This window comes from Lynx canadensis, chromosome F1, assembly GCF_007474595.2.
Source record: "Lynx canadensis isolate LIC74 chromosome F1, mLynCan4.pri.v2, whole genome shotgun sequence".
Taxonomy (NCBI): domain Eukaryota; kingdom Metazoa; phylum Chordata; class Mammalia; order Carnivora; family Felidae; genus Lynx; species Lynx canadensis.
In genome coordinates, this window is record NC_044319.2 from 45,091,705 (window position 1) to 45,163,793 (window position 72,089).

The window sequence follows — 72,089 nt, forward strand, 5'->3', positions numbered from 1 at the left end:
ACATATTTGGCAGGACAGTTTTGGCTATGCTGCAGTAATAGTTAAACACCATAATCTCAGGGTTTAATATAATAAAAAAATTATTTTAATCTAGAAGAATGCCCAATGAAGAAAATGACCTTAAGTTTTAGGTTAAAGATTTTATAAATATATATTCATTGGAATAATATAAATTTCCAAATCATTACAGTAACATAAATATAATAGAAGTATTTATTACCTTAATCAAGTATTCAAACTTGAACAGAAAAAGTTGAGAAAACAGTAATAACTTCTTGAAAAATACTTCAGTTTTAGATATTTTGCACCAACTAAGTTATTTTAAAAATAGAATTATCTTATGATCACTTTTTAATGAAAACTAATTGATTTTTAATGTTTTTGGCAAAAAGCATGCTGTGAGATGACTATGAAATGACTGAAGTTTCTACTGGAAAACATGTTGCTGAAAATAATTAAGTAGCTGTACGTGATTTATTATCTCTGACTAAAGGAGCAAAGTTCTTTATTTTGGACTGCTCGACATCCTTCGAGTTAGTGTGGGCAATACTCATTTCTCACTTTAGTGAAATTAAGATTTTTTCCTTGACTAGGAAACAAGTTGCAATCCAATTTGAAGCAAGAGGAAAAGTCATCACTTACCTTGGTGTGCTTATAAACTTAAAAGGCTAAATTAGAAAGAGAGAAGGAGGTTCTTTGGTTACTTTGGAATGTAAATATTCCAGGGCACATATTTTAAAACAAGAGATCTGTTCTTTTTTTTTTTTTTTTTGACCTATTTACTAATATGGTTGTGATGTTTATCAGATAGTACTAAAAGTTAAAATCACTTAATAAAATGATTTTATTTCATCAAGTCCTTTTGGGGTCATGCTATCATTTTTTTCTTGTTTGTTGAAATGTGGATAACCATGTAATGCAAGTAACAAACTATTTAAAAGTGTATTATTAAGAATTTGTAAGAGCAAAAGCTTAGTATTTCAAAATAGTTTCTGTAATATTTGTAGTTTTTTCTTAAATAGCCACTTTTAAGAGATATTGACAAGATCTGCCTGCCTTATAATTATTTGGTCTCAGAGCAATTTTTCAATATTAGAAGAATCAAATTTCCCCGACATTTTTCAACATTCCTTAACACTTTCCTTTTGTTTACCTATTTATATAAACTAGCCACCAAAATAATTACAAATTTCATATAACTTTGACATAATTTAGTGAAGTAATTTAACATCTCTTTGTATCATAGATAGAAGACAATTTTCAACTAAGTCTAAAATACAATTGTTTCTTTATAACTCTTCTGATAGCATCGCAGAATAAACTGCAGGATACAGATGATAATCAAGGGTAAGTCATTTGTTTTGTGTATACGGTATTGACTACTCTGTAGACTTATCTGTGTCGTAATTGCCACATCTCGCATTGTGTCCATTCCCACAGAGGTAGCTATCTGGCCCCAGGGCATACAGATGCTGAATGGTAGGACAGTTTGGCTCCTAAAAAGACAGTTGGTCAGCCAGCATCAACTCCCTGATCTTGTAACATGGCAGTTGAGTCTCTGTCCATTTCTTATCAATCCAATGAAAAGGGAGGATTGCTTAAAGTCACAGAGGGCTCTGCTGGAGAAAGTAAGTGTTGAGTTTGCTTCTGGAGACAGTACTCATTCCAGCTGGTTCTGTCAGAGGCTCTGAAGAGCAAGAAACCACGGACCTTGGTACCTGAGTGATGAAATTGGAAATGATTTTTGTGGAGAAAATGGCTATAGATTTAGACATCTTAAAATTATGATGTAGCAATTGTCTGTTGTTATGAACTAAAAAAATGATTGACATGAAGACTTTAGAAGCTCAGAAATAAATCTCTGTTGAAAATTATTGTAAATATATTTGGCTGACGTACCCGTTGTTTATGATACCACTCAGACTGTCATCTGTCCACAGGATATAAACACAAGACTGTTGTTTTATACTAGTTCAAAAAAGAGATTCTTAAATGCACAAGGGCAAACCTGAGGCCCATCTTTGATTTTCCTCTTTTCCTTCATTACTCCTTCCCATCAGTTAATGTCGGAGTTCTGTTATTTCTTCCTCTTAAACAGCTCTCATGTTCTATGTTCTCACCAGTTCTGTCCCACACCGGAGTACTGAAACGCTAGCCTGCACCTGGGCTACTCCAGTGAATGTGCCAAACCCAATCTTGCCCTCCTCTATCCTTTTCTCCAAATTATGATCAGAAAGATTTTTCAAAAATCTAGATTTATTATTAGTTAAAATCACTCAGAGGCTTCTCATTGGTGCTAGAATAGAGACCAGAATTAGCAGGCCTGATAGTTATGATCTGACCCAATGCTTTTACCTCTTCCGCCTCACCTCTTATTCACTACGTTTCACTCACAATGCACTGTATTCAGTTTTTCAAATAGGCTACATGCTTTTTCTCTAGTGAAGAACCAAGCATGTTATTTCTCTTGCCTCAGATTATATTCCTCCTACCTTTGGCTATCTAACTCCTCCTCATTCCATCTAGTCATTCAGTTATAACAAATATTTATGTAGACATATCTTTAAAATAAATTATAAGAAATACTTCTTCAAGGAAAGTCTCACAATATCGTTACTAATAGTTGAAATAAACTAGTGAAGATTCCCTTTATACATTTTCATGGTATCCTGTACTTTTTCACACCTCTTGCCCCCATTTGCCTTTATGATATTGTTAGTAGTATTATGATCCACTATTGATTCATAGGGAGAAAACCCAATTCTAAAATCTGGTTGCAAATCTCTGAGAGAATGTACCTTTTTCTGAGAAATACACTCTTGGGCATATCTGTCTAAAAGAGAAGCCTCTATGAGAATAGCATGAATAGCCTAGGTTTAGGCAATGTCAAGTGGCTGGTGACCTGGGCCTCTTCTTTATTCAAAAGACTATTAATTCTATATCTTCTCCAGTTTTGAAAGTGGAGTCAAGGTCAAAGTCTCTCATGGGTTACTTGACTCCGGTTCTACAAATCAAATAAAACTTTGGTGGGTTGCCTACCAGTTTCATTCCCAGAGACCCAGGTTTCATTTCACCACTGCTAATGAAATTATTTCAGAAATCAGATGATAACATCAGACCTGCTGCATTGGAAGGTAATTGTAGTAATATGACTTGAAAGGTTCAGAGTTGATACTTAGTCTTGCCACCCTGGGATTCTTCCCTTCCTGCCGAGGTCACTGCATTCGCCGTTCTTTTCAGTCACATTCTGGACATAGAACAGTAATAAAGGATGAATCAGATTTAGATATTATAAGCTCTCTTTGTGAGTTATAACTTTATGCCAGTGATTCTTCTCTTTGTTGCAAGTTAGAATTAACTGTGGAGCTTCTAAAAAATATCAATGCTCAGGCTCCTTTCCAAATGAATTAAATAAAAATCTCTGAGGGAAGAGTCTCAGGTTTGTATATTTTTAAGGATCTTTAAATCATTCTAATGGATAGCCAGCATTTTTTTGCTCCCTAAATAAGGATTTAAAGCACTATTGCCTCTGAAAATGAATTTTTGTTGTTGGGAAATAGATGTGCTTTCCTCCATGTGCCCATTCAGGAATTGACCACAACTAGTCTCATGTGTCCTTTATTGTTTATCTCTGTCACCACAGGAAGCCCCAGGCCAAATCTTCATTTCCACACTGTAATCTAAATCTGACTCTGCATATTAATACCTGTGTCCCATCACCCTCAACTTTTGAAGTCATTTGATTATGGTTTAAATAGAGCCACTTTAGACATAATGCAGACTGCTCAAAGTGGAATGTGAACTATCTTACAAAAAGAATGTTGTACTTAAAACTTTAGAAGCTTGTCTGGAATCTTTAATATTGCTAAAAACTTCTGGAAAATAAACTATGAAATCCTGGAATTCATAATTAGGCTTATACTTCTGTGCCTGGGTCTGCAGTTTCTTGATATGGAAATAGTCTTGGCTTAATTTGGGCTCTCTTGGCTACTGGACTGGAAAGAAACCATAAGTTGTGGTCATAATTATCCTCAGTATTTATCTCTGTTATGCGGCTCAAATATATGATCTCCAAAGTTTTAAGTGCAGCTGTACAGTGGCTGTTCCATATAATGATCCAATAAGAAGTGTCCTCAAAAGAAAGAAGAAAGAAAGAAAGAAAGAAAGAAAGAAAGAAAGAAAGAGGAAAAAGGAAGGGAAGTAAAAGGAAACAAAAAAGGAAAGGAAGGAAATGAAAGAGAAAGAAAAGAGAAAAGAAAAGAAAAGAGAAAAGAAAAAAAGAAAAAAGAAAATCTGACATGGCATTTAGAAATGGAAAAATTGTCATTCTAAGTCTACACTTGAGCACGACATACTAAATACCAGTGCAGACCTAGATTAGTCATATCCCCAGGTGATAATGGTTCATTCTCCCTGCTAGACTATAGAATAATCAAAGAGGAGATTGAGAATTGAAACCAGTCTATTTTTCCATTCCTGTTCTATGAAATTCTGGCTCCAAGATACTTTACCATTTCTGTGCTAAATAACTCTAGCACATAGCATGCTTTCATTTTTTGTGTGTCAAAAAACATTGCCTTTGGCAAAAATTATTAGATTCTTGCTCCAGGAAGTGTTTCTGGAAGATAAGATTATGAACCAATAAAACAATGATCATCATTAGCTGCCTACTCATCATTATTCACTTTAAGATTCTTTCTGTGCCCAGCAATGCAAGTTTTATGTCATGAACTTTACAGAATCGCAGTCAGTTCCCTGCCTTGCAAAATCACCTTATGTCATCCAGCCCAGGCCTTAAAACTTGATTTTTCCCTTCTGAGATTCTACTCAAGTTCTGGCAAAACAGTATTCTTCTTTATTATAGTAAGTCTGACACATAAGTTTGCTTGCTAAACCTCAACATCAGCTTTCTAGTGGATATTTTGGGAAGTCAAAAGCTGACAGATCACACAAATCTTTTCTCCTTCATCTCCTGGTATGTGTTAGTTATGATATTACTTGTAAGTATTCTCTTGGTTTTAAGTACAATTTTAAGTAATATATAAAAATTTCATTCCTTAATGTACCAAATTCAATGTATTTCAAATTTTCATTAGCAAAGACTGAAGATTCCTCATTAATGAAGACACCGAAATAATGCATATACATATTTTCCCATTTATTCGATTAAAAAAATGGTTTTTTAAAGACTATTTATTTATTTTTGAGAGAGACAGACACAGCACGAGTCGGGGAGGGTCACAGAGGGAGGAGACAGAGAATCCCAAGCAGGCTCCACGCTGGCAGTGTAGAGCCTGATGTGGGGCTTGAACTCACAAAACTGTGAGATCATGACTGGAGCCAAAACCAAGAGCTGGACGCTTTAACCAACTGAGCCACCCAGGCGCCCCTTAAAAATGTTTTTATTTTGAAATTGTCATCATTCGTAACATTTATCTTCCTGTAGCTGTTTAATCTCATTTTGGAAGTAAATCCTTATTGCCAGTGAGTAAAATCACTTTAACATGGTTTTTAACATGGTATTTCTGATCAGCACTTGGTTTTTCTAATGTGTGTGTGTGTGTGTGTGTGTCTGTGTGTGTGTGTGTATATATACATATATATATATGTGTGTATATATATATATATATATATATATATATATATATGAGATAATAGGACAGAGATATAGGCATGTGACCCAGATCCTGGCAATTCAATGATAAACAAACTGCATTCCTGGCCACAGGAATATATATATATATATTCCACTGAAATAAGACCCAGTGGGTCTTATTGGTATTCTTTTTTTTTTTATATATATATATATGAAATTTATTGACAAATTGGTTTCCATACAACACCCAGTGCTCATCCCAAAAGGTGCCCTCCTCAATACCCATCACCCACCCTCCCCTCCCTCCCACCCCCCATCAACCCTCAGTTTGTTCTCAGTTTTTAACAGTCTCTTATGCTTTGGCTCTCTCCCACTCTAACCTCTTTTTTTTTTTTTTCCTTCCCCTCCCCCATGGGTTCCTGTTAAGTTTCTCAGGATCCACATAAGAGTGAAACCATATGGTATCTGTCTTTCTCTGTATGGCTTATTTCACTTAGCATTACACTCTCCAGTTCCATCCACGTTGCTACAAAAGGCCATATTTCATTTTTTCTCATTGCCACATAGTATTCCATTGTGTATATATACCACAATTTCTTTATCCATTCATCAGTTGATGGACATTTAGGCTCTTTCCATAATTTGGCTATTGTTGAGAGTGCTGCTATGAACATTGGGGTACAAGTGCCCCTATGCATCAGTACTCCTGTATCCCTTGGATAAATTCCTAGCAGTGCTATTGCTGGGTCATAGGGTAGGTCTATTTTTAATTTTCTGAGGAACCTCCACACTGCTTTCCAGAGCGGCTGCACCAATTTGCATTCCCACCAACAGTGCAAGAGGGTTCCCGTTTCTCCACATCCTTGCCAGCATCTGTAGTCTCCTGATTTGTTCATTTTGGCCACTCTGACTGGCGTGAGGTGATACCTGAGTGTGGTTTTGATTTGTATTTCCCTGATAAGGAGCGACGCTGAACATCTTTTCATGTGCCTGTTGGCCATCTGGATGTCTTCTTTAGAGAAGTGTCTATTCATGTTTTCTGCCCATTTCTTCACTGGGTTATTTGTTTTTCGGGTGTGGAGTTTGGTGAGCTCTTTATAGATTTTAGATACTAGCCCTTTGTCCGATATGTCATTTGCAAATATCTTTTCCCATTCCGTTGGTTGCCTTTTAGTTTTGTTGGTTGTTTCCTTTGCTGTGCAGAAGCTTTTTATCTTCATAAGGTCCCAGTAATTCACTTTTGCTTTTAATTCCCTTGCCTTTGGGGATGTGTCGAGTAAGAGATTGCTACGGCTGAGGTCAGAGAGGTCTTTTCCTGCTTTCTCCTCTAAGGTTCTGATGGTTTCCTGTCTCACATTTAGGTCCTTTATCCATTTTGAGTTTATTTTGTAAATGGTGTGAGAAAGTGGTCTAGTTTCAACCTTCTGCATGTTGCTGTCCAGTTCTCCCAGCACCATTTGTTAAAGAGGCTGTCTTTTTTCCATTGGATGTTCTTTCCTGCTTTGTCAAAGATGAGTTGGCCATATGTTTGTGGGTCTAGTTCTGGGGTTTCTATTCTATTCCATTGGTCTGTGTGTCTGTTTTTGTGCCAATACCATGCTGTCTTGATGATGACAGCTTTGTAGTAGAGGCTAAAGTCTGGGATTGTGATGCCTCCTGCTTTGGTCTTCTTCTTCAAAATTCCTTTGGCTATTCGGGGCCTTTTGTGGTTCCATATGAATTTTAGGATTGCTTGTTCTAATTTCGAGAAGAATGCTGGTGCAATTTTGATTGGGATTGCATTGAATGTGTAGATAGCTTTGGGTAGTATTGACATTTTGACAATATTTATTTTTCCAATCCATGAGCAAGGAATGTCTTTCCATTTCTTTAAATCTTCTTCAATTACCTTCATAAGCTTTCTATAGTTTTCAGCATACAGATCCTTTACATCTTTGGTTAGATTTATTCCTAGGTATTTTATGCTTCTTGGTGCAATTGTGAATGGGATCAGTTTCTTTATTTGTCTTTCTGTTGCTTCATTGTTAGTGTATAAGAATGCAACTGATTTCTGTACATTGATTTTGTATCCTGCAACTTTGCTGAATTCATGTATCAGTTCTAGCAGACTTTTGGTGGAGTCTATCGGATTTTCCATGTATAATATCATGTCATCTGCAAAAAGCGAAAGCTTGACTTCATCTTTGCCAAGTTTGATGCCTTTGATTTCCTTTTGTTGTCTGATTGCTGATGCTAGAACTTCCAGCACTATGTTAAACAACAGCGGTGAGAGTGGGCATCCCTGTCGTGTTCCTGATCTCAGGGAAAAAGCTCTCAGTTTTTCCCCGTTGAGGATGATGTTAGCTGTGGGCTTTTCATAAATGGCTTTTATGATCTTTAAGTATGTTCCTTCTATCCCGACTTTCTCAAGGGTTTTTATTAAGAAAGGGTGCTGGATTTTGTCAAAGGCCTTTTCTGCATCGATTGACAGGATCATATGGTTCTTCTCTTTTTTTTTGTTAATGTGATGTATCACGTTGATTGATTTGCAAATGTTGAACCAGCCCTGCATCCCAGGAATGAATCCCACTTGATCATGGTGAATCATTCTTTTTATATGCTGTTGAATTCGATTTGCTAGTATCTTATTGAGAATTTTTGCATCCATATTCATCAGGGATATTGGCCTGTAGTTCTCTTTTTTGACTGGGTCTCTGTCTGGTTTAGGAATCAAAGTAATACTGGCTTCATAAAATGAGTCTGGAAGTTTTCCTTCCCTTTCTATTTCTTGGAATAGCTTGAGAAGGATAGGTATTATCTCTGCTTTAAACGTCTGGTAGAACTCCCCTGGGAAGCCATCTGGTCCTGGACTCTTATTTGTTGGGAGATTTTTGATAACCGATTCAATTTCTTCGCTGGTTATGGGTCTGTTCAAGCTTTCTATTTCCTCCTGATTGAGTTTTGGAAGAGTGTGGGTGTTCAGGAATTTGTCCATTTCTTCCAGGTTGTCCAATTTGTTGGCATATAATTTTTCATAGTATTCCCTGATAATTGTTTGTATCTCTGAGGGATTGGTTGTAATAATTCCATTTTCATTCATGATTTTATCTGAGTCATCTCCCTTTTCTTTTTGAGAAGCCTGGCTAGAGGTTTGTCAATCTTGTTTATTTTTTCAAAAAACCAACTCTTGGTTTCGTTGATCTGCTCTACAGTTTTTTTAGATTCTATATTGTTTATTTCTGCTCTGATCTCTATTATTTCTCTTCTTCTGCTGGGTTTAGGCTGCCTTTGCTGTTCTGCTTCTATTTCCTTTAGGTGTGCTGTTAGATTTTGTATTTGGGATTTTTCTTGTTTCTTGAGATAGGCCTGGATTGCAATGTATTTTCCTCTCAGGACTGCCTTTGCTGCGTCCCAAAGCGTTTGGATTGTTGTATTTTCATTTTCGTTTGTTTCCATATATTTTTAATTTCTTCTCTAATTGCCTGGTTGACCCACTCATTCGTTAGTAGGGTGTTCTTTAACCTCCATGCTTTTGGAGGTTTTCCAGACTTTTTCCTGTGGTTGATTTCAAGCTTCATAGCATTGTGGTCTGAAAGTATGCATGGTATGATTTCAATTCTTGTAAACTTATGAAGGGCTGTTTTGTGACCCAGTATATGATCTATCTTGGAGAATGTTCCATGTGCACTCGAGAAGAAAGTATATTCTGTTGCTTTGGGATGCAGAGTTCTAAATATATGTGTCAAGTCCATCTGATCCAATGTCTCATTCAGGGCCCTTGTTTCTTTATTGACCGTGTGTCTAGATGATCTATCCATTTCTGTAAGTGGGGTGTTAAAGTCCCCAGCAATTACCACATTCTTATCAATAAGGTTGCTTCTGTTTATGAGTAATTGTTTTATATATTTGGGGGCTCCGGTATTCGGCGCATAGACATTTATAATTGTTAGCTCTTCCTGATGGATAGACCCTGTAACTATTATATAATGTCCTTCTTCATCTCTTGTTACAGCCTTTAATTTAAAGTCTACTTTGTCTGATATAAGTATGGCTACTCCAGCTTTCTTTTGGCTTCCAGTAGCATGATAAATAGTTCTCCATCCCCTCACTCTGAATCTAAAGGTGTCCTCAGGTCTAAAATGAGTCTCTTGTAGACAGCAAATAGATGGGTCTTGTTTTTTTATCCATTCTGATACCCTATGTCTTTTGGTTGGCACATTTAATCCATTTACATTCAGTGTTATTATAGAAAGATACGGGTTTAGAGTCATTGTGATGTCTGTATGTTTTATGCTTGTAGTGATGTCTCTGGTACTTTGTCTCACAGGGTCCCCCTTAGGATCTCTTGTAGGGCTGGTTTAGTGGTGACAAATTCCTTCAGTTTTTGTTTGTTTGGGAAGACCTTTATCTCTCCTTCTATTCTAAATGACAGACTTGCTGGGGGCGCCTGGGTGGCGCAGTCGGTTAAGCGTCCGACTTCAGCCAGGTCACGATCTCACGGTCTGTGAGTTCGAGCCCCGCGTCAGGCTCTGGGCTGATGGCTCGGAGCCTGGAGCCTGTTTCCGATTCTGTGTCTCCCTCTCTCTCTGCCCCTCCCCCGTTCATGCTCTGTCTCTCTCTGTCCCAAAAATAAATAAAAACGTTGAAAAAAAATTAAAAAAAAAACCTTTAAATGACAGACTTGCTGGATAAAGGATTCTCGGCTGCATATTTTTTCTGTCTAGCACACTGAAAATCTCGTGCCAATTCTTTCTGGCCTGCCAAGTTTCAAAAGAGAGATCAGTCACGAGTCTTATAGGTCTCCCTTTATATGTGAGGGCACGTTTACCCCTTGCTGCTTTCAGAATTTTCTCTTTATCCTTGTATTTTGCCAGTTTCACTATGATATGTCGTGCAGAAGATCGATTCAGGTTACGTCTGAAGGGAGTTCTCTGTGCCTCTTGGATTTCAATGCCTTTTTCCTTCCCCAGTTCAGGGAAGTTCTCAGCTATTATTTCTTCAAGTACCCCTTCAGCACCTTTCCCTCTCTCTTCCTCCTCTGGAATACCAATTATGCGTATATTATTTCTTTTTAGTGTATCACTTAGTTCTCTAATTTTCCCCTCATACTCCTGGATTTTTTTATCTCTCTTTTTCTCAGCTTCCTCTTTTTCCATAACTTTATCTTCTAGTTCACCTATTCTCTCCTCTGCCTCTTCCATCCGAGCTGTGGTGGTTTCCATTTTGTTATGCATTTCGTTTAAAGCGTTTTTCAGCTCCTCGTGACTGTTCCTTAGTCCCTTGATCTCTGTAGCAAGAGATTCTCTGCTGTCCTGTATACTGTTTTCCAGCCCAGCGATTAATTTTATGACTATTATTCTAAATTCACTTTCTGTTATATTATTTAAATCCTTTTTGATCAGCTCATTAGCTGTTGTTATTTCCTGGAGATTCTTCTGAGGGGAATTCTTCCGCTTGGTCATTTTGGATAGTCCCTGGTGTGGTGAGGACCTGCAGGGCACTTCCCCTGTGCTGTGGTGTATAACTGGAGTTGGTGGGCGGGGCCGCAGTCAGTCCTGATGTCTGCCCCCAGCCCACCGCTGGGGCCACAGTCAGACTGGTGTGTGCCTTCTCTTCCCCTCTCCTAGGGGCGGGATTCACTGTGGGGTGGCGTGGCCCGTCTGGGCTACTTGCACACTGCCAGGCTTGTGATGCTGGGGATCTGGCGTATTAGCTGGGGTGGGAAGGCAAGGTGCACGGCGTCGGGGGGGCAGGCTTAGCTCGCTTCTCCTTAGGTGATCCACTTCAGGAGGGGCCCTGTGGCAGCCGGAGGGAGTCAGATCCGCTGCCGGAGGTTTGGCTCCGCAGAAGCACAGAGTTGGGTGTTTGCACAGAGTGAGCAATTTCCCTGGCCAGAACCGGTTCCCTTTGGGATTTTGGCTGGGGGATGGGCGGGGGAGATGGCGCTGGCGAGCGCCTTTGTTCCCCGCCAAACTCAGCTCTGTCGTCCGGGGGCTCCGCAGCTCACCCTTTGTCCTCCAGCCTTCCCGCTTTCCGAGCAGAGCTGTTAACTTATGACCTCCCAGACGCTAAGTCGCGCTTGCTGTCGGAACACAGTCCGTCAGGCCCCTCCGCTTTTGCAAGCCGGGCTCGGGGGCTCTGCTTGGCTGGCGAGCCGCCCTTCCGCCCCGGCTCCCTCCCGCCAGTCCCTGGAGCGCGCACCGCCTCGCCGCCTCGCCGCCCTTCCTACCCTCTTCCGTGGGCCTCTCGTCTGCACTTGGGTCCGGTGACTCCGTTCTGCTAATCCTCTGGCGGTTTTCTGGGTTATTTAGGCAGGTGTAGGTGGAATCTAAGTGATCAGCAGGATGCGCGGTGAGCCCAGCGTCCTCCTACGCCGCCATCTTCCTCTGGTATTCTTACATGTATGAGAAAGTCTGCTATTGTTTGAATGACAGCTTTGGTGGATTTTATAATAAACATTATTGCATTGCTCTTTATTTCCTCTGAACTGTGTGGAAATTGCTCTATTGCATTCTGGCATTAGATGTATCAATGGAAAATATCTGGAAGCTTGGGGCCAGCCTGATAGTATTTTTAATTTTTATTTGCAAGGGACATGATATTTCTGCAAAGATATCAAAAAAATCCTTTATCTTTGAAGCTCAGTAATTTCATTAGCATATGTCTGGTTATTTTTGTGTCATTTTCTTTCTTTCTTTCTTTCTTTCTTTCTTTTACAAAACACTGTATGCTCTTTTAATCTGAAGATTTTTCTTTTTTTAAAGAAAACTTTATTACCTAATGAATACTTCTTTCTGTTCTATATTTATAATTTTTATTTGTTCTGTTCTCTTTTTTAAGAAATGAAATATTCTTATGTAAACATCTTTTCTATCATGTATTCTACTTTTGTTCTCTCTTTTATAAGTTTAATTTCTTTACAGTTTCCTCTACATTCAAAGTGATTTTCTTCGACTTTCTTTTAGGTTACTAATTTATTCTTTAATTCTGTCTCTATTTTTATCTCTTTTTTACATAATTATTATTTGTAATGTCATTTGGTTCTCAATTAATTTCCTCCTACTGTGGTCTCACTTTTCATTTGAAGCTTTTAGGAAGCCCATTTTTTAAGGAAATCTCATCTCTCAGACCCATGTCCTCATTAAAGTTCTTTCTTATAATGAGTCCTTTCAGATAAATCTTTTTTCTTCTCTTTTGTTTCCTTTGAGATTAGATTATTTGACTGTCTTTGCAGACTATATTTAGTTCCTGTCTCCCACCTTTTTTTTTAATTGAGATATTGAGATGTAATTGGCATGTAACATTGTGTAAGATTAAAGTGTCCAATACGTTGATTTGATACATTTATGTATTGTAATGTGATTGCCATTGTAGCATCAGTTAACACCTCCAACACATCACATAATTATCATTTTTCTTTGTCATGGGAATAATTCCTCTCTGCAAGTTTGAGGTTTATAACATAGTATCGTTGTCTATAAATACCACCTTTGTTTCCTTACTCATGCTCATTAGTGCCCGAATACGAGACTTTCTAGTTTTTTCTGGACTTCTTCCTTTCACTTTTATCTCATCTTCTTTGTCCACATTCTATGTCTTCCTATTTCTTTTCCCTTCCATTTTTTGTTTGCACAGTGGCCATTCCATTTATTTTCTTGCTCATAGTTAATGTGGGCACGTTGTTGGAACTTTCTTTTTGTTTTGATAGAGTGGGTAAATTCTCCATGACTCTTTTCCCATCTAAACTATGATCAATTTATAATTATATATAACGTTTATGGGTTGTTATTCATGGATCCTGAGGAAATGGGAAGAACAGGAGGTGTACGGAGTCTCTATGCAGCCTTGGTTGCTGTGCCTAGGTTCTGTTCTCTCACTAAAAAAACACAAAATGCCTTTTATAAGGCATCTACTCAGGTTTACTCTACCATTTCAAGTCTATCCTTTCCCATGAGGCTGAGTTCTCTTGAGTAAAAAATCAAATTAGGAACTATGTGAACTACCACTGATAAGTTAAATATGATGAAAACCAAGAATTGATTATTGGGTTTAGCTATGTGGAAGTTACTGGTTACCTTGATAGAACAATTTTGGTGCATTCTCTGGAAACCCTTGTTTTCCTGGATTTAAGGACAAATAAGAATCTTCTAATTGCTTTACCTCTGTGACGATAGCTCTCTCCATGCAGCTCCTTACACTGTGGCAACTGCCTTCCAGTAGAGTGAATGATGCAACAGAGAGGCCAACGGAAAGACCACATGTCCTTTATCTTTTACTTTTAAATCACATCCTGTCACTCTGCATTGTTTTGTTAGAAATGAATCATTAAGTCTAGCCCACGTGCAAGGAAAAGGAAACCTTCTCTAGTGTCTTTTCTTATGAAGACTGTAATCCCATCATGATAGCCTACCCACATCGTTTCATTTAATTCTAATTTACTCTCTCAAGGTCCCCTCTGAAATAGCATCACATTGGGGATTAGGGATCTGACATATGAATTTTGAGAGACAGAAACATTCAGCACACAATAGCTGCCATCTCTGGTCTTTTTCAAAATGTACTGGATCTTTTTTCCATGTGTACATATGACACAGCATTTTTTTAATTTTATTTATTTATTTTTCATTATATGAAATTTATTGTCAAATTGGTTTCCATACAACACCCAGTGCTCATCCCAAAAGGTGCCCTCCTCAATACCCATCACCCACCTCCCCTCCCTCCCACCCCCCATCAACCCTCAGTTTGTTCTCAGTTTTTAACAGTCTCTTATGCTTTGGCTCTCTCCCACTCTAACCTCTTTTTTTTTTTTTTCCTTCCCCTCCCCCATGGGTTCCTGTTAAGTTTCTCAGGATCCACATAAGAGTGAAACCATATGGTATCTGTCTTTCTCTGTATGGCTTATTTCACTTAGCATAACACTCTCCACTTCCATCCACGTTGCCACAAAGGGCCATATTTCATTCTTTCTCATGGCCACGTAGTACTCCATTGTGTATATAAACCACAATTTCTTTATCCATTCATCAGTTGATGGACATTTAGGCTCTTTCCATAATTTGGCTATTGTTGAGAGTGCTGCTATAAACATTGGGGTACAAGTGCCCCTATGCATCAGTACTCCTGTATCCCTTGGGTAAATTCCTAGCAGTGCTATTGCTGGGTCATAGGGTAGGTCTATTTTTAATTTTCTGAGGAACCTCCACACTGCTTTCCAGAGCGGCTGCACCAATTTGCATTCCCACCAACAGTGCAAGAGGGTTCCCGTTTCTCCACATCCTCTCTAGCATCTATAGTCTCCTGATTTGTTCATTTTGGCCACTCTGACTGGCGTGAGGTGATATCTGAGTGTGGTTTTGATTTGTATTTCCCTGATGAGGAGCGACGCTGAACATCTTTTCATGTGCCTGTTGGCCATCCGGATGTCTTCTTTAGAGAAGTGTCTATTCATGTTTTCTGCCCATTTCTTCACTGGGTTATTTTTTTTTTGGGTGTGGAGTTTGGTGAGCTCTTTATAGATTTTGGATACTAGCCCTTTGTCTGATATGTCATTTGCAAATATCTTTTCCCATTCTGTTGGTTGCCTTTTAGTTTTGTTGGTTGTTTCCTTTGCTGTGCAGAAGCTTTTTATCTTCATAAGGTCCCAGTAGTTCATTTTTGCTTTTAATTCCCTTGCCTTTGGGGATGTGACACAGCATTTATAAATGGATAGATCATTTCTCCTCACCTTGTTGCATGTTTGTTACTTATTGGCTGAAGTTATGGATGTCATCACAAGCCATGGACTAGGGTTTAGTTATTTGCCCTGAATACAATTTCAGGAGAAAAAGTATCTTTTTAACAATGACAAAACACTATAAACTCACATGACAGTTGTTAAGGTCTAAGATGCAAAGAATACAGGGTTCAGATTTTTCAGTTGCTGAGAGAGTAGATCTTTAGAGTTCTCATCACAAGAAAAATAATTGTAACCATTTATGGTGATGGATGTCAACTAAACTTATTGTGGAGATCATGTCTCAATATACATATATATCGACTCATTATATTGTACTCTGAAACTAAAATCATGTTATAGGCTAATTATATGTCAATAAACTTCTTTTCAAGTTAAGATTTTTTTAATATGTAATTGGAACTTGAGTGATTAGATGTGAGACTTGAAGAGATTAGAATCAAGAGCTTATGCTTTTATAATATGATCACTTCCTCATTAACAAGCACTAAATTTCCCCTAAATTTAAAACATGATGGTTCTTTATATTATATATTAAAGAGCAAGACATACCTTTAGTTGTGCTGTGAATGCAATATAGGTATGAAATAGATCTTGATGACTGTACGTGTTTACAGTAATTAACAATGGAAGGCATTTTTTAAAAAATCCAACATTATAAAGTTATTATGTTATGTGTTTAAATTGTACTATTTGTGCAGTGTCGTCTGTAAATTCCTAATCCCAGCAACTATCATTTTGATGTGTAGGGCTTTCTGCATGTCAGCTACTGACAGATTGTTAACCTATCCTCTTACCCTCCTGTTGAAACATCTGAATGATTGCCTGATTACTCACTGACTCTTAATCTATCATTATGGAAATCTTTCGTTGTGAAGGCAGACAGCAATTTTTCAGTTTTTATTTTCTTTAAAATTATTACTTTCCATTTTTTGTTCTATAAAAATATATGTTGTCGTTAGTATTTCATAATTGTTATTATCTAGCATTAAATAATTCCAGAGAAAGCACAGTTTATTTTGTTGATTACCTAAAACTTAATAACTAGCTAAGTCATGGTTTAAAAAAATTTTTTTAGTGTTTATTTATTTTTGAGAGAGAGAGAGAGAGAGACAGAGCATGAGTGGAGGAAGGGCAGAGAGAGAGGAGACACAGAATCCTAAGCAGGCTTCAGGCTCCAAACTGTCAGCACAGAGCCCAATGTGGAAACCACGAGATCATGACCTGAGCCAAAGTTGGATGCTTAGTTGACTGAGCCACCCAGGCGCCCCTACTAAGTCATGGTTTTTAATCAAACTTTATAGTGAGTTACAGTAGAAATAAAAAATATATATTTTATTGACTATTACCTAATGAAAGTCACTAAATTCAGGAAAGTGTTTGCTTTTATGGCTATAGAAAAATATTTTTTACTATTGTATCATATACGAGTATACATTTTATTATTATTTCAGAAAATGTTTGGACTTTATTATATTAATGAAATTCATGTTGAATAACATTCTTCTTATTGTATACATAATTTTGATATGATTTTTTAAAATTTTTTTAACGTTTATTTATTTTTGAGACAGAGAGAGACAGAGCATGAACAGGGGAGGGGCAGAGAGAGAGGGAGACACAGAATCCGAAGCAGGCTCCAGGCTCTGAGCCATCAGCCCAGAGCCCGACGCGGGGCTCGAACCCACGGACCGCGAGATCGTGACCTGAGTTGAAGTCGGACGCTTAACCGACTGAGCCACCCAGGCGCCCCTGATATGATTTTTAAAAGTATTTTAAGAACATGGGTGACTTAGTTTTGAATATTTCTAAAGCAATGAAGTCTACATTCTTCTTCAGTGTGTAACATTTAACCACAGTTTCCTCTCACATACACCCTAGTTTGTCTTGTTAATTGTCAAATCTTTTAATTTAGATGTGAAAAGTCATCAGATTTGCAAGGCAGGCATAGTGTTCCTTCCAAAAATTTTATTACAAATTGAGCAACTAATATGAATTATTCAAAATGGATTTGTATGCCCTGTGCGTCTTTGCTCTCTCAGCCCAAAAGTTTTACTTGCATGGAAAAGTTTTCAAATAAAAGAGTGGTACAAAGCAAACTCTGATACCGCATTACTACAAATAAATCGTTTTATGCAAGAAAAGAACACGTTGAAATATTTATAAATAAAAGATAGGTAACAAGTACAGATCTTTCTTAAGCGCTATTAAAAAAAAAGTATCGGAGCTTAACAAGCAAGTGAAAAAGTGACATTATTAATAGTTAAAACCAAGATACCTGACAAAAGGAGAGAATTTCTCATTTCATCATCCAGCAAGGAAATTTTCAACACCACATTCTGGACTATGAATCAAATAAAAAGATACCACTTCAGAATAATATTATTATAAAATGCATTACATTCCAGATGATACAAAGTTGGCATTAATTCAGAAGTTGATAAAAGTCTTCATTGCAGATCAATGAATCTTCAGACATCAATTAATGTGCCCAGTTAATAAAACAGTTAAAATCCCTCAGAGATATGGAAGAACACTGGGTGTTTTGCAAAGAAATACCAAAATGAGCACCGAGGGAAAGATTATTCAAAGTGGACATGAATGCTTGAAACAAATTAGGTAATAAGGAAGCACTCCATAAGTTTGTGTATTGACTATGTGGCTACAATAACAAATGATGTATAGTCTTTAAATCAAGAGTTATTTCTGAGAAGCTGAGATTTAATGAGGGGATCGTTTTATTCATTTCTCTGCATCATGCTAAGAAAGCTCAGGCGCTTCAGCCTCATTAAATATAGGATACCATTGAGCCCCCATTTCTGTCACTCAAGCAAGTTAGCTACCAGCTAGAACATTAAAGCTGGAATTTCTGCAAGTTGACCTACATTAAATAATTTGGCACGAACTACTGTAACATTTCTCACCTCTTGGTCTAACTCCCTTAGAATTCACTCCCACACATGGTCCCCAGATTTCTGTCAATATATGTAGCAAATAAATCTTGCAATTTGGATAGTGTCTACGTTATTTCTTCCAGAAGTGTAGCATAGACCTGTCTTCTTGGAGCATGCTGAAATTTGACACCAGTTATGGGTTCAGCAGAACCGAGAAGTAGTTATGATGGGTCTCCAGGAAATTGAGTGTCCCCTTTGTGTCAGAAATTCTCTAAAGAGACATTTCTAGAGAAGCAGTGTCTCTATCTCTAACTTACCTATAGGTCTACACCTATATTTATATTATTGATATTTATATTTAGTGAAGGAATTTATTGTAAGGAATTGACTCATGATAATGGAGGCTGGCAAGTGAAGTCTGCAGGTTGAGTTGGCAGGCTGGGGAACCAGGGAGGAGCTGATGTTGCAATTCAAGCCCAAATCCCATCTGCAGAATTCCATTTTGCTCAAGAGAGCCCTTCAAATGATCAGAGGAAGCTCACCCAAATTATAAATTGATCACTGGCATGGAAGGGAAACTCTTATATATCTACTCAAAATTTACCAATTTAAATGTAAATCTCATTCAAAAACACCCTCTGGTTGACACGAAACACACCATCCAACCGTTCAGGCCATCTGCCTATTATAGGGTTCACTGACTAATTTTTACACGTAAAGCTTGGTGAGACTGTGAATTCAATTGTTGTAATCTAGCAGCCCACAATTTTGCATTTGCTTTCTGGCCACATAGACCATGTGGCTACAAAAATTAAGAGATTCTTAAGGCTATCATAGAAGCTTTATGGTTATCAAGAAATGACTTGAGCTGAGAGTTGTCATTTTTTTTTTTTAAATTTTTTTTTTCAACGTTTATTTATTTTTGGGACAGAGAGAGACAGAGCATGAACGGGCGAGGGGCAGAGAGAGAGGGAGACACAGAATCAGAAACAGGCTCCAGGCTCTGAGCCATCAGTCCAGAGCCCGACGCGGGGCTCGAACTCACAGACCGCGAGATCGTGACCTGGCTGAAGTTGGACGCTTAACCGACTGCGCCACCCAGGCGCCCCGAGAGTTGTCATTTTTTCTCTAACCTTCGCGTGTTCTCAAAAGAACTCATCTTGCACCACGGTCATGATTCCTGTGATAATCCTCAAGTGCAATCCTGATTTCCTTTGATTCCCAAGGCAGTGTGCTTCAGATAGTGCTTCATCACAATCGCAAGGGATAGCTTAGTTAATTGTGGTGCTGCTACAGGCCATGGATTACTAGCATCTCATCTGTTATTGGTGAGGAGGTCAGAAGGGTACTCAAGTCCAAGGGCAGGACCAAACCAATGGCAAAATCCCATGTGGGCAGTTCTAGCTCCTGGATCCACTTCCGGTATCAATTCTGTATCAGTATGAATCTATTCAGGGAAGAGAAACCACACTGGAATTTGAATAGGGAAAGTTTAATATAAAGAGTTCTTTATAGTAACAAGATTGAAGTAATGGGGAAATTGGTTAGTGAAGAAGTAAAGATACCTAAAGAATAAAGAATATGTATAAGGAGGTCATCATGCCTAGAGTTGTGATAGGGCACCCAAAGGACAGTCCCTCCACCTGCACACCAAAGCAAGACTAAGATACCCTGCTGGAAAAGGCAACAGCTGTGGCTCACGGATGATAGAGACATTTTTATGGTGCCTCACTGGCAGAACTTGCCATAAATCTGCCCTCCGGGGTGCCTGGGAAAGCTACCCTCAGAGAGGCACTATGCTTCAGAACTTGCTATGAAGTCAAAAGGGAGCCCTGAGAAACTTCTCTGCAGCATGCCCTGCAGACCGCACTGTGCTCTGAAGCCTCCCGAAGGGTTGCCTGGACAAGCTGCAGGCTGCCTGCCAAGCATTGCAAGATCCTGTTTCTGGAGGAGATGTTCACTGCAGCAGCAGAAGGCAGGCAAGCCATTCACTGGGGAATCGGACTGAGGAATGTGTGTGGGAGCAGGCTGGTGAGGGGGGCACACGGGAACCAGGAAAAGAAGAAAATCAAAACCAAACAAGCTTTTCCTTGTCTAGTTGAGTATCCCTCCAGTGCTTTCTACTGACAAATATAAGCATCTTGCCAGCTGGAAAAGGAGAAATAGTTAAAGGGCCAGGGCCATTTTTACAGAACACACTATGAAGAATGGATTTGGAACTGTGAGGCCATAAATTGATCACTGGCATGGAAGGGAAGCTCTTATATATCAAAGTTTGCCTCTAGGTCTGAATTCCATTTTCAGTGATGTAATTGTTAATGTAAAACAATCCAAGCTGTGACCATTCAATTTTCTATATACCTTTTAAAGTTTATTTATTTATTTTAAGAGAGAGAGAGACAGCAAATAGGGGAAGGGCAGAGAGAGGGAGAGAGAATCGCAAGCAGGCTCTACAGTGTCAGCACAGAGCCTCTCAGCTTGAACCCACCAACTGTGAAATCATGACCTGAGCTGAAACCAAGAGTCAGAAGCTTAACAGACTGAGCCATCTAGGTGCCCCAACTTTCTATAATTTTTAACCCCCCCGCCCCCCCCAAAATGAGAAATAGATTACTCAAGAGTCACTATTAGACAGCAAAGGAAAAGTTTTGATGGAAGTTTACCCATTAGAGGGGACTAATTTGTGTGAATCGTTAATCTTGCAAATTTGTCAAAGAATAGTTTCTGGCTTTAAAAAACAGCCTGGAAATAATATTGCTCCAAGACTGATGGAAGCTTGTCAAAAGAACTTAGAAATCAGCTTGAGGTTTCCACTAGCCAATTTAGAGGGGAAAAAAAACTTGAATATCAGAAAGAGTAATGGCTTAAATTAATTTTTAAACACCAAATGTTTGAAAAATCTGTTGAAACTAACTCCCCCAACCCCTCCCCCCCCCACACACACACATACACAGATAAAGACAGAGATGCAGAGAGAGAGAGAGAGAGGAGACAGAGACTGATCTAATTTTTAGTTTAGGAAGTATTCATGGGTACGAGAAAAAGTGATGTCATGATTATGTCCTACAGCAGGAGGGAGAGAGCACTCTGTGCCTTTTAGCAGAAGTGTTCTGTTTCTTGACCTGACAGTGGTTATATAGATACCCACTTTATAGTTATGTGTTAAATTTTACATACATGTTTCATGGGTTTTCCTGTATGTATATTGAGTTTCAAAATAAAAGAAATATTTTAAAACTATATATCTTATTTGATACCTCTGTACACATGAAACTAAGGTGACAGTAAAGAACCACTAGAAAAGACATTAATCTGTATTGACAAAGGGTTCTGAAATTAGGACACCTTTTCATTTTGAAAGTAAAGAAGTTAAAATTGTTTACCCGTAATTTTTATGCTAGTTATAATTTGAATCGTAGTGGAGTTATTTTTGTATGTGTTGGTGACATGCTTTTCTACTATTTTGAGATTCTCGATGTGAAAAATGTGGAATTTAGGATTCTTTCACTTACTATATCACAACATTTTCAATATTTTGTTTGTGGAATGAAAGAAGAGGAAGAGATGTTATATTTGGGAAAATGATCCATAGTCGAAGTATAATTCCACTAAATTCCATCTAATTACAGGAGAGAAGAGTCTGCCAATTGGAGAAAAAGTAATAAATACTGTACTTTCATGTGCTACCACTTACAAAGTGTTCATTGGTGTTGATTACTAAAAATTTAGAGTAAATCGGGAAAAATATGTGTTCCAAAATTGTGCATAGTTATTTCAAGCAGATTTGGGTACAAAATATGCTCATGAAAGCAAGTTTAAGATCTCATTCAAATAACTTGCAAAACTGTTATATATAAGTTGAGCCAATTTTATATTTATTATATTCTTAGGTACCATGTATTTTATCTGTATTTATCAAAAATGCATAAAGAAAAGAAAGAAAACTATTTTTCCATCAAACCCAACAGACCCCTCCAACTTCCCTTCAGTTTGCTTGTGTATGCCATACAGCCATATTTTTTTTTCTGTTCAGTCAAGTGAACTTCACTGGTTTGGAACACGCCGCTCTACAATTTAGCAGTGGTTATCATTTGGAACTGAAATGTGCACCAATGAACATTTGGAAATAGTGGGTAATGTTTGGTTGCCTAGTAAATGTCAGTAGAAGTACTGGCATGTAATGGGGAGGCACTGGGAATGTGAAAAGTTCCCCAGTGCGTGGGAGGCCGCTGCACAATGAACTGTACGTACAAAATGCAGACTTCTTTGAGAAACAGTGCCTTTTGTGGACAGCCACTCTCCTTAAAGTGGGGACACGTGATAGTGCAGCTCCAGGCTCTGTCATCTGCTGATGTATTGTAATCCTTGCCACCCTCTTAACTCCACTACATTTCAATTTCCCTACTGGCAGAATGTTCTGTATTTCCCACCTCCATCGTCAGATCCATTTGAGTAACAGATGAGGTTAAACACATCAAATCACATTGTAAAGGGAAAAGTGCTGTGCAAATACACGATCTTCGATAGAGAGAAACCACAGCATATCTGTCCCTTACTTAAGTTATAATTCATTACTCAGAGGTCATAATTCCAAATGATTTTTGAAACACCCTCCTCACAATAAAAATATAAGATAAAGGACCATTCACAACATCATTGGCAAGTTTTATTCCGATTCAATGCCTTGAGCTTAAGTTTTACCATGTGGTAAATTTTATTCTATTTCTTAAATGGAATGATATAAAAATGCTGTTTTAGTGGATCAAAGATGGTGAATTATTAGCATGGTTCAAACTAAAAATACTTGGAATTTAGTCTGCATATTCCCTTTGGAATATTCATAAAGATAGTGAATGCATTTAAATCTAGTGGAAACGGGATTTTCATAGGTTCATATTACTTATTTCTAAGTATACTTACCAAAATAAATGGTGTGTTTTTATCATGCAGTTTATTAAAGGAAATGTAACTAGCAGTATGCTGCTTTGTATCAGATATGACTAATTTAAAAATAACATAATTAAAATATATCTCTTTTTAGGAATTTAAATTGTGGACAAAAATATTTTGCTAATCATCTATTAATGAACAAGAAAAGAGACTGGTTTAAACCTTCCAATGCTTCAGTTTATTTCAGAGGTCAGAGGTTCTTTCTTCAGCTTAATAGTTTAATTAAATGTAACTGAAATCTGCCTTAATTCTTCTTTCATTATTTTATCAATAGCAAGATACATATTAACTTGAAATAAAATTTAAATTTTGTGTTTCTACAATGAAGGAAAAATAATAGAAAGCCATCCTATGACATAAATATCATGTTTTGTGCTAAAGATAGTTTAATAAGCTGAGGGCATTATTTTTTTTTTAAATTAAACATACTAATACTGACATTATGTTTCATTGTTTTGTGCTTCCTGTACTTAACAAGTGAAATGGAGACATGACAAAAATAATCTTCAAAAGGGTAAAGGAATATTAAGGATAATAATTTTTTCCCAATAGAATAAATAATAAAAATACACATATTCATGACAAATTCTAATTGACTAAATTTTGACAGAAGGCTGTTTAAGGTATGAAAAAAAATCATCCTTACTAGATTTCATACAAATGCGTCATAGACAAAAAAATGAATCAATTTTGGAGAAAAGATTATCCTCACTCAAAAGAATTTTAGTTTCAATTTTATAAAGACTGTCTTTGAAATTAATAATATTTTTTCATTTTAAAAACACAACACAGAGTGGCTTTCCTCATTTCTAATCTAAATTTAAGAAGGTAATATGTGTGAGGGTGATATATTAAGCACTAAGTATTATGTATTAAGTGATCTGCTTTTCCTGCCTCCATATTCTACCTAATCACTCTCCCCTTTGAAAGCTGGAAAGAAAAATATTCAATGCTTTAGAGATTGTCCTCTGTAAAGAATAACTTTGTCAGATAATTTGTTCCAGAATTCTAAAAGCAACATTCAATTGAAAGGCAAAATAACTTTCCCCCTCCTTCTAGACAAAAGAAAACTGTCCCTGTGTTGAGGACTCCAAAGATTTTTGAGATAAATAAAGAGATCTCTTACTCCCTTGGAACCAAATCCTAGGTTGGGGGAAAGGGTGGGGCAGTGGGATCTCCCTTGACATTTGTGGGTCTGTGAGGAGACTCTCAGTTCCATTTTCTCTGGAGAAGTCAAGCCTCTCCAGAGGCTTAACTCTCCAGATGTTTAACAGGGTGGACCTTGTAGCCTTGTCTGAGATCGGCAGAGAAAACCCTCTGGTACTGCAAAAGAAGCAAGCTAAAATCCTCCAGCACAGAACTGAGCAAAGGTTATGTGTATTAGACAGCAATTAGACTCCAGAAAGATTTGAGAAGAGGTGAGAAGCAGCACATCCTGATGGGAAACAGAATGAAACCAAGTTTTATTTCTGTGCCTGATTGATGAATGGAAGCTAATGAATAATAAGCAGATTATTTTCTTGTAATTAAAAAGTGCAGCTTTGGGGTGCCTGGCTGGCTCAGTCGCGAGAGGGTGTGACTCTTGATCTCAGGGTTGTGAGTTTGAGCCCCAGGTTGGGTGTAAAGATTGCTTAAAAAACGTGCAGCTTTTATCAACTATACGAACCCACGGCTCTTTCCTCAATTTGATAAATTCAGCAAAGTAAGTAAAAGACATTTCTTTGTAGGACTCTGGTCTTTATTATTCTAAGTTTAGAAATCTCCAGCAGGGAGATACGGTAAGTGGTGGATTCCCAATGTCGTTTAACTTTATAAGCCATCTGTCGTCAGTATATACAAGCAAAAGGACGAGAGCAATGACGGATGAGATGCAGGGTCAGAGAGAAACTATTCACCATATTGTAGACAGTGGATGGAGATCTCCATAAAGGAGATATCCTGGATAACACAGGCCCAGTACAATCAATCCTGTGGTATATAAGATAAACAAGACTATCACAGCGTGATCATGCATGGTTCTCAGTCTAAAGGTGTGTCTCATAATATGCACATTTCTGAGACAATTTTCTACAGATAACAAGTAAAATGCCTTGTACCTAGAAAATCCATTTAACAGACAGATCGTATCTCAGATGGAAGTAAAAGTCTTAAGTACCCTTCAGGTTATTGACAGGGCTCTACTAAAATTCAAGGGAAATAGTTCATGGAGAACAAACAAAACCTCTAGATAAATCGGATATAAAAACGAAGAAAATGATTATATTAGAAACAAACAACATTAATAAATATTTCCCAAGGTTTACATAACAAGTTTGCTATAGGCTCTCATAATTTTACCAATTTTCTTTCTAAATGAATCCAAATGGAAACGTGTCAATTCTCATTTTACTTGGCCTTTCAATGGCTTATGACATTGTTTCGCTCTTCTTGTTTTCCATGACACCACATGACTTCCTCCCTAATTTGTTCCTGATCTGTTTCTAGGTCTCCTTTTTTTTCTCTTCTGGGCCAGAGTTCATTGTACTCAATCCTTGCTCTCCTTATCTCACTCTACCTATGTTCTTTCCCAAGGCAATTTAATTTACTTCTGTAATAAAGTAAGGAATGTATACAGTTATTATGTTGATGACTTTCACGTTCAAATACATCAGGTCTCAGCATCAATATCCTTTACCCAGAACCCTTCTTTCATTTTCCAGTCTACACAGCATTCCTCATCACTATACTTATTAAAGCCCCACTTATACAATTACAATTTGTGTGACATAGTTATCTTGTTATCTTTTGGTTAGTGTCCTTTTTTCCATTAGATTGACAACAATTATTGTGCGTTGTGTATGATCACTGTATCCACTACATAGAATATTGTCTAAAATATTATCTAAAAAACTTTCTCGTGGGGCGCGTGGGTGGCTCAGTCAGTTGAGCCTCCGACTTCAGCTCAGGTCATGATCTCACGTTTGTGAGTTCGGGCCTTGCATCGGGCTCTGTGCTGACAGCTCAGAGCCTGGAGCCTGCTTCCAATTCTGTGTCTCCCTCTCTCTCTGCCCCTCCCCAACACGCACTCTGTCTCTCTCTACCTCTCAAAAATAAAGAAAACTAATAAAAAACAACTTTCTTGTGACCATAGTTATACTACTAGGTTTTTACAGAATTTAAAGCTAGAAATGCAGAATTAAATCTAATCTGTAAAAGTAAGTCATCCAATATCGCTGAATCTACAACTACAACGAAGGTACATTAAAAAAAGGAGCATTCATTCGCTAAGGCTTATATTAACAGTGTTTTTGCTTGAATAAGGTAAATGCACACGTGCTATTATTAATTATGCATATGCTTATAGAGATTAACATAATTATTGGAATGTACACAAAATATAAAAGACAATCTTTGTAATTCACAATACCAGCACCTAAACATATTTTTCTTTTTTTTTTATTAACTTGTTTTATTTTTTATTTTTTTAAATTTACATCCAAATTAGTTAGCATATAGTGCAACAGTGATTTCAGGAGTAGATTCCTTAGTGCTCCTTACCAATTAGCCCATCACCCTCCCACAACTCCTCCAGTAACCCTCAGTTTCTTCTCCATATTTATGAGTCTCTTCTGTTTTGTCCCCCTCCCTGTTTTTATATGATTTATGTTTCCCTTCCCTTATGTTCATCTGTTTTGTCTCTTAAAGTCCTCATATGAGTGGAGTCATATGATTTTTGTCTTTCTCTGACTGACTAATTTCACTTAGCATAATACCCTCCAGTTCCATCCATGTAATTGCAAATGGCAAGATTTCATTCTTTTTGATTGCTGAGTAATACTCCATTGTATATATACACCACATCTTCTTTATCTATTCATCCATCAGTGGACATTTGGGCTCTTTCCATACTTTGGCTATTGTTGATAGTGCTGCTATAAACATGGGGGTGCATGTGTCCCTTCGAAACAGCACACCTGTATCCCTTGGATAAATGCCTAGTAGTGCAGTTGCTGGGTCATAGGGTAGTCTATTTTTAGTTTTTTGAGGAAACTCCATACTTTTTCCAGAATGGCTGCACCAGCATGCATTCCCACCAGGAGTGCAAAAGAGATCCTCTTTCTCCATATCCTCGCCAACATCTGTTGTTTGCCTGAATTGTTAATGTTAGTCATTCAGACAGGTGTAGGGTGGTATCTCATGGTGGTTTTGATTTGTATTTCCCTGATGATGAGTGATGTTGAGCACTTTTTCATGTGTCGGTTGGCCATCTGGATGACTTCTTTGGAGATGTGTCTATTCATGTCTTTTGCCCATTTCTTCACTGGATTATTTGTTTTTTGGATGTTGAGTTTGATAAATTCTTTATAGATTTTGGATACTAACCCTTTATCTGATATGTCATTTGCAAATATCTTCTCCCATTCTGTCGGTTTTGTTTTAGTTTTGCTGATTGTTTCCTTCGCTGTGCAGAAGCTTTTTATTTTGATGAGGTCTCAGTAGTTCATTTTTGCTTTTGTTTCCCTTGCCTCTGGAGACGTGTTGAGTAAGAAGTTGCTGTGGCCAAGATCCAAGAGGTTTTTGCCTGCTTTCTCAAGGATTTTGATGGCTTCCTGTCTTCCATTGAGGTCTTTGATCCATTTTGAGCTTATTTTTGTGTCTGGTGTAAGAAAGTGGTACAGGTTCATTGTTCTGCATGTGTCTGCCCAGTTTTCCCAGCACCACTTGCTGAAGAGACTGTCTTGATTCCATTGGATATTCTTTCCTGCTTTGTCAAAGAATAGTTGGCCATATGTTTGTGGGTCCGTTTCTGGGTTCTCTATTCTGTTCCATAGATCTGAATGTCTGTTCTTGTGCCAGTACCATACTGTCGTGATTTCAGCTTTGTAGTATAGCTTGAAGTCTGGGATTGTGATGCCTCCTGTTTTGGTTTTCTTTTTCAAGATCTTTTTGGCTATTGGGGATCATTTCTGGTTCCATACAAATTTTAGGATTATTTGTTCTAGCTCTGTGAAGAATGCTGGTGTTATTTTGATAGGAAGTGCATTGAATATGTAGATTGCTTTGGGTAGTATTGACATTTTAACAATATTTTTTCTTGCTATCCAGGAGCATGTAATCTTTTTCCATATTTTTGTGTCTTCTTCAATTTCTTTCATGACCTTTCTATAGTTTGCAGTGTATGGATTTTTCACCACTTTGGTTAGATTTATTCCTAGGTATTTTATGGTTTTTAGTGCAACTGTAAATGGGATTGATTCCTCGACTTCTCTTTCTGTTGCTTCATTGTTGGTGTATAGGAATGCAACCAATTTCTGTGCGTTGATTTTATATCCTGCCACTTTGCTGAATTAATGAATCAATTCTAGCACTTTTTTGGTGGAATCTTTTGGGTTTTCCATATAGAGTATCATGTCATCTGCAAAGAGTGAAAGTTTGACCTCTTTCTGGCTGATTTGGATAGCTTTTATTTCTTTGTGTTGTCTGATTGCAGAGGATAAGACTTCCAATACCATGTGCAATAACAGTGCGAGAGTGGACATCCCAGTCTTGTTCCTGAACTTAGGGGGAAAGCTGTCAGTTTTCCCCCATTGAAGATGATATTAGCAGTGGGTCGTTCATATATGGCTTTTATAATCTCGAGGTATGCTCCTTCTATGCCTGCATTCTTGAGGGTTTTTATGAAGAAAGGATGCTGTATTTTGTTAGATGCTTTCTCTGTACCTATTGAAAGGATCATATGGCTCTTGTCCTTTCTTTTATTGATGTGATGAATCACGTTATTTGTCTTGCGGATGTTGAACCAGCCCTGCATCCCAGGTATAAATTTCACTTGGTCGTGGTGAATACTTTTTGAATGTATTGTTGGATCCTGTTGGCTAATATCTTGTTGAGGATCTTGCATCCATGTTCATCAGGGAAATTTGGTCTATTGTTCTCCTTTTTAGTGTGGTCTCTGTCTGGTTTTGGAATCAAGGTAATGCTGGCTTCATAGAAAGAGTTTGGAAGTTTTCCTTCCATTTCTATCTTTTGGATCATCTTCAAGAGAAAAGGTGTTAACTCTTCCTTAAATGTTTGGTAGAAATCCCCTGGAAAGCCATCTGGCCCCAGACTCTTGTATTTTGGCATATTTTTGATTACTAATTCGATTTCCTTACTGGTTATGGGTCTGTTCAAATTTTCTGTTTCTTCCTGCTTCAGTTTTGGTAGTGTATATGTTTCTAGGAATTTTTCCATGTCTTCCAGATTGCCCATTTTATTGGTATATAATTGGTCATAATATTCTCTTATTATTGTTTTTATTTCTGCTGTGTTGGTTGTGATCTCTCCTCTTTCATTCTTGATTTTATTTATTTGGTTCCTTTCCTTTTTCTTTTTGATCAAACTGGCTAGTGGTGTATCAATTTTGTGAATTCTTTCAAACAACCAGCTTCTGGTTTCATTGATCTGTTCTACTGTTATTTTGGTTTCGATAGCATTAATTTCTGCTCTAATCTTTATTATTTCCTGTCTTCTGCTGGTTTTGGAGTTTTATTTGCTGTTCTTTTTCCAGCTGCTTAAGGCATAAGGTTATGTTGTGTATCTGAGATCTTTCTTCCTTCTTTAGGAAGGCCTGGATTGCTATATACTTTCCTCTTATGACTGCCTTTGCTGCGTCCCAGAGGTTTTGGGTTGTGGTGTTATCATTTTCATTGACTTCCATATACTTTTTAATTTCTTCTTTAACTTCTTGGTTAGCCCATTCATTCTTTAGCAGGATACTCTTCAGTCTCCAAGTATTTGTTACCTTTCCAAATTTTTTCTTGTGGTTGATTTCGAGTTCATAGCGTTGTGGTCTGAAAGTATGCATGGTATGATATCGATGTTTTTGTACTTACTTAGGGCTGATTTGTGTCCTAGTATATGGTCTATTCTGGAGAAGGTTCCATGTGCACTGGAGAAGAATGCATGTTTTGCTGCTTTTGGATGAAACATTCTAAATATATCTGTTAAGTTCATCTGGTCCAGTGTGTCATTCAAAGCCATTGTTTCCTTCTTGATTTTTTGATTAGATGATCTGCCCATTGCTGTGAGCGGGGTGTTGAAAACTCCTACTATTATGGTATTACTATTGATGAGTTTCTTTATGTTTGCGATAAATTGATTTATACATTTGGGTTTATTCCACATTTGGTGCATAAATGTTTACAATTGTTAGGTCTTCTTGGTGGATAGACCCCTTGATTATGATATCATGCCCTTCTGCATCTCTTGATACAGTCTGTATTTTAAAATCTAGATTGTCTGATGTAAGTATGGCTACTCCGGTTTTCTTTTGTTGACCATTAGCATGATAGATGGTTCTCCATCCTCTTATTTTCAACCTGAAGGTGTCTTTAAGTCTCAAGTGGGTCTCCTATAAACAGCATATAGATGGATCTTGTTTTCTTATCCATTCTGTTACCCTATGTCTTTTGATTGGACTGTTGAGTCCATTGACGTTTAGAGTAAGTACTGAAATATATGAATTTATTGGCATTATGATGCTTGTAGAATTGGAGTTTCTGGTGGTGTTCTCCGGTCCTTTCTAATCTTTGTTGCTTTTGGTTTTTATTTCTCTCTCTCTCTCTCTCTCTCTCTATATATATATATATATATACACACACACACACAAATCTTTTATCTCTCTCTCTCTCTCTGTCTCTCTGTGTCTCTCTCTGTCTCTCTGTCTCTCTTTCTCTGTCTCTCTCTCTCTCTCTCTCTCTCTCTCTCTATATATATATATATATTAATCTTTTCTCCCCTGAGAGAGTCCCCCTCAAAATTTCTTGCAGTGCTGGTTTAGTGGTCACAAACTCCTTTAATTTTTGTTTGGGAAACTTTTTATCTCTCCTTCTATTTTGAATGACAGCCTTACCGGATAAAGAATTCCTGGCTGCCTATTTTTCTGATTCAGCACATTGAATATATCCTGCCACTCCTTTCTGGCCTGGCAGGTTTCTGTGGATAGGTCTGCTGCAAACCTGATCTGTCTTCCTTTGTAGGTTAGGGACTTTTTTTCCCTTGCTGCTTTCATGATTCTCTCCTTGCCTGAGTATTTTATGAATTTGACTCTGATATGCCTTGTTGAAGGTCACTTTTTATTGAATCTAATGGGGGTCCTCTGTGCTTCCTGGATTTTGATGTCTGTGTCTTCCCCCAGGTTAGGAAAGTTTTCTGCTATGATTTGCTCACATATCCCTTCTAGCCCTATTTTTCTCTCTTCCTCTTCTGGGACCCCAATGATTCTGATGTTCCCTTTTAATGAGTCACTGATTTCTCTAATTCTTAAATCTTGCTCTTTTGCCTTAATGTCCCTCTTTTTTTTCTGCTTCATTATTCTCTATAAGTTTGTCCTCCGTATTGCTGATTCTCTGTTCTGCCTAATCCATCCTTGCCACCGCTGCATCCATCCATGATTGCATCTCAGTTGTAGCATTTTTAATTTCATTCTATTTTTTACTTCTTTTATCTCTGTAGAAAGGGATTCTTATCTATTTTTGACTCCAGCTAGTATTCTTATTAACATGAATCTAAATTCTGGTTCAGACATCTTGCTTGTATCTGTGTTGATTAAATCCTTGGCTGTCATTTTTTTGTGCTCTTTCTTTTGGGGTGCATTCCTTCATTTTGTCATTTTGAAGGGAGAAAAGGAATTAATGAGGTAGAAAAATTAAAGCTAAAAAATTTAAAATTAAAAAAATTACAATTAAAAAATTAAACACACACAGAAACACAAAATCTAATAAATGATGCTAGATCCTAGGGTGTTCTGGTCTGGGTGTTGAAAGTGGTTTCACAGATTAGAGGGAAAAAAAGTGGGAAAAAAAAGGAAATCATTTGAGAATATGAAAAAATTAATACACTGAAGTAGACTAAAATGAGATGATGGGAGTAAAATAGAATTTGAAAAAATTTACACAAAAGTAAAGAATATAGTAGGAAAAAACTAAAGAAAAATATTTTTAATAAAAGTTAAAAATAAAAATGAATTTTTTTCTCTTTCTGTATTCAAGAAAAAGGAAAAAAACAAAAAAGAGAAAAAAGAGAAAAAAGAAATCGTTTGAAAATTTGAAAAAGTGAATACACTGTAGTAGACTAAAATAAAATAATAGAAGTAAAATAGAATTTGAAAAAATTTACACAAAAGTAAAGAATATAATAGGAAAAAACTAAACAAAAAATATTTTTAATAAAAGTTAAAAATAAAAATGAATTTTTTTCTCTTTCTGTATTCAAGAAAAAGGAAAAAAACAAAAAAGAGAAAAAAGAGAAAAAAAAAGAAATCGTTTGAAAATTTGAAAAAGTGAATACACTGTAGTAGACTAAAATAAAATGATGGCAGTAAAATAGAATTTGAAAAAATTTACATAAAAGCAAAAAATATAAAAAAATTAAAGAAAAATATTTTTAATAGAAATTGAAACTAAAAATTAAGTTTTTCACTTTCTGCATTCAAGAAAAAGAAAGCAACAAAAAAAAGAGAAAAAAGAAAAAGAAAAAAGAAAACAAGGAAATAGTTTGAAATTTGAAAATGTGAATACACTGAAGTAGACTAAAATAGATTGATGGAAGTAAGATAGAATTTGAAGAAATTACACAAAAGTAAAAAATATAGTAAAAAAATTAAGTAAAAATATTTTTAATAAAAACTGAAAATAAAAAGGAATATTTTCTTTTTCTGTATTCAAGAACAAGAAAAGTAGTGTAAAAGAGATAAAAGAGAGAAATAAAATTGAATAGATCGACCTGCTAACAGGTTGAAATAGGACTGAAATTACTTTGTTTCCCCCTAGAAGTCAGACTATGTAGTGTTTTATAGTCCATAAACTAAGTAGGCGGTGAGACTTGTGTTCTTGAAGAGTGAAGTTGGCCCAGTTGGGCGGGGCTCAGTGTAATGGCTCTGGTCTCCACTAGATGGCGCTGCTAGCATACTGGGGTGGATTGTTGCAGTGCTTGCTCCTAGTTGCCTATGCGCATGCACAGGAGTGGTGAAAAATGATGTCACCCAGCTATCCAGCCTCCAGTATGGGAACTCTGTTCTCTGCAGTCAGCAATCGTGCACCTGCCCTCTGTCTTCAGCTTTCGTCCACTCCTCACTTCTTCACTGTCCATGGCCAAGCCCCAGGCAGTACCTCTCTCCTGAGTTTTGTCTCAGATGTGGCTGTTTTCCCCGGCCCCTTACTTCTGAAGGACCGGAGCGGCTTTGACCCATTCCGCCCCTCTGTGGGAGGGTCTCACCGAGCAATGGCCGAATAATGGCTGCACCCAGGAACGCCTGCTGGACTCTGCCAGTGCCCCAAGACTGCGGCCAGGTGCCAGCCCACCCCCCCCCCCGAAAAAGTTCGTGAGATAGCATAGCAGCAGCTTTTCAGGGATTGTGGAAAATCACAACACACATCTGGCACCAGGCTTCACCGTTAACGACCTTGTTCCAGCACCAGCGAATGTGGCCATTTTCTGGGGTCTGCTGGGACCAGGTGGCTTCAATAGTCTCCACCAAATGTCCTTCCAGCAGTGGAACCGCTTTTCCCCGTTTGGTCTGAGAACCTCCCGGACCCCACTCTGTTCCTGGGGATTCGCCTTCCCACCAGAGCACCAACAGGTATTGAGCTGCAGAGTTGCAGACTTTGCACTCCTCTTTCTCCTTTCTCCCTTTTTAGTTTAGTCCCTGCGGCTGTTTCCAATTTTCAACTTTCTCTCCAGCTGCTTTTGGGGAGGGGTGCTTTTTCCGTATTCTCCGGCTCCAGTCTCTGCCCTCTCTCTGCCTGCCGCCGGCTTTTCCCTCCCCAAGTTCACCTCTCCGCGCCATGTACCTGCTGAATTCTGTGGTTCAGTTTGTGCAGATTGTTGTGTTAATCCTCCAATCATTTTTCTAGGTGTGTAGGATGGTTTAGTGTTGGTCTGGCTGTATTTCATAGACACAAGACACAGAAAAAACTTACATTCTCTAAACATATTTTTTATTAGTATGTTTGTGTTTTTCTTTGTGGGGCTATCTCAATTTCATATGTATATTGAATGTTATATTAGATGCATCTATAGTCTTGTTTTTTTTTAATTTCGTATTATACTGTGGGACTTTTCAAAGCTTTGAAGCATTCCTCGAAACATTTCTAAAACTGCATAATATACCATCATTTATATACACCAAAATGTAAACATTTTCTATGGTCCGTTATAAAGCTATTGTCTCTCAGCTCCTATCCTTATATTCTATTTTGTGAATCCTGACTATGTAATGGATATTTAGACTCTTTTTCTTACATGACACTATAATTAATATTGTGATTAATACTCTTTGGGTTATATGTTTATGTCTCTGATTATGGCTAAAGACTCATTTCTAGACATGTATTAGACCCTATTCCTTAGTCCTGAACTTGCCAAGAGGTGGAGACAGTCTTTAGAGCAGTATTCTCGGCCTCTCGGAATGATACTTTTGGGAGCAAGTACCGAAAACATTGAGATCTCAGGTCCTGTCCATCACCTCCTCATTTGGGGATCTATAGGCCTGCAGAGAGCAGTGCCCTGGTGGGCTTCTGTGCCTTAAGTTTCTTGACAAAGGCTCTGTCCTGCTAGGAAGGCTTGCAGTTCTTCTGGCACAGCCTGTCATCGAATGGGCAAGTCTCTGACTCTGGGCTGCAGTATGAGAAACACCATGTTGCCAGATAACTAAGGAATGTTCTCTAAAGCTCTATCAGTGGCTCAGTTCTCAGGCAGAGAAAAAGGCTGCTATATATAAGAATTCTGTGTCAGATTCTGAACATTACCAGGGGTTTAGAATATATTATTAAGCAAGGTAATGCCAACTTAAAAATCTCAATGACAGCACACTAAAACTAATTATTATTATTATTTTAATTAGACATTTTGATGGGTGAAATCATTACTTAGAATGCTATAGCTTATTATCTCAGATATTGGGGAAAGAGACAAACTTATGTAATAATCACTGTCAGTAACATATTTTAGATATGATTATTGAGGACAAAATACTTATTTGAACTTTTATTCTTATTTTTCTAGTCAAAGTTTAGGAAAGAAGGAAGGAAGGATGGAAAGAAGGAAGGAAGGTCTATACCTGAGGCAATATTTATAGCACAGGAAATGCCTTGAATAATCTTTGATGGTATTAACTATAAGAAGGACAGTTGAAAGAACTGTCACTATCATTTTGGCTTCTATAGATGACAGATCTGTGCAAAGTGTTTATGAGTTAGAGAATAGATTTTAGTCAATTTTCACCTCTCCCTCTCCATACTCTTTGCCTTGTGAATTTGTGGGGTCCCTCCAGCAGAAGCAGGGTGCAATTTCCTGTCCCTTGACCTGATGTTTAACCATGTGACTTTCTCTGTCCAACGGCATGTAAGCAGACACAATGGAAGCACAGGCTTAAGGTTGGCTTGACTTGCTTTCTTGCTCTTCTATCATTGAGATAAGAATGTGCCCCCAACCGGGACACCTAGGTGGCTCAGTCAGGTAAACAATCTGACTTCGGCTCAGGTCATGATCTTGTGGTCCATGGGTTGGAGCCCTGCCTAGGGCTGTGTGCTAACAGCTCAAAGCCTGGAGCCTGCCTCAGATTCTGTGTGTCCCTCTCTCTCTGCCCCTCCCCTGCTCACACTCTGTCTCTCTCAAAAATAAATAAACATTAAAAAAAACAACAACAACAGAATGTGCCCCCGACTACCCTGCTGATCCAAGGAGGACAAGACAGATAAAGGTAGACTTTCAACCTGCAGCTTGGAGTCAAGCCCAGCCGTGCTCAACTTCAATCAGCTGACCCCCCCCCAGATGGCCCACAGAAATAAAGAAAAATAAATGCTTTTTGTTTCAAGCCACTGTATTTTGAGGCAATTTGTTACACAAATTTTTTAAGGCAATTTGTTACGTAGTACGTAAATTGCCTAGTTCTGTACTGGGCACTTTTGCATTCATTCTTTCAGTTAACACTTACAATGATCAAATGAGGCAGGTTGTATTATCTGCCCTTCCGACTGAGGAAACAGTCCTACAAAAGTTAAGCAATTTCCTACTTCAACAATAGCTAGAAAACAAAACAGTAGAAATCTATTTCCAGGGTAGGAAGTTGAATTCCGCCATTAATAAAAGTATGTAATTTCTAACAGAATTGTTCTCAGTCACTAAGAATCAACTTCAACAGACCTGCATTTCTTTGCAGGTGCCATGAATGCATTTTGCCTTGTGGATTAAAATTGATTTTGTTTTATGGGACTATGTTGGCATTATGGCCATGGTTGAATGTGGGCTTTGAAATTAGACTGCTTGGCTATGTATCCTGGTCCCCAATTTACTATCATATGACCATTGGACAAGTTCTGTACGTGGGTGTTCCAGTTCCCTCATAGACATAGGCATAAAGTGATGTACTTCATATGATTGCTGTGAGATTTGCCTAAGTTAATGTTTAATATGCACTCAATAAACATTATTATTTTTATTCGGTAGAAATGACCAGTCTTCATATCTCACATTTATATATGTTCTCGGCTGTAGTGTTGTTTGCGAGGTCTTATTGCAGAAGACCAGTTTCAACATCTATTTAACAGGAATGTGAGAAATCAATTAGTTAATTAACATCAGTCACCACATAAACATAATGTGAAAGCATCGTGCTAACTCTGAGATGGCCCGAGAAGGTTCCCCCAGTCTATACTCAAATTATAAGAATGTTCAGGTAGGGAGAATATTATAAACAAAGGCACACCTGGGGCAGAAAACATTAGAGTCCATGGAACAAATAAGACAATCTCGATGTTTTATAATTTTTTTAACGTTTATTTTACTTTTGAGAGAAAGAGACAGAGTGTGAGAGGGAGAGGGACAGAGAAAGAGGGAGACACAGAATTGGAAGCAGGCTCCAGGCTCTGAGCCATCAGCACAGAGCCCGACAAGGGGCTTGAACTCATGAACTGCGAGATCATGACCTGAGCTGAAGTCAGACACTCAAATCAACTGAGCCACCCAGGCTCCCCAATCTTGATTTTTATAGAAAAAATAAACCCACATGAGTGAGGATAAGAGAGAGGGGAATAAAACCAGGTTGGAATCAAATAGATGGAGATCTGTAATATGATAACAAGAAATCTTTTCCTTTTGGGGGAGAGGGGGAAGTTAAAAATGAACAGAAGATTGGCATTACCTAATTTTCGCTTAAGGATAAAATTCATCCAGCAGTAGTTTAAGATTTACTGGTTTTAGTTAAGATTGGAAACATGGAGACAAGTTATAGGTGTGAAAATATGTAAGTCATTTCCCAAAGATATTATTTATTGGCAAGAGAAAGTTTTCATAGCACCAAGCACCTTTAAAAAAAAATGTCATGTATCTCAGGTGTAATTGTTCACTTATCGAATCTTTGTTAAATTAGTGAATAGATGAATGATGAATGGGAGAGTGAGGGAATCCAGATAAGTGGAACTTTATATTTTTGCAATTAAATATTGTTTAATCAAAACCTGTCATTTTATGGCTGTAACTGTTTTGACCAAGATTATGTAAATTAGGTGAATTTAATTTTTTAAACCACTTTTTTATTACAATACAAAGTTTCACTAAACATCAACTATTAGGAATATTAAAAATCAAATATGAGACTGTATTTTTCATTCTACTCTGTTCTGAAATATCACATAGCTATGTATGTCTGTGTGTGTGTATGTGTGTGTATGATATTTTGTTGTAGGAGATTTTCAGGCTTAATGAACAACAAAATACTTAGAAATGCTAATTAAAATATCTCTCTCACACACACGACTGTGTGATTATATTCAAAACTTTGAAACAGAATTCATTCATTGAAATCATGCATTTGTTGATGTGAATTTCATCTGCTTCTCCTAAGCGGCTGAGTTCTGCAAGGGTAAGAATCTTGCCTGTTTAAGCCTGTGCTTTGCAACGTGCCTGGTACGTAATTGGCTCTCATTACATATTTCAAGGAATGAATTTCAACAATGTTAATGTGGAATTCGAGATGTAAATTTCTGTTCAGAGATCTGCTCTGAGTTCCTGAGAATAGTGATGTTGTTTCACTCAGTTTTATCTGCCCAGAGAATTGCTATGTGTACCTTATGCCAGTACCAAATGGTCTTGATTACTGTTTTGTATTATGTTTGAAATCAAGAGTGGTGAGTCTGCCAACTTGTTCTTGTTTTCAAGATTGTTTTGGCTGTTCTGGTCCATATAAGTTTCAGGATTAGCCTGTCTATTACTAAAAAAGTTATTTGGGATTTTAATACGTATTCCATTCAATTATTGACTAATTTAGGGAGTATTCCTAATGATATTAAGTTTTTTGATCCATGGAACTGCAACACCTTCCATTTATTGAGGTCTTTAATTTCTTTGAGCAATGCTTTGTAATTTTCAGTGTACAAGTCTTGTATTTCTTTTGTCTAATTTATTCCTAAGTATTTAATTCCACTTATTTTTAGTAACTAAACTTTATTGAAATACCATCATCCTCATTGGCTCACCTGTTTGCTGTGACCACTTTTGCTATAATGGCAGAGTAGTTTCAACAGAAAAAATCTGCCCACTCCTCATTCAGAAGAGGTCTCCTGAATATGCTCTCTGCTAACAAGTATAGCAGAAATTATTTTCCATAAATACTTGGAGAAATTTAAGTTTTCTTTTTAAGGGTACAATTGAGTTATCTTTATAGTGCATAGACTGTCTCATTTTTTATCTTTGGACCGTTAGCCTCTGCAATTTTTTGTACAACTTATTCTTTGCTTCAACAAACCCTCAAATTGCTATCCTCTAAATGACACACTGAGGGTCTCTAGGACCTTCAGATATTATACTTGAATTCTAGAGGAGTTGCACCATTAAAACCCTGAATTTTTTGAGCCTCATAAAACAATAACAGTAATCACACCCTTTTGACACAATACCACAGAATGCAGCATGAAGGATGTCAAATCATCTGTGAATGATGCTTTAAGAATTCCTTTCAGTTTCTGTGTATCTTGGAGAAGGCCCTTAATTGTTTGTTGCCTCTGCTGGCTAGGCAAACCTTTCAACACATGGAAATCCAGATGGTGAGGAAAGAGAAGCACCTGACCAAATTAATGAAAATATTATTTTAGCTTGTTTCTGAGCTTGTTATTTTCCCAAGTGTTTGCTCAGGTTGTGACTGTTGCGTTAACTGACCCTGTAAGTCCAGGAAAAGGAAATAATTTTTCTGTTAAATAACAAGAAGAAAATAAATAGCAACAATGAATACAAATAGAAGTATATTGTTTCTTCTTTTTAACATATTATTTTGCCAACCTTGCATACAGTTTTCAAGACAATAGATTTAATAGATCTCTTTCAAGGGATAGCAATCCGCAGTAGGGGTCAGGGACAGAGAAAGCCCAAAAATGAAGACATGAGACAGACAATGAAATACAAAATACTTTGGAGAAGACACTGACTGATGAGAATTGTTACATTTAAAGGCTGGGCTTAGTAAGAACACAATTATAATTTGGTTTATCTTTGGAATTGCTTTGTGATATCACCATCTTGTGGCCAAATTGAAAATAGTTTTCCATTGCAAACTGGGTTTCTTTCTATATAAAGCTTCTTATGAATAATCTACCATATTAGAATTAAACAACACTATATCTGCATTGATTTTACTGTGATTATAGGCACTGGTTTTGTGTTATTTAAAATTCAAAAAAGTTATCATTATACAGATTTTTGAGAAAGATCTAATACACCTTTTAGGCTAACTTAATAAATTAAAAACTATTTAATAAGTTAAGAAAACAAAGTTAGGGGCGCCTGGGTGGCGCAGTCGGTTGGGCGTCCGACTTCAGCCAGGTCACGATCTCGCGGTCCGTGAGTTCGAGCCCCGCGTCAGGCTCTGGGCTGATGGCTCAGAGCCTGGAGCCTGTTTCCGATTCTGTGTCTCCCTTTCTCTCTGCCCCTCCCCCGTTCATGCTCTGTCTCTCTCTGTCCCAAAAATAAAAAATAAACGTTGAAAAAAAATTAAAAAAAACAACAAAGTTATATTCGAATAAAAAAATTATCATCTGTTACATAGAACTCCCTTAAAATCAGAAATGCTTCTACCTATGAACTTAATTTTTATTTTATTTTATTTTTTAAAGTTTATTTATACATTTTGAGAAAGAAAGAAAGAAAGAGAGAGCATGAGTACAAGTGGGAAAGGGACAGAAAGAGAGGAGAATCCCAAGTAGGCTCTACACCACCAGCATGGAGCCCAGTATGGGGCTCTAACTCACAAACCATGAGATTAGGACCTGAGCCGAAATCGAGTTGGACTCTTAACCAACTGAGCCACCTAGGCGTCCTAGATTTTAAATATTCTAGAAAAAGTTGAAGAAAGCATATCACCATTAAACTTTAAAAATATTTTAGAATTTAAGGGCTTGATAAGACAAAGAGAACAATCTTATTTTGTAGGAGACATATCGTAAGTGTAAAAAGTGCAAAAGGCCATCAAAATTTGTGTTATTCATATTACGTGTTAATAGTGAGCATGCACTAAATGTCTCCAAATTTAGACTTCCTGTAGTCCACTCTTTATGCTGGAATTAGGGGCCATGTTAATTAATTTCTTTTTCTCTTAGGAACCACTTACAGTGTCTAATTCCTACCCATTCTCAACATTATAAATCCAGTGTTAATTTTTCTCCATATGCAAGATGTCTAATGTTGATCATGGTCCCAGTAGCAAGGAATATGTCCTCATTTCAATCTTTTTTTTTTTTTCTAGAATGTATTTCCTGGACTGTTTAATTTAGACTGTGAGCTTATTAAATTAGAGATCATATCCAGCCTCTTTGCCTATAGGTGCAAAGTTTGACAAGAATAGAACCGAGAGTCTTTAATCTGAAAGACAAGTTAGCGATTACACGTGCAATTCCTTCAGCTTCACTAGGAGGAAGTTCACACCCCAAAAGTGAAGCAATGTTCCCGAAGCACTTTTTCTCATAGATAGATAGCATAAAGTTGATTCCAGCTTTTTGAATCCCAATTTGACAACCCCTGTCATTTAACTGATGTGTTTGAACCATCCACATTGAAAGTTATTATTAATATGATGCAAATAATTGGAGATCTGCTAGATGTTTTCTATTTTTCCATTTGTTTTTTGATTGTTTTCACCTCATCGCCTGCCTTCTCTGAATTTATGTCTTTTTTTTTTTAGGATTTTATTTTCTCTCTTCTATTGACTTATTATTTATGCTTCTTCTTTATGAAGTCAGTAGTTTCCTAGGCTTTACCATATTCATTTTAAGTAATATGAGCCAATATTCATACACTGATATATCACTTCTGCAGTAATATGGACCTTATAACTATATATTCCCACTTTTTCCACCCCATCTTTTGTGTCATTTTGTTATGCATTTCACTATCACACATGCTACTAACATACATTATATTGTAACTAATTTTCTTTTAAACAGTAAGTTATAAAGATAAAAACCCAAAATATTATATTTTACCTTAATTTATTTCATTTCTAAAAACTGATTTTTTTCTGTAGATCCAAATCTGACCTACATCATACTCTTTCTTATCAAAGAGCTTTCTTTATCACTTCTTATATAGAAGGTCTGCCATCAAATTCCTTCAACCATCATTTTACTGAAAAATAGTCTCAATTTTCCATCTCTGTTGTAGGATATTTTCTCTTTGTATAGAATTCTGGGTTGATATTTTGTTTTTTTCTTTTTTCACTTTAAGGATGTCATTTTATTTCTTTTTGTTCGCGTGGATTGTGACAAAAAACCTGCTGAAATTTTGGGGGCGCCTAGGTGGCTCAGTTGGTTAAGTGTCTTGACTCTTGATCTTACAGTTCGTGGGATTGAGCCCTGTGTCAGGCATTGCATTGACACAGGGTCTGCTTGGGATTCTCTCACTCTCCCTGCTGTTCCCCTGTGTGTGCACTCTCTCTTTCAAAAATAAATAAACTTTAAAAAAAATTGGCTGGAATACTTATTCTTATCTTACTTTGGTTAGTGTGTCATTTTTCTTTGTCCTCAATATTATCTCTTTTCCTTTTTTTGTTTGTTTGTTTGAATATGACATGCTAAAGTCTTTAAAGTTATTATGCATGAGTCTTGTGCTCACTGAGCTTCCTCGATTTGTGGGTTGTATCTATCTCCATGCCATTATTTCTTCAAATATTTTTTCTACTCATTTCTCTCTGTCTTCTCATTCTGAAATTTCAATTACACATTCTTTATTTCTTAAGTTTATTTATTTAGTTTGAGAGAGAGAGAGAGAGAGAGAGAGAGCGAGCGAGCGAGCAAGGGAGGCAGGGACAGAAAGAGAATCCCATATTTGCAGCCCAACATGGGGCTCAATCTCAGGACTGTGAGATCATGACCTGAGCTGAAATCAAGAGCCTGACTCTTAACCGGCTGAGCCACCCAAGGGCCCCACCAAATTCTTTAGACCATTTGGTGTCTTCCTACAACTCTTGGATGCTCATTTTGTTTTGCTTTGTTTTATTCACCTTTCAGGTTTTTGGTAACTTCTACTGATCTATCTTGTAGGTCACCAATTTCCATTTACTTCTTTCTTATAGTTTTCGTCTTTCGGAGGAAGATATCTATTTTATCTTGGACATACTGTACATTTTCCGTTTGTAACTTTCCCATGCTAATCACTTTTTCTGTGCCTTATATGTATGTGTATACCTGTGTATATACAAGACATGCATAAGACAGTTGATGCTAGCATAAATATCCTTTTTGGTTGGAGGTGAATCTTCCTTTTCTTCTGATAGTGTGGGGAATCATTTTAGTCTCTTTAAGAGTTGGACTGAGTTTAAAGTTTTTATTGTTGCTGTGATTACTGTCACTGCACAAGAGATTTCAAATTATTCTAGTGAAATTGAAATCTATCTATGGTGAGCTGATTGCCAGGGTTTTATTACTGAATGTCTTTTTTTTTTTTTTTTTTTGAAAGAGAGGGAGAGACAGCGTGATCAGGAGAGAGGGGGGGAAGGGAGAGAGATAGAAGGAGAGAGAAAGAGAGAGGGAAAGGGAGAGAGAGAGAGAGAGAGAGAGAGAGAATCTTAAGCAGGCTCCACACTCAGCATGGAGCACAACTCGGGGCTTGATCTCAGGACCATGATATCAGGACCTGAGCCAAAATCAGCAGTCAGACTCTGAAGCAACTAAAGCACCCAGGAGCCTCCCCCTCTTTTTTTCCTGAATGTCTTTTCCCTGTTCATCTATGGGCCATTCCTTTCTGCTATTCCCTCAAGAAAATCTGCCTACTACAGCCCCCAGGTGTATCCGACATTGATTTTTATTTCACGCTTGTTAGTGTGGCACATGGAGTGGAGTGTGGCAGTATTCTCTGCTGTTCTGCGTGAGTCCCAATCAAGCAGGCACTGTGACCTGGGCTTCGGGATATGGCTTTCACCAGTTTTCTTGGCTCCTCTGCAAATATAATTTTGAGCCTAATGTGCATCCCTTCTCCTTCTCCGAGGGTAGAGATTTTTTCCCCCATCTTCATAGTTCAGGTGCAATAGGTTTCTACCATGACCGAGGCCAAACTTTTTGTGGTTCTTCCTCATGCAGAATAAAGCTTTCCATAGAGAACGTACACGTGATGCATCCATGTAGACTTTGGGCGGTGACTGCTGTTTGCATCTCCCAGGCAGCAACACAGATAAACATTTCTCCAGGATCCTCCTAAGCATTCCTGTGGATGCCTGTTGATGTTCTCGGAGGAGAAGCCTACTAATGGCTGAATCTCCCTGTGTCTGCAGCCACCAGGGTATCACGCTGTCACCATAGCACACATGATTCAGTCCTTAGCAAACAATTACAGGCTTCTAGCTCAATCTGCCTCTGACCTACATGTAACATTCAGTAGCATCTGTCCCAGGTAAGCCAATGCTTGGAGCCTGTTTTTGCCACCAGGTGCTCCAGAGAGTTAGACTTAATTACTATTGTCATTAAATTAGTGAATTTTTTTAAAAACCTGCTCCTTTCGTATTTTAAATGTTTACCTTACATGTGTAGACATCAGAACCTCCAGTTTCAGAATTATTTGGTCTCTAGCTGCATATCTAGCCACAAACAGCGCCCAGGAGGAAGCTCACAAATGTCGCCCACTTGGAGGGTGGGTAGCGAGCAGCTGCATCTGACGGTCCTCCGGTCCAAGGGGCCAATGACCGAGGCTTTGGCACTCCTGCCTTCTGCCCGGGGCTGTGCACGGCATGGGCTCTGGAGCCAGGTTTGCAACATCAGAGCAGCAGGGTTCTCGCAACGCCCCAGGGGAGCCGACTAGACTTCAGTCTTTTTGAATCTCTGTCAGTGCCTGCTACTGCTCCGCTACCAGTTCAAAAACACACATTTTATGTATTCGTGGGTGTGCAGACCCCAAGTGTGCATCGACAAGTAGGCTGTGATTCTTTCAGAATCCAAATAGTCAGACCTCTGCCAGGAAAGTGCACAACCATCATGTCAACAGTTTGTTCAGACTGATGGAAAGAGCAGCCCCAGATGCCACTTAAATAAATCAAGCAAGGATTACTATTTAAAGGATCAACAAGAAGGTGGGGCCATTGGCGCTCATGGTAGAGTGATTAACGGTGCTGGTTGGATCACTCAGAATTGTAAGCTTTTGATCTCAACATTCTGACCAGAGATTTTAAGGTTTCAGAAGATGCCATCTGAGTGGAGGGCCACTTCAGAACTCCTTCAGTCCTGGTATTTTATTACCAAGGCTTGAGTAGTTCGACACATAGCTCGACTGAGCCAGGGAATCTCATTAATCTCAGAGTTATGCAGTATGAATGCTAGGGAACAGGATACCACACTCAGGCTTACATGTTTAAAAACAACATGCAATTCAGTCAATGCATTCACAATCTCTGTTGAATTTTTTAAAAATTGACTATTAGGCTCTAAGGTTGAAAAATTCTTTATCCCTATGCCCTTCCCACCCTCTCACTCCCAACTCGCGCGCACACACACACACACACACACACACACACACACTTCATCCAAAGTTGGGGTTTATTTATTTATTTATTTTATTTTTTTTTTTTTATTTTTGGGACAGAGAGAGACAGAGCATGAACAGGGGAGGGGCAGAGAGAGAGGGAGACACAGAATCGGAAGCAGGCTCCAGGCTCTGAGCCATCAGCCCAGAGCCCGACGCGGGGCTCGAACTCACGGACCGCGAGATCGTGACCTGGCTGAAGTCGGACGCTTAACCGACTGCGCCACCCAGGCGCCCCTTAAGTTGGGGTTTATTTAATACAACTGGGTAGAGTCCTCCTTACTGAGAAGATTTAAAATAGCTATTGAAAATGCAAAAGCATTATAAAATATGCTAATTATTTTCATAAAAAAAAAACAAAGTTGTGTAATTTTAGGGGTAGATTTCAAGGCAGTATATAGTAATACAGCCAGTGTTAGAGTTTTGATTTTCAGGCAGTGACAGGCTACTTGCATTTTATTTCATGCCGATTCAAACTTGTCCTTGAACCTGGCTACACATATTTCACAGAACACAAAGCAGAGGACAATTTAAACAACACGGGCAAACACATTCTTACAACTTGCAACTAAATGCTTCCACATGAACTTGCTTTGGGTTTAGGCTTAAGGGTGATGGGAAGGATTGACAATTTGGGCTTCTTTGCTTCTAGGTCAGTCTAGGGTAGGTAAGGAATTCCACAGGGTCACTCATCTACCCCAACTACCGAAGTGGGGGCCTAACTGTTCTCCCCTCTTCCAAGTATTTTTTTTTCCAACCAACCTATTCTCCTCATTAAAGCTAGGAAGCTCTCTGTAAAATGCAAATTGTATACTATTCCCCCCAGGCAATAGATCCCTGTCACCTTTAGACAAAGCCAAAAACCATAAAGGGCTTTGCAAGGTCGGAATGATTTCGCCCTTGCCCACCTGGGAAGACTTTCTTTATGCCACTCTCTCCTCACTCAGTATGCTGGATTTATGAAAATTCAAAATTTTCATGCTTTTTTTCTCACCTCCTGGCCTTCGAACATACGGTTCCTCTATATTCCTCTCTCCATCTGGCTCACCCTTACTCACCCTTGGAGTCTCAGCCTAATTGCAGCCCCCTTCTCAGCTCTTGACAATGAATCAGGTGCACTCTTAGACACTCCCATACGCTGCCTGCAGCCTTGGTGCAGTTTGAATTATTCAATTAATTGTCTGAAGTGACTTGTCTGGTCTGTGTTGTTTCCCAATAAACTTTAAGCTCCAAGAAGACAGGTACCATGTTGAGTGCTCGTCTCATTGTCCCTAGCATTGACAATAGTGCTTAGAAGATGTAAAATATTTGGGGCTGATTAACTCACTAGATTTTTGCTTTGGGGATGTGATACTTAAATTCCCAATTATGACAAAGAGTTACTTGTCTTGCTCCATTCTCTGTGCATAAATTTCCCTTAGGCATCTCTAAAGGAACTTACAGGGCAGAGCACTTATTTGTTCCCCAGCCAAATAGCATCATAATATAATGTTAATTGTACACCATTCATCACCATCTCTTAAAATCCACGCTCATTTTTTTCTTCTTTCTTTGTAATTCTGTGCTCATAATTTAAGATCCATTTCACTAAAGCCAAACAGTTGATGTTTTATAAAGAGGTAAAGATGACTATAAAGAGATTTTTCCTTTAGGTTTCCTCATTAAAACAGTTTCAAAGAAATTCAAATTCAAAGTATGCGCATTAGGAACAGAATATTTTATCCTTTCCCAACACGTTAACTTTTATTGTATGATGCTTCGATCCACACCTCATTAGTTTCTGTTTTGATGTTTAATTTTTTAGAATTTCATGTGTGTTTTATAAGTTGTGTTGGAGATAAAATAGGATACATTTTAGACTGGATGCCAATGAGCAGTTTGAGCATGCTGTTAGTAATTGTAGTTTGGTTTCAGTCTATATTGAAAACTAGTATCGACTACTGATTGCAACAACAAAGTCTGAAACAGAGACTTATAAACATGGATTTTGCAGATATGGTACTGAGAATATTTTCTTAGTTGATTTTTACTGCCTTAGCAGCTAATTTAGATAAATGATAATATATTTACAAGAATATGACAGGCATGTTTATTTTCAACCTCACACATGCAACAAAAAAGGAATTTCCAAGTTATTACCACATCGCATCTCTAAAGACATAATTTATAATTAGAAAAATGAAAAACATTTCTTCTGACCTTTAAAACAAATGCTGCAATGTATCAGTGCAAATCAGTACATGTTTTAATACTGTAAAATAAATTTCTCATTAACTTTCACTACTGTTTTCCAGTAATTTTAGAATACTTATATTTCTGTCATGGGTATTTTTTATTTTATTTTATTTTATTTTATTTTATTTTATTTTATTATTTTATTTATTTTTGTCCCTTTTTTTGTGCTTTGAATCTCACTTCTTATTCAGGGGATGTCACAACTTATATATCTGGGTAGAAGGAAGAGCTTGTTAAAATACCAAATACTTGCCTTCCAAGCATCCCTTGATAAGCTTGAGTATATCACATAGGCCGATCGAGTGTACCGGCCCACAATATCGAACCCAGATCTAGGCACAGAAAGGGACAGAAGAAAGGAGTCATGGGAAAATCCGGTCTGTTGGCTGAGGCCTGCAGCCCCAGCATTACCAGGTCTTCAGATGAAGCAAAGACAGTGGTTCATGGCAGTGTCTTGTGAAGAGCAAGTGATGGCAATGGGGGTCCGGATAACAGATTTCAGTCTTCAATCTTTGTGGCATGATCCTCCTAGCTGCAGTATTCCTGGAGATTCTGTGAACTACTGAAATCTATTAATTATCCAATATACATTTAAGCATTTCCTGCTTAAATGAGTCACACTTAGTTTCTGTTGCTTCCAATTAATGTTTTTGATGGAACAGTGTATACATCTTGCAAAATACTTATTTATATATATCCACTTTGGTTACAAATAAATGTAGTGCAAAAATTCTTAAGATCTTAACTTTTATGTAGAAAAATGTCATTTATATGATTATAGCTTGTGAATTTATAAAAGAGCCATAAGCAATTTTTTTTAGTAAAATTGATTATGTGTAAGTAGGAATTTATAACAAAGTCACCACTGTTAGGAATACAGTAAATTGGGTTCAGTCAATGGGGCTTCTTTATGTGTTGCTTAAAATAGTGAACTTGTTTGCATTGTCATATGCTATACCTCTTAGACTGTTAAAATAATATTATGGATGACATTCCAGATATTAGAATGTCCAGATGTGTGACATCCCTAAGGGAGTGGGATTACTTTACACAATTACTTTACACATATAACTGATGTTTGACACATCTTATATCAAGAAAAAAAAATGAAGTGATGTGGCAAAATTCTAACAATGTTGGCTTACTGATAGAACAATATTTTGTTGGTTTCAAATTTTCTTTTATTCATCCAGAAAGCTAATCTTACACTTTCTTATCTTTCATAATGTATAATAAATTAAGAAATAAGAACCATAATCTGAACTCAGTAGCAAACAAGAGAGGAGGTGAGAGTAGGAAAAGGCCATATGCTAGCTCTCAGAAAATCTATATTCCTTGGAAGCCTGAAAACATAGGAATAGGAACCCCCAAAAAATGGGATGAAGGAAAATGCAGAGATAATACAAATTGGTTGATTCCTCTTTACCAGAGACTGCTTTTTAATATTCTATTTGAATTAACTCACTTAATCCTTACAATGACACAATAGGTCCTTATTATCACCTCATTTTACAAACAGGGAGACCAAGTCTTAGAGACTTAAGTAAATTATAACAAAGTCATAGAATAAAATTAGATGGAATCAGAGAGCAAATGTAGGCATTCTGCTGGAAAAGGTCATATTCTGAAACATCAAACTATTGTGCACTATTTCTCTACCCCTGTGATTTGTGTTGCCCTATGACTTCTTTGGCTGATTAAATACAAACAATAAGTCTTATTTGGCCTAGAAACTTCTACTTTATTCCTTTAAGAATCCTGCCTTGAAAGAGCCCTGAAGAGACCCAAATGGGCAGAAATCATAGCTCCCAGCTCTCATCCCCACCTGACCTCCTACCTGACAGCCAGTACCAACTTGCCCACCATGATAGTGAAGATGAAACAGCCATTTTTCACACTTCACCCCCAGCTATTTGAATTGTCCCAGCTGAGGCCTCAGGTATCATATAGCGATTTTGATTTGATTCCATAATTGAATGATACTTTGGGAAAATTAGGTTTGGTGTGAGTGTATTTTGCATGTGAAATCTCCCATCCACATACTCATCTACATTGTGATTTTGCTACTGCTCCATCAAGAGGTGACGTTTGTGTTTTTTTTTTAATTTTTTTTAACGTTTATTTATTTTTGAGACAGAGAGAGACAGAGCATGAACGGGGGAGGGTCAGAGAGAGGGAGACACAGAATCGGAAACAGGCTCCAGGCTCTGAGCTGTCAGCACAGAGCCCGACGCGGGCTCGAACTCACGGACGGCGGGATCGTGACCTGAGCCGAAGTCGGCCGCTTAACCGACTGAGCCACCCAGGCGCCCCAAGAGGTGACGCTTTATTATTATTATTTTTCTCCTTTCTATTCCCTTGACTCTGACCTATCACTGTTTTGACCAAAAAAATAAGGTAGAAAAAAGCTCTGGGTATAGTTCTTTGTTGGACTGAAAGTCTCTAGTTGCTTTCTCTTGGAACCCAAATGGCATGTTGTGAGGAGGCCTTGGAGAGAACCACATGGAGGACCACATGAGGCCTTCAACTGAAGTTTCTGGATTACTGTATGATTGGAGGAGACATATTGAGTATTTCAGCCTAGCTGTTTGTTCCATTCCAACAGGATTTCCAAACATTAGGTGGCAAGAAGAGACCATACCTGCTATGCCTTATTTGAATTGCTAAATCACAAAATGATGGGATTGTTTTATTCCCCTAACTTTTGGAATGTTATACAGCAATAAATAATCAGAACATTCCTGTATTCACCAGTACTTTTCTCAGTGCTGGATTTATAACAATGGATAAAATAGACAATATTCTCCTTACAATTGATTTGTGAGAAACAGAAAAAATATAAGTATCATAATAAGTAGAAAAGATTTAATTTCAAAAATAAGTTCTATAAAATGATACATACATATATATGTAAAGGTAATGTGTACCAGAAGGTAATATGATATTGAGTGCTTTTGAGGGAAAATGGTAAGTTAAGATGGAAGATTATGACCAGATTTTCTGAACAGATAATTAAGCTGAGATATGAATGATGAAAGTAGCCAGCCATGGAATATCTTTATGGTTCAAGAAAGAAGGAACAGTAAATACAAAAATCCTCAGGTGGAAATTACCTTGACATATTTCAGGAGCAGAATAGTAGCTAAATGGTAGGAAAGGCAGGGGGGCATTCAAGATGGGAACAGACAGGCAGATGGGGCCTTATGAGCTATGAGGGGAACTTGGTCTCATTGTGTGAAAAGTAGGAAGACATTGAAGGGAGCAAAGGAAAGGGATTTAATTTCAGAAGGTCCCTATGTACACCTCACCTAGTTTCCTCATTATTAATATCTTACATTACCATGGTACATTGTGAAACCAACGAAGTAGCGTTATTAGCACTTTTTTATTAACTAAAGTCCAGACTTTATTTGGATTTCACCAAATTTTCCTTTGCATTTGGTTGCTATGTTCTTTAGTCTCCTCTGGTCTAGTCGTCATGTGTCCTTAGCTTCCTCTGGTCTGTTAGTATCTCGGACTTTGTTTTTCATGACCTTGACAGTCTTGAGGAATGATTAATGGTTTCCGTTCTGGTTGCTATGTGGAAAATGGATTGTAAGAACAGAAATGTGAAAGTAGGAAGAACAGAACAATGCAATTGAAACTATAGGGATAAACCATCTCCTTTTGTATTAAGTCTTCCATACCCAAGGTATAACTTACAGAACATCTCAATTCAAGAGCTCAGTAGCCATATGAGATAGCATAGCTGTAGAATACTGGAACTGGCATGCTCTAGAAATACCACTTGCCCAAAGAAACTACAAAAAACAATAACAAAAACCAAACCTTTTATTAAGAGTATAATATTTAAAACATTTAGATATTCTAGAAAGTGATAACCAAAAAAATTCACTTCTGGCTTATTTAACAGGGTCAGGCACAGTGATTTTTACAACTCATGTTCTTTTAGAGACTCTATCAGTCCATTGGCATAAGGCAATTAGTCTTTCCCTAGGGATAAGTCAATTTGACAGGAAGAAACTAGTACATGCCAGAATTCTAAAGCAATATGCTGTGGTTGGAGTCTATACTATAAATGTAAGAAAGAAGTGTGATGTAACATCTCTACAGAGAAGCAGGCTTCCATGTATGGAGTTTCTGCTTGGTTGAAAAAAGGATAAAGGATCCAAACACATGTAGGGACATGAAGACCTCAAGTTTCAGACTGAGTATTAGAGAAGAGTGCCTCCATATCCAATAAAACTGAGAAGGCCCTCTATTCCCTGTTCTAAACGATCTTTCTTCCTATGATTAGCAAATATAGATTACAGCACTTGAACTCTTCTAGTAAAACAGAACTTGGCATGTGTACATCATGGTTGAATATATTCAACTCCAAAGGGTAATAGAGTAGTCCCTCCTTATCTGTGGGCGATATGTTCCAAGACCCACAGTAGATGCCTGAAATCACAAATAGTATTGAATGCTATACACATATTATGCTTTTTCCTGTACATATATAACTATGATAAAGTTTCATTTATAAATAAGGCATAGTAGAAGATTAGCAGTAATAAGTAATACTAAAATAGAACAACTGTAACAATCTGCTGCATTAAAAGTTATGTGAAGGTGGGGCACCTGGCTGGCTCAGTCAGTAGAGAGAGCATGTGACTCTTGATCTCAGAGTTGTGAGTTCAAGTCCCACGTTGGCTGTGGAGCCTACTTAAAAAAATAATAATAAAATAAATAAGTTATGCTAATACGATCTATTTCTCTCAAAGTAGCTTACTGTACTGTACTCACCCTTCTTGTGATGATGTGTGATAACATGCCTACGTGACAAGATGAAGTGGAGTGAATAATGCAGGCATTGTCATAGAGCGCTAGGCTACCACTGACCTTCTGACAATATGTCAGAATGAGGATCATTTGCTTTTAGGACCACGGTTGGCCACATGCAACTGAAACTGGCTAAACTGAAACCATGGATAAGGGGGAGTACTATATTATGAATTAATACTCACAAGGAATCACAGCAAGTCATGTTACAGCAGTGGAGTAATAAAATGATGCAAATGGAATGGGGGGACAGTGAGTGATATACCAAGAGTAGAAGACCTAAAGAATTAGTCCTAACATCTTCTCAGAACTTTTTACATGGGTAAAGATTATTGAGGACCGCTGAAAGTTTTTGTATTTGCAGAGTATCTTGATTACTGCATTGGAAATTAAAGCTAAGGCATTTAAAATCTTAAATAATTTGCTTAAATTAATAATATACCCACTACATTTTAACGTGAATAACATTTTTTTTGTTCAGTAACTATATTTTTAAAGGTATAATGAGAAGAGTGGGATTGTTTTATGTTTTTGCAAACCTCTTGATTACTGGCTTAATAGAAAATAGCTAGATTTTCACATTTGTTTCTTCCTTTACTCTGTTGCAATAAAGGTGTTATGCAATTTTTAAAAAAGTCTACTGAACAGTTGTAAGAGAATGAGAGTGAAAAACACTAATACTGTCTTAGTGTTATTCTGAAAATATTTTTGATTTCATGGGCCATCTGCAGAGGACTTCCAAGAATTCATAAGCCACACTTTGAGAACTACAGGGCTAAAGGAATTGATTGGTTGGGATGGATGGTTGTAGCTGCTGCTGCTGTTATTCTCACCAGATAAGACATTGACAAAGGTAAATGTGGTATTCCTCACCCTTTTGGCCATAGCTTACCTTGTTCAAGACTACAATATTCCTTAAACACCGAAAGGAGAGAAAACACATCATATACCATATAGGCCAACCTGGGTATTTGACATTTTCACTTTATATTATTTATTTACCTAAATACTCTGAATTGTTCTTTCTGCTAGCAGAAATTGTTAATATCCATTTTTATAAAAGAGGATAGTGAAGTTCAAGATGGTAAATAACTTTACTTGGCATGTACAACTAAATAATACCAGCGATGAATTCCCCAAGGCTATGTTTTTTCTATAGTATTTATGCCTTCCCCTTAAGCAATAATTATAAAATACAGCAATAATTAAGAATTATGGGAAAATGAAGATTAGCTGTGAACACAGTACAAATTGGGAAATGAAATGACTTGAAAAAAGTCTGTTGCAAGGAAGTTACAAATACATAGGAGTCCTAGGTAAATGTGAGGAAAACAGACTTTTGTTTAAACTGCATAATAACAAAAATGTTAGTATCTACTGAATAAAACCAAGGCTTATAGGAAGAGTGTCTTCTGATTCAATTAAGCAATAGAGAATGGCAGACATCAGACACACTCGGTGGAATAAAGAGGCTTTGTTTTTGAGGAACTGAAGGAAGGAGGAAACTCAGAGGTTGTCAGCCTGAGGCATGGCTGCTGGAAGACATAGGCATAGACACTTGGGTGACCACAGTCATTACAAGGATTTTTAGAGTCAGCTCTGTGGCTGATCATGTATGCAATTCATATGAATTCTATTTCAGTAAACCTATAGATGTCTATAAATAGTTTTTATGAAGTTTTTTTTTACATAAAATATAAGATTTAAAAGTGTATGGCTTATCTCATTTCATTTTCTTGCTGCCAGGTTCACTTTATTTCTGCATAAAATGGTGACACCTTGGGTTATTGGGTTAGTTTTTCCTTTGTAAATAACTCCAGTACTTTCCTCTGATAGGCAATTCAGATTATTACTTATGAGGGCCATCAAACTGCAGATGCATTTAGCTGCATCAAAAATAAAATACCCATTGCCTCATGATTCATGATATGTCCAGAGAGCTTAAATATTTTAGTGTGTATAATATATTTTGTCACTGTAAGTCACTTTCACAACTGACTGTGCAAAAAGTTATTAGCTGGTTGCCAATATTTTCTCAAATTTGAATTCACCTGCATGTCATTTGCCAAACTGTTTCTGAGGCTAAATAAGGAATTGCTATAATGTGTATAAGAATTAGAGTACATCTAATGTTACATCCAACTGAAATAAAACATGTCTATAAAGCTGGGGCTTTTGTTATCATCTTATAACCACGCATGGCATAAAGATATTACTGTGTCACACTTATCTATCATCATAATAAAATTCATTTAATTCTCCATCCTGGAGATCAACTGATGGGGTAATCAAAGGCAAAGCAAAACTATCTGGGTTTATGTGGGAGCGAGATAGAAATTCAGCCCTTAGGACAATGGTATCTGCTAGGGATGTTTCAGTCCCTTTAAGGAGAGGAAGAGTGTACTGTTCATAGTCCAAGGGAATCATCAGTTTAATTATCATGTCTATTAGTTTCCTACTGGCGCTGTAACAAATTACCACAAGCTTACTGGCTTAAAACAACACAGATCTGTAGGTGCCTGGGTGGCTTAATCGGTTAAGCGTTCGACTCTTGATTTTGGTTCAGATCAAGATCTCATGATTTGTGGAATCAAGCCCCAGATCAGGCTCTTCACTGGCAGCACGGAGCCTGCTTGGGATTCTCTCTACCTCTCTCTGCCCCTCCCCCACTCTCTCTCTCCACAACACGAATTTGTTATCTTACAGTTCTGGAAGTCAGGAGTCAAAAATGAGTCTTAAGAGGTTAAAATCAAGGTGTGTGTTCCTCCTCAAGGCTGCAGGGGAAAATCCGTGTCCTTGCTTTTCCTAGTGGTAGAGGCTGCCTGCATTTTCTGGCTCATGGCCCTTTCCTCATTATCAAGTACATCACTTCAACCTCTGCTTCCATTACCAGAGCTCCTTTAACCTCTCTCTTAAGAGGACCCTTATGATTACATGGGACCCACTCAGGTGATCCAGGATAGTCTCACTATCTCATATGTAATCAGATTTGCAAAGTCCTTTTTGCCAGTTACAGTTACATAGTCCTGGATTGTGGGAATCAGAATGTGGACATCTTTGGAAGCCATTACTCCATCTACCACACCAAGGGACTTGATTATCGACTCTGTCACACATAATTTAATGTGCCTATTAAAACTTTTTTGAATGCTTACTTTGCCAGGTACTTTGCCCTCAAGCAGCCTACAGTCAAGCCTCTTATGACAAGTCTAATGGATAATTCAGTTACTTTAATAGATATAACTAATAAGCATAGAGTGGTCTAGGAGCATATTGGAGAAGCAGTCGACCTAATCTGTGGGGCTTGCGAAGGCTTTCTGGAGGAGTCCACATCAAAAGGCAAAGCTGAAGGATAAATGGTAGGTGGTCAGTTAAATTGTATGTGGTGTAAGGGAGAGAAGCACCTGAATTCAACCACCTAAGCTCCCATGTCTATCTGGCTTTAGACCCCCACATCCATCTAGGATCCACTGCTCCTAGCCTTGTTTTAGTCCCTCATGTCCTTCATAAAACCATTGACCATACAACCTATCTTAAAATTAATGCTTCACCATTATAACATCTCTTTTGCATCCACTCATAACTCCTTTACTTCTCGCCTCATTTTTGTCAAGTCTACAACATAATGTTTATCCCAATTTTGTGACATTTCGGTACTGTAGCTATGCTGCTAAGGCAGGCGAAAAGCATACACATATACTGACAATCTCTCTTTAAATTTATAACCTTAAATCTTGAGTGGCTGGTAATGCCCCCTGGCAATCTGAGCACAGTCCCCCCAGTCCCATTTCTCTCCTGCTCTCCTGGGCAACTACCTCACATCTCCAGCTTTCCCCAGATTTCCACCAACTCTTTGTTTGTCAGCTGCTCACTCTGCCTTCTGTCTCACTGTGCCAATCAAAACAATTAGAAAAGAACTTCCACAGTCTTCCCTCACCACGTCTATCCACCTACCTACCATTCCTAGGCCTCAGAGTTTCAGGAACCATAATTTTGTCTCCATTTTCTTTTATCACAGATAAACTGTACTTCCAAGTACAATCTTTCCACTTGTGCACAAACTCCCCCCTCCCCTTTCTAACCTCCTCAAGGACATCATTTCAGTGAACCTGGTAACTGTCTCTTGCACTGAAAAATTTTCTTTCTCCCTACTGGAACATTCCCATTAGCATACAAGCATCTTATTATTTCTCTTCTCTTAAAAATAAAAATTCTCTCTTGGTTTAATATTGCCCTCCAGCTATTAACTCATTTCTCTGCTTTCTTTTATGGTAATATTCCTCTAAAGAATACACATACTCCTCTCTCTCTTCCAAATCTCTCTTAAACTTATTCCAAATAGGGTTTTATTTTCCACACTCCAGTGAAATGGCTATGTAAAAATATTGCTAATATTTTAGTAATATAGCTCACACTAATATAACACTTACTACCTTCAAAGCACTTTGTAAAACCATTTAGTAGCTAATCTAAACCACACGACAACCTGCAAGGCAGCTAGTAAAAAGTGGCATGGGGATAAAAATCCAGACAGATGCTTCTGAAGTCCTTCTTTTTAGCCACTACATTATATTGCTTCTCCAAATAACAAATAGCCTCCATATTATAAATAATTGGTCCTCATTTTATTTAACTTATAACAGCATGTTAAAAATAGTTTTTTTCCCCAGAAATTTGTCTTCCATTGGCTTCTGGGACTCCACATTCTGATTTTCCTCCTACTTTACTGGTTATAGCTCTCAAGAGGAACAGGTCAGATAAGCAGATAAAAAATGTCTGGTTCCTTGTCCTTAGGGTGTGATATTTACTTATGCAAGAGGTAGACTGGTGAGTAAGTAATCTCTCCACAATGTTTAAAGAGAGATCAATTCAAAGTGCTGTGGTGTTTAGAACTAGAATTTACTAACTGTCCTGAGGATACTTTTAAGGAGTGGTATTAACGCTACATTTTCAAGTATAAGTAGAAGCCTGCCAAGTGGCAAAGGTGGGTAAGATTGTTCCAAACAGACTCAAAGCATGAGAATATAGAAACCTACATATGTTGAAAAATAATAAGTCTAATTTATTATTTTATCCCCATTTCATTTGATTTTGAATATGTACACCTGAAAACTAGGCTAGCTTGCTAACAAAACAGCAACATGGAGTAGTGGTTCTTTTTAACTACTTTTCAGCCATATGCACATTAGTCTCATCTAGAGAAGTTTTAATAAATATTGTCACCCAGCCTGTGTCACAGTGGCTCATTCATTTAATTTCTCTGGGTTGGGAACCAGACACTGGCATTTTTGCTCCCCAGGTGAGTCCAGTCTGAGCCAGAGTTTTAAACCATTGTGCCAGAACATAAGCGAGGTGGGGAAGGATAGCTAGAACCAAGTCTGGATGCCAGATCAAGTCCAGACCTAAAGGTCTTTTAGCTTGTCTTGAAGGATGAATTTAGTTCATCCTCTAGACGAAACCAAAGAAGTTTTTATGATGCAATTATGAATTTCATGATGTGATTAAATCAGTGCTCTCAGAACAAAAAAATAACTTTAGAGAATAGCGTAAAGTTGGTAGAAGGACCACTGTTGCAATACCATAGGCATAAGCCTCTTGTCCTACTTCTCCCCAAGCCTACTATAATGTCTGGCTGATTTGCCAAGATGCTAAATGAGGATGATATTTAGGATGGTAACTGACTGGATGTACTGTTGAGAGAAAAGGTTAAATATTTCTAATCTGTCTTAATATAAAGGTCTCACGATGTGTTTTATTGTGTTTTGAATTTGAATTTGTAAATTCTTGGCTAAATCTGGCAGCAAATTGGGGAAGCTAAGACAAATATATTGGAGTGGTTTGAAGCGATCAACTTGCTTCTAAGAGTTGTAGGATTAACTTTGTATTGAACATATGCATCTCCCATTGTTTCTTGCAAAGTTATGTTGGCCAACAGACCAGGTGATCTAGAGGTGTCCCCTGGGTGGCAGTTACAAAAACTGGGGCTTCAGATGAGTGTATAAGCTCTTTTCTGGGAGGTTCTGGAAAGCTGTAATGAGGCTGAGAAGAACACAAAGATGGTGTCCTGGCCTGTGTTCCCTGACAGCTTCTCAGTAGCCTCTAGATGTGTGGTAAACCTGAAGTCTGTCTCTTAAGCTCCAGAACAAGTGAATGAACCTTTTTCACAGAAAGACTTGGGAGTATGTTTTAGTCTGTCTGTCTGTGTGGTGCCCTGGGGGTGGTAACCTGCCAAGAGCTGTGTCTCTGATTGTTACAGTTTCATGGGACCCAGAAATGCAAGCTCTCCCTAGCCAGCAAAGCCAGTCGATCAAGGAATATTCCCTGTATGGATCATGCATGCCCACTGGCTTTAACAAGGCAGAAGGAGAGTATAGGACTGGGGTGTATCCACTGACTCTATAAAGGGAGAGAGAGAGAGTGCAAAAATGGTGCCCACTGGCATCTCCACCCCGAGAGAGAATCCCGATAGGCACTTGTGCCTCTGGCAGATGCTTTAAGATTAGCAAATAAGTCTCCTCCATACATGGTCTAGACACTTTTCACATTGCTGCATTTGTGCTGGTCCTGGGGGCGAGTGAGTCTATGTATGAGCCCTTTAAGAGAAGTATTTTACTTCCCTACAAGCTTTGGGTCTCCTGAATGTGAGTCTTGTTGGTTTTCAAGCCAGTCACTTGGGGGTTCCTCTCTCCATTGCACATCCTAGGGGTTGGACTGCCTGATGTGGGGTGCAAACTCCTTGTTCTCAGGAAGAAGCTCTGAAATTTGTGAGATGCCCCTGATTGTGGGTCACTATACCATGGGTGGGGTTTTTGGTGAGACCACATTTAAGAAGTTTTGTTTGATTCTGGGGTCCCTGGGAAGCTCAGTCGATTAAGTGACTCTTGATTTCAGCTCAGGTAATGATCTCACTGTGTGGGATTAAGCCCCATGTCAGCCTCCATGATAATAGTGCAGAGCCAGCTTGGGATTTTCTCTCTCTCTTTCTCTCCCTCTCTTTTTCTCTCTGCCCCTTCCCTACTCGTGCTCTCTGTCTCTCTCAAAATAAGTAAGTAAACATTTAAAAAATTTTTTAAAAGGTTTTGGATATTTTTAATTGGAGTTATATTGACTTTAATATTTTATTACAAACTGGGACAAAATAAACAGGTTTCTATGTAAATTGTAACCACATTGAAGTTGTTATTTCTTTGAGATAATTCTCAAGTCACCTTGATTTAAGTTGTGTATTTCTCTGAACTCTCTGGTCATTGGTAAAGATTTAGTCTTTAGGTTTGTTTTCTCAAATGACAAATCACATCCAATGTGTGTGACATTTTACCAACTCACCTCTCAAGGAAATTCTCATTTTTAAATTTGTTTTTGTTATTTGTTAACGTTTATTTATTTTTGAGAGAGAGAGAGAGAGACAGAGCACGAGCAGGGGAGGGGCAGAGAGAGAGAGAGAGGGAGACACAGAATCTGAAGCAGGCTCTGGGCTCAGAGCTGTCAGCACAGAGTCTGACATGGGACTGGAACTTGTGAACTGCGAGATCATGACCTGATCCAAAGTTGGACCCTTAAGCAACTGAGTCACCTAGCTTCCCCCCTTATTTTTAAATTTGTTCAAGAACATCACTAAAATTAGTTTTACTTACATTGGCTTCTTGGACTCAGTGTGATCTTGCTGCTACATCTGATATCTTTGATGCTTACCTGTGATTTTCATAATCATTATGTCTATGCAACTACCCCTTTTACCTGTGATACTCTGCATGCACAGGTACTTTGGTTAGAAAGAAAGCTTCCCAGGTTCAGTCCCATTTTTCAATATGCGATTACTGAACAGCTTTATAATAACCTCTGAGCCAGTCTTCAAGGACATAAGGAATTTTTATGACTGACTTGGAGTAATCTTAAGTAGGATTCTGAGTTTCTTCCCACATGAAATCCTGAAATTCAAGGTTAATATCATATATATATATATATATATATATATATATATATATATATATATTAGTTACCTATTGATGCCCCAAAAGTTACTCTAACAATGGATTCAAGGTTAATATTAAACTTAACTTTTGTATTGGTTATCTACTGATGTCCAATAAATTAAAACTTAAAACAACAGAAACCACTTACTACTTTGCATTGTTCCTGTAGATTAGAATTAAGATTCTATAAGAGTAGTGTAGTGGGTTGTTCTGGCTCAGAGTGTTTCATGAGGTGGCAGTCAAGATGTTGGCCACGGCTATAATTAACAACACTTGACTGAGGCTGCAGGCAACACTTGTAAAATGGCTCACTCATATGGCTATTTGCAGGAAGCTTTAGTTTCTACCCAGGTATTGATACGAAGCCTCAGTTCCTCATCATTTGGGCCCCTCCATAAGTCTTCTTGAGTGACCTCATGACATAGTAACCTGTTTCCCCCAGAACAGTGGTTTGAGAGCATACAAAAGCAGAAACACAATGTCTTTTATGACCTATCCTAAAAGTGACACTCATCATTTCTGCAATATCCAGTTGCTTACATAGGTCAGATGTATTCAGTATGGAAAGAGATTATAAGAGAAATGAATGCCAAGCAATCAGAATCATTGGGGGTGATTTTGAAGTCTGGCTACCACAGCATATAAACCAGGTTAGAGTCCTTTTAAAAGCCTCACTATATTTTTTTTTTTATTTTTTAAAAAAAAATTTTTTTTTTCAATGTTTATTTATTTTTGGGACAGAGAGAGACAGAGCATGAACGGGGGAGGGGCAGAGTGAGAGGGAGACACAGAATCGGAAACAGGCTCCAGACTCCGAGCCATCAGCCCGGAGCCTGACGCGGGGCTCGAACTCACGGACCGCGAGATCGTGACCTGGCTGAAGTCGGACGCTTAACCGACTGCGCCACCCAGGCGCCCCTAAAAGCCTCACTATATTATTGGGAAAAAAATAAAAGTATATATCCACCAGTCAATAATACTACTTTTCTCAATTTGGGGGGAGATAAAGAAGGTCAGTTTATATTGGCTATTTGTAATATAATTGAAACTCACCAATTGAAAAGGTCCAGTTTTTCTGATTTAAATTGATTTTCTTCATTGTAGGGCTAGCACAGTCTCATATTTCTTAAATAGTACTCAGAACAAACATTCTAAAAACAGTTCTTATTAGACTGTGGGCTCCAATTTAGACAAATTAGTTCCCCCCACTCCCCCACTCACAACCAGGTTTTCATTTCCAAGTGAAAAAGTACAATTATAATCTTTTAGTTTAAATAATACAGTAAGCTTATTCTCTAAAATATTATCATTCAAGGTTATCATTGTGCATCTAGTACTTTAAATGCATTATCCTCTTGTCACAAAACTAAACTTAACTCATATAAGTTATGCAGCTACACAGCCTTATGACCTCAGTAAAGAATAATAAACCGTTTAGGTTACAATCTTATGACAGCCCCAACATTAAAAAAATACAATGATATGTGCTAATACATATATGAGTTCTGAAATGTGAAGACAATATTACTAATGATTTTGGTGAAACAATGAGTATATATTTTATAAATATTTATAAATATAAGTATATTTTAATTTTATCCTTTTCTGTTGGTCAGTTTTTTCATAGAAGGATTTAATGAGTAACTTATGCTCTAGGAGTAATTAAGTTCATAAAAATAGAAATTTATTTTTTAAAAAAGATACCATTCTTTTTTCTAATGATTTACTTCTTTTAAGCTTTTGTTGTTCTTTCCTTTGCTTGAGCAAACTGTCATGAGAATTCAGACTCCTTTTTGTCTATAAGGGCTTAAGCTTCTGTGAAATAACAGTGCTCAAATTAATGTATACTCAATTTCCTTTTGCAGCTGTACTAATGGTTTTTGTTATATTCACATAAATATTTGTATTTTATTTCTATTTTAGTGAATGAAAGTATAATTTAAATAAAAAAGGGATGCCTATTTAAGCTTGGTGAAAAGTGGACAGTAGAAGATAAAAAAAAAAAGTGTTTGCATGATTTAAGATAGCAAGACCAATGGATTACCAAACACTGGTGCCCGAGGAGCCAAGCATAATACTACCATCCTGGAAAGCTATGTTTATGAGTATTCAGCTCACAGGTGAAGTAGCCGGAGAAAGAAGAGTCCCTATCAGGGAAAATGCTGACAGATGGCAGATTTGCTGATTCTTTTCTCTCATAATGAAGCAGGATGCTCAGCAAGAGTTGCAAGCCAGATATTAATGCATTTTTCATTTACTAAGGCCAATAAGGTTTTACTGCTGCAATGGGTAATGTTTCCAGCTGCCGTTAGACAGCAGACAACTTATTCACATATTAAATTAGATTACTAAAGGTAAAGAAACAGTGTCAGAAAAAAATTAAGTTAAAATAAATCCACCGTACAATATTTTTTAAAAAGTTGATATCAGAGTTAATTAAAGGACAAAGGCTTTTAAAATTGTACTCTAGGAAGAGTCTTTGTAGTAAAATATATATATATATATATATATACACATATATATTTACACACACACACACATACACACACATTATATACATATAATATATATATATACATTGTATATTATATATAATTATATATACATTGTACATATATAATGTATATATATAGTATATACACACTTATATATTATATACACATATACATTATATAATATATATTATATATACATGTACTATATATATATAGCATATATATATAATATATATTAAATGCTTATTTTTGAGAGAGATGGGGGAAGGAGCAGAGAGAGGGGGAAACAGAGGGTCTGAAGTGGACTCTGTGATCACAGCAGCGAGCCTGATGCGGGGTTAGAACTCATGAACTGTGAGATTATGAGCTGAGCCAAAGTCAGACACTCAACCAATTTAGCCACCCAGGTGCCCTATATAATATGCAGATAGATACTATGTATACATTACACACCACACATGCACACATACACACGTGCATACCCATCTAATCTGAGTCCCACAGGTGCTACCCCAAAGTCAGAGACACTGGGCACCAGCCCGGCGGCATGCCCTTCTCTGATATCTGCATTTCCATCATCCAGGATCTCTTCCCCAGCTTCTTAGTTAACTAATTTTAGCCTCTTCCATTTGTTTGTGAAGACGTAGGTGTTGTAACAGCTTCCCACAATTGCCCCCTCCGTGGTAACTTCTCTTTTTGCCTTTCTAGTTGCCAAGTTAATAATTTTACACCAAGTTAGTATATTGTTAAGCAATTTTAATTTCTCTCTGTTAAAGTAACCAGCATAATTTCTCCCTCCTGACTAAACTCTGATACAGATGTTATACAGAAAACTCAGAAATTTCATAGCACATTAATTCAACGGCAGGTTGGAAAATGCAGTTCTCTTATTGCGTATATGGAAAATAAAATTTTTCTTAAAGCTCAACTGTTATCTGAGGTGATCTAGGTATTTTATTAGTAATTATAGGAAAAGAAATTATCAATGAAACAGAAGTTTCTAGCTGAAGGTACTCTTTAGAAATAAACCTACAAAATTAGTTTCGAATTTCCTGCTGACTCTGCCAAGCCTCTAACTTGAGGCCTTAGCTTATACCTCTGTTGGCATTTTTACACTGAGTTTTTTCTGAACATTCAAGGCTAATCCAGCTAGCATCATTCTTCTTCTTGTCGTCTTTGCTGTCAGTCCATTATGTTACCCTTTTGTGTCACCTATTTTTTTGTCCTTAATTTTCATCCTCAGTTTTCATCCTCAGTGATTCTTTTCTGAGGATCCCACCTCCCATTGTGCTTGACTATGTATTATGATCTTTTGACAGTTACCTTTGCAAACTTCATTCCATGATAAGTAAAACATATCTTTAATCTGTTTCCAGAATATTCACTATGTCTCTTTGCCTTAAAAAAAAAATTAGTTCCATCCCTAACGATGCCACTTCCTTGCAAATCTCCAGACTGGAGGGGTTCAGGGTCCAGCATTTCAGTTTAGACACTTTCCTGTATTCCCTGTTCTAGATCAGGTAGATCTATATGCTCCTATGTGCTCCTATAACTTTTATCTATAACTGTGTATCCCATGTGCCTTCCAGTTGGAGAGTTCGAAAAGTCACTTCTAAAAGTTGCTTCTAGATAATTCCTGGCATTTAACATCAGGCGTTGCAGGTAAATGCTGTCTGGTTTGCATGGTCATCCACTGACTTTTTGTTGACTCCTCACATTCAGTCTTGCATGATTTTCTGCTTGTGTTGTTACTGCCACCATTATTACTGCTCCAATTCGTTCCCCAGTCTTTTACCAAATCAATGTTTTCTTCCTAAAATGCATAACTCCTCCTGTCACTTAGATGCTTGCAATTCTTCAGGGGATCTTTACTGTAAACTCCAGCCTCCTTAACATTCATTTACCTCTCCAGGCTCACGTCTCACAAAACCTACCTTCACATTTGATGTGAACTCCTGAAATTAAAAGAATATTTTTGATTTGCGTTTCTTAAATTAAAGGTATATATTTTTTGACTGTGAGCCACAACAAATATTCCCTCCACTTTAATGAAGGCCTCTCTCCATTATTTTCCGGGTTAAGTTTTATTTTACTGTCAAGATTCACCCTCACTAACACATTCTTGTGTCCCCAGTTATGGATTAGGCAATTTCTCACATGCTCCTATATACTGTTATGTGTGACTATTATCTGATTTATAATTCTGTTTGAATGTCTTCCCATAAAACTATAATTCCTTTATGGGTAAGGGTCTTATTGAAATGTATATCTCTAGAGTCCAGGGGTTAATAATAAAACTGATATATACTAATAGGTAATGCAAAAAAATGAACAATGAGCAAGTAAAGTGTGTAAATTAGGCTACATCAAACATGTATCTAAGAATCAGGGCCAATACCCTCATAGGAATTTTCAAACAGATAAGTAGAACACGCACATTTTTATTTATAAAAATTCAAATTCAATCACTGGGATTCAGTAACAAATAATCAAGAAATCATCAAAGGTTATGAACGACATACATACATAAAATACAGATAGCTATTAAACACATGAAGAATTGTTCAACCACATTTATTTATTTAAACCTTATGAAAACATCACTTTTTACTTCTCATATTGACCAACTTTAGAAAGTTAGATTAAATGTTGTGGACCAAGAGTATGTGTAACCAGTGTGCTCACACAGCTCTTCTGGGTGTATCAACTGATATAAACTTTCTGATTAAATTTTGCAATATCTGTCAAAATTACAAGTGTTCATACTCTTTTTGCTAAATTATACAACTTCTAGGAATTTATTCTCTAGGAATATTATTTCAGGCATGAAATGACTAGTTTACTAATGTATCAGACTATAGACAACATTGTTTCTTAAACAGAAGGTATAAAATATGAATTATGGTATACCATAAACTATTAACCAGTTATAATTAAGAAAATCTTTATGAACTCATAGAAAATTATCTACATGTTACTTAATGCAGTATTCAAAAGGAGTCACAGAACAATGTATAAAATATGCCACTCTTTTTATAGTTTGGGGATTAATAGGTTGGTTATAGTAATGATACATGTTGTCGTATACTTTTTTACCTTCATGTAGTATAAGCATTTTTAATAACATAAAGTCTTCCAATCCATGAGTATGGGATGTCTTTTCATTTGTTTGTATCTTCTTTGATTTCTTTTAACACTGTTTTGTAGTTTCCAGTGTACAAGTTTTTCATCTCCTTGGTTAAGTTTATTCCTAAGTATTTTATTCTTTTTATGTTTTAGTAAATGGGAGCGTTTTCTAAGTTTCCTTTTTGGATTTGTCATTGCTAGTATATAGAAATACAACTGATTTTTGAGAGTTGGTTTTGTATCCTGCAAGATTTGATTCTTAGTTCTAACAGTTTTCTCCCCCTTAGAATCTTTAAGTTATTGCAAACTCTTGTGCATGGTTTATGACTTTGTTCTCAAAGACCCCCAACCTTTCCGTGCTTGGGTATAGGCAAGAAAGACACCAGAACTTCCAGAGCCTGTCGGTTGAATAGATGTTCTACTCCTTTCTTTTCCCAGGGATAAGATTAGAGTTGGGGATTTGCTCCTTGTGAGATAATAGAGAAGTATATATTGGTCTCTGTACTGGTTCCTGACACAGAGCTTCTGAAAATCTTGTTATTTCCTGGGTGATAGGAATATTTTTTGCTGTACTGAGGTGATATTGAGATGACTCTGAGTGGGCTCCTGGATTACTCCTGGATGGGAGCTGATAACCAGAAAGACCAAACCATGATTAGAAACTTGGAATTTTCAGTCCCAACCCTCATATTCCAGAGAAAAAAGAAGAGCTAGAAATAAATTTAATGATCATGCCTATATGAGAAATCCTCTATGAAAGACCAATCGTAAGGGATTCAGAGAGCTTCCAGGTGGGTGAACCCATCTGCACTGGCAGGGTGATCCATCCAACTCCACGGAATAGAAGCTCTTATACTCAGGACACTCCTAGACCTTGCCCTATATATCACTTTATCTGTATCCTTTATCGTATCTTTTAATAAACTGATTAACATAAGTAAATGTTTCCCTGAGTTCTGTCAGCTGCTGTAGCAAATTCATCAAATCCAAGGGAGGGATTGTGGGAACCTCCAATCTGCAGCCAAGTCACCCAGAAGTTGTGGGTAATGTGGGGACCTACTATTTGGGATTGGCATCAGAAATGGGGTAGTGACAGTCTTGTGAGTCTGAGCCCTTAACTTGTGGGACCTGATGCTCTCTCTGGGTAGACAGTGGCATAATTGAGTTAAATTGTAGGTCACCCAGTTGGTGTCACAGAGAAGTGCTTCTTGTGTGTGGGGGGAACCTCCACACATTTGGTGATCAGAAGTACTAGAATTGAAGTGTTCTGTGTGAGTGATGAAGGAGACTCACGGGAAAGAAAGACACAGCAGGGAGGAGCTTGGTTTTCCCTCTACAGAAGGTGCAAGACTGAGGGTGTTCTTTTTACTTCTCAAATGATCGGAGCAGCGAAGGGGAGCAGGTTAAGGGAAGGCCTCTGACAAAAGATAGTAGAGAGTGTCAAAAACTCTCTACTGGCTTTAATGTGATGGGCTACATGCTTGCCTGGGATGCAGCGATCTTTTAACTGGTTGCTGTATTCCTCGCAGAGGTATTTTTTTTTCCAATTTGTTGTTAAATCTGTGTCTTGGTGGGGGAAGAAGTGTCTAGGTTTTCCTATTCTGTCATCTTCCTGACATCATTCTGCTCTACATTTTTAAACTGGTATTTAAAAAGCTGCCTCCTCAAGTTGTGAGGGTTAGGTGAGAAAATGTCTGTCATATCTCTGTAAATCCAGGAGGAACGATGATGCTGGACTAGAAATAGGAGGAGAGGTCCTAATGTTGGCCAGTTGGCTTCTGCTTCCTCTGTCCTTGTGTAGCTACTTTATTCTGTTTATTCTCACATGCTTTATCGTTTATTGCTGCAGTTTAACTTTCTCAATACGGCAAGAAAAATAGCTTCTGACAATCTCCTAGTAAAACTTAATAGCACATCCAGCACGGAGGAGAAAATGGTTTCCCTCTAATTTGCTGATCCAAGTTTCTCAGTAAAGGAACTTATTAGTAGGAACTCATCAACTAGGATCAGTGTCTATCTCTGGAACAATCAACCGTGGCCAGGAGGCTGAGTCGCAGTTGAGCAACAGTTGAGATCTTTACTATAGTGTAGGGAGAAAGAATAACAGATTAACTCTGGGAATATGATGCCTGTCAAATGATAAATTAAGAGCCTATTTTTCATGATACAAAGTTATGCTTTTTCATTTTGATTTTAATTAAAAACTTTGCATGTGTGTATGAGAATATAGTCAATTGTAGTATAACTTAATATTGGTGAGTTATATGTATACAGTATAAAATAGTGATAATTCATTTAAAAATGATTTTATAATTTTTAAAAATTTTATTTATTGTTTGTTTATTTATTTATTTTAAGTAGGCTCCACATCCAATGTGGGGCTTGAACTCATGACCTTCAGATCAAGAGTCACATGCTCCACTGACTGAGCCAGCTAGGTTCCCCAAGAATTAGACATTATTGAGTTCAAAAACAAGTATTTCAATGTATATTTAAACATGAATATGTATGCCTAATATTTGGGCACTTGCTACAATATGAATTATCTTTCTAGGTAATGAAATATAAATTTGACCTTTTCACTTGTTTTCCATTGTTCCACACATTTTTACTTTACAAAGGATACCAAAATATTTTATTTTTAAACAAATATAAAATACATTATTTTGTATGACATAATTAAGTGTTAAGGAAATGATGATAGAAAGTTTGCTATAAATATTCCTGGAGATAACTCTGAATAATCAAACGATACCTGCCCTTGTTCTGTATAAATGATCCACAGTATGGACCAAACATTCTATTCCCCATTTAAAACTAAATTCAAGAAATGATATGAACATTCAGGGATTATGAATCAATTTTAATGTTTTCCATCTGCCATGGCTATTAGTCGTGAGTAGAGAAAGCAGTCAATGAATCTTTCATTAGTATTTTTGACTGTGTGCCTGACTCAAATAATAATGTCTGGACTTAGGAGGAAAACACAAAAGATTCAGCCATTTTTACTTTAACGTACAGACATATTGGCTAATGTCTAGAACACACGTTCAGGAAGCTGAATGGAAAGGGTATCCCCAATATTTTGAGCATTCCTGACATTTACTAATACTATTAGCATAAAGCTCTAATTACATCAACACTGTTCATAATTTGTATGTCTATGAAGAGAACATTTGTATTATAAAGGCTATGCAGTTTTTCCTTTTTTTCAAAGAAAACTAACACTTTGGAATTGCGTGTCAATTATCCAACATCTTTCCTCACCATAATGGTATTCTAATGAACTTGCATTCGTGAAAAATGGACTTTGAGACTTAGCTATTTCCCATTTGACGTCCCAATACTTGCTTCCACAAACGTGTTACATCTGTTTTGTTCTCTTGGATCCGACAATCCCTAGTGTAATATGTGAGACCTAGTAAGAGCTCAATATATATTCATTGGACATAGAGTGAAATAGTAAAATATTTACTCATTTGCTGCCCAATATGGCAATGACATACAGATCTCCATATTTGCCTATATTATTTCCCATGTGTGGAAGTTTCTATCCACTCCCCTTGACCCAATTAGGATCTGTCCTTAAAGACCAAAATCAATCTATATCTCACTTTCCTGACTGTCTTTGTGAACACTGATTATCACATAAATTATACAGATTACTGTTTTTTTCCCAAGTAATAATACTATCATTTAAAAGGCATTTATTGTGTGTACTGCCTCCTATATAGGTTTTTTCTTTTAGCTCTTTGAGGCCAGGTACTGTATCTAAATTCACTTTTTCTTTCAAGTACTTTGTCTCAGGTCTTTCTTATAAAAGGAACTCATTTATATCAGCACTTGATGGAGAATATGCATTTTTAAAAATCAATTTTGACCATCTCTAAGTTGGTCTACCCATGGGAAAACATTAGGAAAGACATCAAGTCTCTCCAAGACAGAGTTTTTGTTTTCAGATATGAAGACAAACTATTAAATCTATCTTGACCTTTCCTTGTTTTAAGTAGCCCTTTGCAGCAGAAACGTTTTCACAAAGTTCCCTATCATTTACAAATCTTAAAAAAGCTACAGTGCGACAATTGTTAGTAAAATTTGTTGACTCATCAACTTGGACATAGAAGCAATTGTTTACCAGTTTATTACACAAAGCCTCTTCAGCATCATGTGACATATTATCAATATTTCAACTTATTATACTTTATGAGGGTGGAATCTTTCAAATTTTTTATACTACATCTTGACCTAGCACCACTGCTATAATTTTATATGCTGGCATTAATAGATTCTCACCAACTATGTGATTTTGCATAACTGCTGAATACCTTGCTTCTTGAAGCTTTTCACTGACTTTTTTTAAAGTTATACTGTTTGAGATTCCAATAGTTGTTTAAAACAATCAGTACCTTTACCTCTCAGATGCTGTGATATTTCATTAAGCAGCTTTACAATCTAGCTGGAGATATTGTGGCATATCTAAACTTGTTTGCCACACACAATGAGATAAGACAACTTGCATCAATCAGTATCCTGTGAAAGACCCAGTGATGAGTAGTTTTCATTATAACAAAGGATTTATTTTGTGTCCTGTCTTGCACAAGTGTAGTGAAGGAACTTGAAAATTGTAATTCTTTATCTCTAACATTATAAAAATTATTCATAGTTCTAGACCTTCCAGCTCGTACATCATCTTCAAAAAGAACATAAAACTATCAGACATGTTTGTAAAATGTAAAACTAATAAAATATATACGAGAAGGGCATAAAAAATGAGAAGACTAAAAACATGAAATTTTCACAATACAATGTACTTATAATCTACATAAGCCATGTATTGTAGCACTTAAAACAGCAGAATAACAGGGGTGGCTGGGTCACAACATGTGAAAATTCCTTCTTTATAATTAAAATTTCTCTGCGATTTTTTATCATAGGAGTAAAGCATGTTCTTTCTTTCAAGTAAGTCAGCTGTATGCAAGGGGAACTGGGGGGAGCTAATTGAAGAGGGATAGATTGAAATACTCATCTGCTGGTTCCTCTGAACAATAGAATACTCACTAATTATCAATAGCCTTTCACATCTTGTGGAGCCTGGACTCCGCCAAAGGAACATAGCCCTTCTGTACACTGTCAACTGGGCCTGAATGCCCTTGAAGCAATTGGTAAAGGGGCCATCCACTGCCCATCATTGTAAGCACTGGTATCACATGGCATGTAAAGTTAACAAAACAGCAACCTTGCTTTTGTTTAATACATATTCTCTCACGGACACTCTAGTGACTTCTTGCTAAAAACAGAGTTCCATGGAACTCTGGTTGAGAAATACTAGTTGTTGAATTTTAAAGATGAAAGCATAATGATTATAAAGGTGAATAAATAGAACTTATTCATTTCAATTCTGTCATTCTATATGAGCATTTGGAGATTTGGGGCATATGTATTTAAAATTAAAACAGTGAAATAGGAGATATGATAGTTTTGCTTAGTTGGTGCACATTTGAATACATGCATGAAATATTTTACTCAATTTGAGGAATGTCTTTCAATTGGACATTTATTGTTTAGAATTTTTTTTGTTTTAAAATAAAATTGAAAAATGAATATTACTGCATATTGCATAATTATTGCTGAAAATAATATTTTTCAATGGGGCAGTGCTAATACATAATCAGCTCTGGATGTCAAATGTACTAGGGCAGTTGACATCATATTGTATTTTCATTTCATGAACTGCATTTGAAAACACATTAACTCTACCAAAATATTCTGTTAATGTATAGCACTAATTTAATCTTTTAACTTTATCTTGTTTCCAATGTCGTGTTACTATAAAGAGAAAAGACAATGACATAACATGTACAGGAGTCCCCTTGTCTGCGGTTGCACTTTCTCAGGCTTCAGTTACTTCAGGTCCATCGTGGTCCAGAAACAGGTGATCCTCGTTCTGATTTATCCTCAAAAGGCCAATAACAGCCTAACACTAGGTCACAGTGCCTACGTCATTCATGGCACTTGTCTCATCATGCAGGCACTTTATCATCTCACAGCATCACCAGAAGGGTGAATACAGTACAATAAGAGATTTCGGAATAGACACCACATTCGCATAACATTTGTTAAAGTATACTGTTATAATTGTTCTATTTTAGTATTACCTATTATTCTTAATCTCTTACAGTGCATAATTTATAAGTTAAACTTTATTATAGGTATGCACACATATGAAAAACATAGTATATATAGAGTTTGGGACTAGCTGTGTTTTCAGCC